The 67996-nt window shown below is 37.9% G+C and overlaps 2 protein-coding genes and 1 pseudogene across 2 annotated transcripts; 1 reads left to right on the top strand and 2 right to left on the bottom strand.

Annotated features, from left to right (window-relative positions):
* Positions 1–3834: 3834 nt before the first annotated feature.
* Positions 3835–5625, bottom strand: LOC119782893 (annotated as a pseudogene).
* A 549-nt stretch (positions 5626–6174) lies between these two features.
* On the bottom strand, positions 6175–10282 carry pcbd1 (pterin-4 alpha-carbinolamine dehydratase/dimerization cofactor of hepatocyte nuclear factor 1 alpha). The gene is made up of 4 exons (XM_038284034.1): positions 10154–10282; positions 9462–9593; positions 9299–9379; positions 6175–6726 (listed from the first exon to the last, which is right to left on the bottom strand). Exons 1-4 carry the CDS (start codon positions 10154–10156, stop codon positions 6634–6636), a joined length of 309 nt encoding a protein of 102 aa, XP_038139962.1. The 5' UTR covers positions 10157–10282; the 3' UTR covers positions 6175–6633.
* Positions 10283–15150: 4868 nt separating this feature from the next.
* Positions 15151–67059, top strand: si:dkey-192p21.6 (uncharacterized protein LOC565246 homolog). The gene is made up of 18 exons (XM_038284094.1): positions 15151–15446; positions 15924–16018; positions 20033–20154; positions 23877–23995; positions 27623–27692; positions 27771–27837; positions 30899–30981; positions 38630–38706; positions 41708–41738; positions 41825–41985; positions 46483–46595; positions 47035–47156; positions 48234–48357; positions 48454–48540; positions 54041–54118; positions 64227–64297; positions 65173–65285; positions 66731–67059. Exons 1-18 carry the CDS (start codon positions 15263–15265, stop codon positions 66910–66912), a joined length of 1899 nt encoding a protein of 632 aa, XP_038140022.1. The 5' UTR covers positions 15151–15262; the 3' UTR covers positions 66913–67059.
* Positions 67060–67996: the final 937 nt, after the last annotated feature.

The following is a 67996-nucleotide window of genomic DNA, read 5'->3' as shown; positions in this document are numbered from 1 at the left end:
AGCAGCATCAAACTAGTTCCGTTTTATTCAGTTCAGTACGGTTGAGTTCAACCGTTTCTTCTAGTTGTCTCCTAATTCAGTCTACCTCAGTTCATCCAGTGAAACAGCCAGCAGGGTGACTGGTTCCCACACCACCGCAGGGATCCCCCAGAGGGTTTGCTTTCCCTTTAACTGAGGTTTTAAATCCACAGACCGACTGCTTTGGAGGAACCCCCTGTGTCCATTCAGCCGGATATGCAGACGGTTCCTTAAAGATTGTAAACATTGCACTCTGTAACCGCGATGGGAGCGTGTTCTTTGATTCCTGTGTTCTCCTAATACAACGAAAACAGTTTTTTCTTATTTGTGCAATATATGTTCTCCTTGTATAAAGCGGGAAATAAGGGGGAAGCTCTGCTGTTGATGTTAAAGTCAGCCTGGTAATAATAATTTAAAACGTTTTGTGTGACCACTTTCTAATCGGTAAAATCACTTAAGTCTTTTTTTTTTCTGTGAGCATTTATTTTCATAGGTAGTATTTCTACTTAAAGAGATTATACATGAATGTACTTTGGTTTTTTTTTTGTAGTTTTACTCCACCTCTTTAACTCGTGCCTGATTTATTGAATAATCCTAGAACCCAATCATATTTACATCCTGTCTGTCTGTTTAACCTGATATTCTGACTCCAGGTGCTTATTTTGTTTTATCTGAGGAAATAACCTGAAAACTGATGAACTACTACAAAGACACTTTCAATAAAGACTTTTTGCTTTATCTTTTAATCTGGTTGTTTATTCCTTCACAGGAAATATCCAATCTACCCTCTATTGCTGTTTGATTATTTTATTTGGTCGGAACGTAAAGTTATAAACCTATCTACACAGTAGTAGCTATGGGAAATTTCCCCACTTTCCTTGATGGGTCCTTGGCTGGTCCCCTTCATTCCTTTTTAAACATCAATCTTTGTTCTAAACTATTCTTTCTGTTATGATTTGGGGACATTAAGATCTAAAGAAAAGCACCATCTACTGGTAAGACCCTGTAATTAAGTGAAAGCGTGGAGTCAGAAAAATAAAATGCACGCCAAGGAGGAATGCCAGTGGTTGTAAGTTGGAGGGGATTTTGCTGGGAGTTGTAGGGGAGAAAACCTGCATTTGACTGGGAATGGCCATTGTATTGCTATTGTATATGTATATATATATATATATATATATATATATATATATATATATATATATATATATATATAAAATAAAGTAATTTTAAATTATTTATTTACACTCCCTGGCCAAAAAAAAAGGTAATTCACTCTAATACTTTGTTGGACCGCCTTAGCTTTGATTACGGCACGCATTCGCTGTGGCATTGTTTCGATAAGCTTCTGAAATGTCAAAAGATTTATTTCCATCCAGTGTTGCATGAATTTTTCACCAAGATCTTGCATTGATGATGGTAGAGTCTGACCGCTGCGCAAAGCCCTCTCTAGCACATCCCAAAGATTCTCAATGGGGTTGAGGTCTGGACTCTGTGGTGGCCAATCCATGTGTGAAAATGATGAGTCATGCTCCCTGAACCAGTCTTTCACAATTTGAGCCCGATGAATCCTGGCATTGTCATCTTGGAATATGCCTGTGCCGTCAGGGAAGAAAAAGTCCATTGATGGAATAACCTGGTCATTCAGAATATTCAGGTAGTCAGTTGACCTCATTCTTTGAGCACATACTGTTGCTGAACCTAGACCTGAGCAACTGCAGCAACCCCAGATCGTAACACCGCCCCCACAGGCTTGTACAGTAGGCACTAGGCATGGTGGGTGCATCACTTCACCTGCCTCTCTTCTTACCCTGATTGGCCCATCACTCTGGAACAGGGTAAACCTGGACTCATCAGACCACATGACCTTCTTCCATTGCTCCACAGTCCAATCTTTATGCTCCCTAGCAAATTGAAGCCTTTTTTCCGGTTAGCCTCACTGATTAGTGGTTTTCTTACGGCTACACAGCTGTTGAGTCCCAATCCCTTGAGTTCCCTTCGCATTGTGCCTGTGGAAATGCTCTTACTTTCAGTATTAAACATAGCCCTGAGTTCTACTGTTGTGTTTCTTCGATTTGATCTCACCACACGTTTAAGTGATTGCCGATCACGATCATTCAGGATTTTTTTCCGGCCACATTTCTTCCTTGAAGATGATGGGTCCCCACTATCCTTCCAATTTTTAGTTCTTAACCCAATTTTAGTTTCTGCAATCTATTTAGATGTTTTCTCTGCTTGATGCATGCCAATGATTTGACCCTTCTCAAACAGACTAACATCTTTTCCACGACCACGGGATAGTTAAATAGTTTCGATAAGCTTAGTTGCTTAGTTAAATCCAGGTAGCGACTTTTTTTTTGGCCAGGCAGTGTAGATATATGTATATGTGTGCATATATTAAGTATCCACATCACCATTTGGATGTCTAGTAGTTCTGCCAGTAGATGGCGCCACATATATCGATGTCAGCTTATTGCTCCTGTTGCAGGAATTCTATTCTCAATCTAAAGAGCATCAGGTCATCAATAGGATTTATAGAACCCCATTAAAAATGGCACGGCTGGGGGTTAGAAAATCAGATGTGTTGGAGGTGCAATACTGAGTGTGACACTCTATTGCACATGTTATACTCTTGCCCTTATGGTCTGAGATAGGGTCTTTTATCAATAAGCTGCTGTCCAATGCACTGGTACGCCAACCTTTACTCTGTCTCCTGGGTGTGGTACCACAGGGGAGTGGGTTGAATGCGCACCAATCCTCATGGTGCTGAAAAGCTCTAATGGTTGGATGCAGGATAATATTACGCACTTGGAAAACATAAGTAGCTATGTCAATGGTGGAATGGTTTAATGAGATGTCCAATGATAGATAAAGAAGATGTCTTTATGAAAATTTGAGGGGCTTACATAGTAATTCTACAGTAAGATTATGGTTTTTCTTTTCTGTTTTCTTTCTTTACTTCTTTTTGTTTATAAGGATATTTAACATCCAGTGACGTACAAATATGTATAGTTATATATATACATATATAATATTTCATATATTTGTGTAAAAACCAGTAAAAGTGAATTACAAACTAAAGAGCATCAGGTCCGACACTTGATGTTTTTAAACTTGTTTAATCAAAGGGCTTTTTTTGTGTAGGCATACAACATTACTCTGCACCTTTAAATCTTTGCTCACATTGCTTGAAGTGGACCTAGATGTTTTAGAAGGTAGAGCAAACAAGATCAATGGAAAAAAATCGAAATCTAGATAAGTAATTTTTTCTTAAAAAAGGTGCATTTGTTCTTGGATTGACGAGGTAAAAGAGCGATTTTGCCAATGGAACAAGACAATTTACACCTAAAATAAGAAAACACAATTGCATTGTCTTATTTTAAGTGCATACTATCTAATTAACTTATTTTATGAGTATAAAATACTAATTCCATTGGCAAACTATCTAATTTACCTACTCAAATTAAGGGTAAATACACTTAATTTAACCCTCCTGTTGTCCTCATTTTCTGTATACACCCTGTGTCCTCCGGGTCAAAATGACCCGTCTTCACTAAACCCCCAATATAAGCAGCTTAATTGAATTTTAAACACCAAATTTCATCTTGTATATTGTAATTCACCACAAAATGTGTGAATACTTGAGTTTTCCCTCTCTACTTGAATTTATATAGCTTAAGAAAAGAAAAAAATGTGCAAAAAGATGTTTCGAATGCATTTTTATTCATCTCAAGACTAATTTTCTTTTATTTTTCTCCAGTGAACAATTTAAGAGAATGTACAATACAAAAAATATGACAAATAACATAACCCATTCAACTAATTAGCACATGTAGGGTAGTATGCAAGTGCACAGCCTTTGCAGATATATTTCTTACACCTGCAGCACACAGTATGTGTTTTACAGTCCTTCTTCTGAGGACAGAACTGACATCTCTTCCTCTTACTTGCCCTAGCTGGGGAAGTGGCTGTGGTAGATGGATCCTCAGGTTGATCAGGAGCTGCTGCACTCTGAATAGCTTTCACAACTGCTGCTGAGGCATCTGTGCGGGGCACATGCTTCCTTCTTTCAATGAGTGGAGTTACAAGTGCCTTTCCTAGCTGCTCCAGGAACACCCTCCTCTTGTTTTGCTTACAAGACATCCAGGTTGGGTTGATCTCTCTCCAAATCACAAAGGCATTGTAGGAGGACACATCAATGATGTTGTGGAAGATGACCAGGGGCCAGCGTGCAGTCATTCTTCTGCAGCTATATGTTCCAATCACCTTATCTAGGTTGTCCACACCTCCTTTGTTGCGGTTGTATTCCAGGATGATGATTGGCTTCCTGTCCTCACTAATTTCGTTGTCTTTGTGCAGTGTGCTCAGAAGAACTACATTCTTGTTTTTCTTTGGGAGGTAGGAAACTAGAGTGGTGGTGGGTGTGAAGGCAAACTTTGAGGAGAAGACCTCTCTCTCCTTTGACGCAAGCAGTGCAGGTGGGAGCTCAGGCTTGTTCTTTCGAACTGTACCAACCATGGTGATCTTCCTCTTCAGGAGCTGCTGTCCAAGTTCATAAGAGGTGAAGAAATTGTCACATGTCACATTGTGACCCCTGAGTCCCTCTGTCACATCAAGCACAACTCGCATCCCCTGGTTCTTCTCTGGGCATCCACTGTTTGACTTCCCAGTATAGACTTGCATTTTCCAAGCATAGCTTGATTTGGCATCGCAAGCCACCCATGATTTGATCCCATATTTTGCTGGCTTGCTGGGCATATACTGCCGGAAAGGACAACGACCTTTGGACAAAAGACATTAGCATCAGTGATTAGTATCAGTGTCACAGAAAACAGTCAAAGAAATCAATAGTGAAAATCACTTTTATTACAAATATAAAAAAAAGATTACCTCTAAATGGAACCAGTTGCTCATCCACTGTTACATCAGGGCCTGGATTGTAGAGGTAGGGCAACCGCTCCACCCACTTGTCCCATACCTCTCTTATGGCTGCAAGTTTGTCTGAATCTTTGATTCACGGTCATCAAATCTTATCAGTCTTGAGTAGGTATGAAAGAGTTTCAGTGGCATTGTGGCTCGGAAAATTGGCCTTCCACTCTCTGCATCCCATAGACTAGCTGCAGCCTCACCTCGGGACCTGTATACACCTGCTAGGATTAGCAGCCCTAAATAGGCCTGGAGGTCAATCTCATCCATCTTCTTCCAGCTGTCTCCATATTTGCGAAAACCCTCTAGATTTGTCATCTCCAGGATTATTTTTTCTATTGCTGGTGTGATGAACAGGTAGAATGTAGAAACAATATCATGGGCATGAGAAACTGCATACCTTGTGGGTCCTGGGGTCATCTTTACAATGTTTTGTTCTTCATGCCTGCCGTGTTGGTCATATGCTGCTGAGGACCATGTTATTTTGCCATTTTTTGAAAGGAAAGTTTCAGCTTCAGGGTTTTCTTCTTCTTCTGAAGATGATTCATCATGCTCTGGGTTGTATTCTTCTCCATCTTCTTCTTCGGATACATCCTCTACTTCCTCTTCTGAATCACAATTGTCTTGCTGAACTTGTGAGAAAATCAGCTCTAAAGCCTCTTCAGGGCTGTAACGCACACTCATGGCTTCAGCACAGACACAATTCAGGGTCCTGTTATGCAGCACCTTTATAACCTCTGGAAATAACAGGTGGTCTTCTGAAGTCTGCGAGAACACCACCTGATTTGCCTTGTTTACTTCTGCTACTGATTGATCTAAGACACTACTAAAACTTTGTAACATTCTCTGGTTTGTAAATAACTCTGTGACCTTGATTTCAACTCCATTTGCTTCAAAGGGTCATTTTGACCCGAAGACCATCTTTGTACCTTTTTTTGTACAGCTTACATGGAAATGTGAATAAAAGGAATATTTAACTTTTTCTATTGTCTTGGCCAATCTAGGAAAAGTCTTGAAATCTCAAGTAAAAAAAATAAAATTTAGTGGATTTTTTGTGGTGTTTTAACACAGTGGCGGGTCATTTTGACCCGAGGACAACAGGAGGGTTAAGAAATGTTTGCTTATTTCTGGAATGTTTTTCCAGCGTAGGGATTTTTAAATGATGAATACACCAAGTATATTTATCTTCTGCCAATACTCTAATGTGGTAAAGTAGAAAAAAAAAAAAAAAAAAAACAGAAACAACTTGTTTATTTAGTTGTTTCTGCTGTTTTCAGTCAAGTGGTGCCGGAGACGTCACTTTGTGCAACGTTTTAATGCACCGTGGCTCCAACATTCCTAAATGAAACACATCCCTGGTTAGCAGGTGTTGGAGAAGAGATGCACGATAAAGTTGAATCATAGTGGGTCTCCAGGCTTCCTGGTTCATGTTGAGGTACGTCACAAATGCAGTGTAACATTTTAATAACATCATATAAAAACATCACCCACACAAAGCACAATGTTCTCTGTAACACTAACTGGAATGCTTCCTGATTGTTGGAATTATTATGATTTTTCTCAGCTTCGTATAACACTGCACATCACAACAAACTAAGACTTTTCACAGAGAGCTGAAAGTAATCCCGCTCTTTTCTCTGGACATTTAAAGTCTGATCTTCAGGATTCTCAGTTAATGGACGTGGAGCAGTTTTACATCAGAGAGGCCTGGTCGATGAAGGTGGCCAGAGTGATGTCGCGCTGAGACAACCCCCCGCAGTCGTGTGTGCTGAGAGTAATCTGGACCTGAAGGTGAAGAGAAGAACAGCTGGGATGAACGTTTACACAATGAAGAGAGTTTAAGTGATCGGATCTAACACGTTTCCATGATTAATGCTACCTAAGATGAAAGCAGCTTCTCCTTCATGTTCTTACTGAATAGATTGTAGGTGAGCAAAAGGAATGTGTCAGAATAAGCATCTAATGTGTGTGATTTCATCAGAATAACCCAAAGTTTGTTTAACCAGCATGGCAGCAGCAAATATCTCTGTGTACAGTAGAAGCACACAGACAGGGATCTTTGATCACTGCTCTTTCACAATCTCTCTGGATTGTTCAAAGCCCTAAGTCCTCTCTTAAACTCATTCATCTTTAGCTCCACCCACAGGATGAGGTGTCCATGGAAGAAGGGGGACTCTGAGTCTGATGAACTATTTCTCTGATTTCCTCGCGTGATTGAATGAAAGATCCAAAGAAAAACTTCCGCCACCTTCCTGACCCACTGATCCCTCTAACTTTAATAAGTTTTAACAAATTGGGAAGAAAGCGGGCCCACAGCATCACAGATCCTTTACCCTACATACCAACTAGTATGAGTATGAGATGCTCTTCCTTTCCAAACTCGCCATAAAGTGTTTGTTACTGAAAAAGGAAATCCGCCTCTGGGTCGTAGACGATTTCAAATAAAAATCATTTAAAATCTGCTTGGAATAAGAAAAAAAAAACTATTTTGCGATGGACACCAAGTTAGCAGTGATTTATTGACTTTTATTGTTATTATTATTTTTTATCACCACCCTCCTTGAGCCGTATTAATCCTGGTCACTAACATCCACAGGTCTGTAAAAGTATGTGACCCCATACAGATTTATTCTTTTTATGACATTTTATCCAATTTATTAATAGCCTTAGAGTGGAAAAAAGTCCATAGTAATTTATTTAGATGAATTTTATGAAGCCAGCTGCACAATGGTGCAGTTAATCGCATTATATGTTGCAGTGTTTGAATTAAAACCCTTGCATGGGGTGTTTCTGCATGAAGACGATTGTCGTCTCCCTACAAGCACGCCGTAGCTATCATTCAGGACACCGTGGTTCAAACCTCAGGTTTTTTTAAATGTGCATATGATAGAAAAAAGAATGGAAAATGCTTTAATGTTGTAGATTTCTTAGTAACTCCTTTAGTTCACAGTAGGAGACGCTTCAACTGTGTGAGGCAACCAAAAGCAGTGTCTGCTCCTTACCTCTAAAAACAGAAGATAGAGGCATTTTTCTAAAAATATTCTGCTTTTACATGTGTTTGTAGTTTTTAAACGTAATAAAGCATGTTTTATCTATAGCTGTGATCTTTTAAAAGATATTCCAGTGAGTGGACCTCATGCATTAGTTAAAATGCCCTTCGGTTCTGTATGAGTCAGTATGTGCAGGGTTGTCTGTTCAACAGCCTTTCAAAACTATGGTTTACTATTGGTGTTGGTTTTGCAGTATGTAAATATTATTGGCAGCTATAATATTTTAGCAGCCATGCTATCAAACCAAATGGATTTCACCGTCCTTTATGTCTAAAGTTAGCCTCGTGAGACCATCCTGATCTCGCGAGCTTTCAAGGTTTCCCTCGCAGATCAGTCTGGAGACTCCGTTGAAGAAAATTTGGAGCCGTTCACCAAACGAACGTCCAATCAGCGTTGGCTTTGAGGCGGGTTGAGGTGTGACGCAACGAGAAGCGCAACAGTTCAGTCTAAAGAACATGGCGGCTTCAGCCGATGAAACTAGCGTTAGCATGGCTATCGAGCAAGTTTTATCGGAGTTACAGAGTATTTCTTCACTGAAAGAAGAGCAAAACACTGCTCTGGAGGCTTTTCTCAGAGGAAAAGATGTTTTTGCTCTTCTCCCGACTGGTTTCGGCAAGAGTTTGATCTATCAATTGGCTCCTCTTCGTCGTCGCTCTGTAAGTACGTCATATACTTCGTTGATCTGATTGGTTTATTTGGCCCGTCTATCACCAACATAGGCCAATCAGCTAACCAGTATTTTTGCCCCTTCCCAAAATTACTTCAACGGAAGGTTTCCAGATGGATATGCAGAGCAAATCCATCTGGCAAAGTCAGGTTAGTCTAAAGTAGCTTTAAATAGAAAAATAAACTCTTTTATTAATCAGCACTGTTTATTTACATAAGGCCAATTCACAGGTCACTTCAGCACAATCATTTCCAGCAGATTAGATAAAGGTTTTCTGTTTCAGGAAACCCGGCTGACTGCATCAAGTCATTGACTTTCTAGATTCACTCCTCCTTAAAGGTTTCCTGTTTCCACTAATCTTGAAATGCCTGATGTTTTGGTCGCAGAGGATGAGGCAAGCAGTTATTAGATTTACAGTAGGGGCAACACGTTTTCCACCTTAGGTGGAGCTAAATTAGTAGTTGCATTTTGAATTAACTTAGGTTATCATTGATATTACATTAATCTAAAAGTTGGACTTATTAGTGAAGATGTTGTGGGTGAGATTCTATTGCATCAATACAGGGTTTTGGATTAAATTAAGCCTATTTTTATACATATTGGAACAACAAATAAAGGTGTAAATATGAGAGATGGATACCTTGTTATAGACATTAAACCACTCGGGGTGATGGTCCATCTTTTCAGCCTGTAAAGCCACTCTGGACATGAAACCAAAAGCCTGAAGGAAGGAGAGGGAACGTCATGCAGTCACGTTCAAATGACGAACATTTATTGAATGGAATTATCTTTGATGCAAGAACCTGATTGAAGTCTTTGAAAATTAACTCTTTGTAGATGGCATCCCGGCCCACAACCTCCACCCACTGGGCGTTTCGTAGCAGGGGGAGTAGGTGGGCCCTCTCCTCTTCACTCAGAGTCTGGATCTTACCAGCCTGTGGGGACAGTGGAGAGCAGATTTACTGAGGGGCAGCTTCGCAAACACAAACACCGATTGGCTGCACGTGCATCCATCTGGAAACAATTAGACGCAGCATTCCTGCTTTAAAAAAAAAGAATGAAAGGGGGCTGGTTCAAATGTTTTCTGTTGGGTGGGGGGTGCATGTCATCCTCCTTCAAATTTAAACTGCTGATCCAAAGTCACATGAATTCTTTGTTCTCACATTTGCTTTGTGCTGAACCAAACATGAATAAATGTAAAGGCCTCATTCGGCACAACAAACAGACATCCCTGCCTCAGCCTGAAACAGAGCAGTGACATCAACAGGTATCATAGCAACAGTATAATCTGCACAGGCAGTGACATTATAAGCAGATCACAAACAATCCCTCCAATGTTGAAGGTCCACATGCAAGTCAGACACATAGGAAAACCTCACATTTTACCCACATAGAAATAAGCAGTCCAGTATAAAAGAATAAGCAACATAAAGGTGAGTTGATTCAAACAGGTGAGTGAGAGGCTCAACACAAGCAGCAGCTTCTGTTTACTCACCATGTTTCAGGAAGGCTCTCATGCACAGAGGGACGTTCACCTCCTGCTCCCACTTCCACAGAGGCAGATCTGCTGTGGGAGACACAGAGAGGTCCATCTGAAACACCCACTGGGAGGGTGGGGGGGGTGGGGGGGCTGATCCTGATTAGCCGCCTCTGCTGAAGCCTGAGCAGAATTCCTCCCAGCTGACAGTCTGCTCAACCACATGTCAACAGGAGGTTAATCATAAACAGTCATCTGCTGCACAAGGCAGGCTGAGGCCAGCTATTGGTGGAGATTTAAAACGCAGATAAAACATTAATGTTTGCTCTGTGATGACTGGAGGGGAAACACTGCACTTCCTGGACTTACTTTCAAATCAGTCAGTCTGCGTTAATAATCGATACATGAAAATACACTAAAAACACACAGTGTCCCAAGGTAATAATGATATGCTAAAAAGTTTTTTTTTTAAAGAAACTAAACAGGAAATATTTATTAAGAAAAAAGCAAGTGTAATTTTTTATTGTTTAAAATATGTTTTACTATATACGGAGCCCCCTAGGGGACATGCGAAATTTTTTTTTGCTTTTGTGTTCCCTCGCAAAAGTACGGAGCCCCTAAAGGGACATGGAGGGGAAAAAAATATCTTTTGCGAGATCCTGCAATAGTTTTGCGAGATCTCGCAATACTTTTGCGGGATCTCGCAAAAGTTTATTTTTTCCCTCCATGTCCCTTTAAGGGCTCCGTACAAAAGTATTGCGTTACCTCGCAAAATTTTGCGTTACCTCGCAAAACTACGGAGCCCCTAAAGGGACATGGAGGGGAAAAAAAAAACTTTTGCGAGATCTGGCAAAAAATAACCTTTTTGCCAGATCCCGCAAAAGTATTGCAGCCAGGCGAGTGGTTAGGGACCGTCTGAAAACGGTAAAACAACAGCAAAACGTTGCAAATAAAAAAATCAATAACTCCACTGCCATAAGGTGCAGAGACTCCAAAATCACCACATACACCAAGGGGCTCTTGGTGATCGCACTACAACAGCTGGTTTGGAAAAATACACCTTTACTTATTTTTGTAGAATTTTTTTGTTATTATTAAGCATTAATATCATCCTATTTTATCTGCCTATCTGCATCTCTGTGTACTTTATTCACAAAAAGTTATAAAAAGGTGTATTTTTCCAAACCAGCTGTTGTATTGCGATAAATATCTTTCTAACTTGCCCGGAGCAAGGTTTTGCGTGGGAACGCAAAACTTTCGCAAAAGGTTTTGCTAGGTAACGCAAAAGTTTCGCAAAAGGTTTTGCGAGGTAACACAAAATTTTGCGAGGTAACGCAATACCTTTGCAAGGGAATGCAAAAGAATAAAACATTCCCCATGTCCCCTAGGGGGCTCCGTACCTATAGTCTTAATCAGGTTATATGCTTTTTATATTTTGTTGTGATATTTTCTTAAATCATGCTTGGTTTTATTTTTATTTATTTGCTGCAGGATTAACTACAGCATGTTTTTATGTATTGGTTAATTGATATTCAACACAAGATGACATTTTCAAAAAATATCCACAAAAATAGAAAGTGTTCACAAAAACAACAGCAACAGTCCACAAGATGGCAGCACTAAGCTCCAGATACTGCTGCTGACAATAGTCTACATAGAACAATATCAGGGCTGCACCTAAAAAGTGTTTTAAAGTAATTGATTGATCAGTTGATTATTTTGAGGATTAATTGATTAATCAAAATCTTTATTGTGTGTTTGTTTTAATTTATTTGTCTGGTTTATTTTTTGTTAGTTGACTACTTTATTATATTTTAATGGGAAATTGGAAAATAATAACATTCTGCTGTACTTTACAGTGACATTTTGGGTAAAATACCTTTTAAATTAAATTATTACTCTATAAGATCCTTTCATTCAAACAAACGCTCTAAATAATCAAACATTTGCAGTATAGAAAACAAAACTAATCTTAATTTTGTATGTTAAATAAATTGCGAATAAAAAAACATTCCGTAAAAGTTCAAAAAAATCCACTGGACTTGGTTTCCAAGATTTGAAAGATTTGCTTCTGATTCAAATCTTGGAAACCACTGAGAATCTTCATCAGCAAATAACAAAACACAAAAACTATAAAAGCATATACATGTAATGAGTTAATGTGATATAAAAAAGAATCAATTTAATGTTGGAATTTATGTTAGGTTTACAAAACTTTAAAAAGATGATATTTCTAGAGTTTTACGTATTTCTGTAGGTATAGTGTCCCTAGTATATTCTGTGTAACATTAATCTTGGTAACGATTCAATTTCCAATAAAGATGATGATGATTTTGACAGTTAATCATTCAGACATTATTAACTTGTATAAAAATAAATTAAACGAAAGTACAAATATATCAACTCTAAATCCCATTGGAGTTTAAAGATCTGATTGACTAAAGTTACCAGTTCATAAAACAAAAAAATTTCCCTAAACTTCATGCAGGAAAAGCTTTTTTGTATCTTTGGAGAATGAAGAATAAACAACAATCTAAGACGCATCAGCAGGTTGCTCTGCTTTGCCTAATCAATAGTGAGAAGAGTCGCCACACTTTACTAGGTTTGTTTGAAGACTTTCCAAGAACCACCTTAAAAAAGTTAAGGAAGAACGTCTTAACAATACAAACCTTCAGTCATCTTGGACCGAAATACATTTTGGAATTGGTTCTCCAATATAAACCATTCAGACCACTCAGGTCTTTAGTACCTGCTTGCTCTGTGTTTCCAGGACCAGAACTAAACAGTCAGGATGTGTTTAGTTTCTATGCTTCTCAGTTTGGAAAAAAAGCACACAGCACCTGAGCAGCAAAAATGTTTAAAACATTTGATTATTTCAAGCCTTTAATATCTGTATTTAAAGCAACGCCTCTATGCTTCTACTTGGTGATTTTCTTGCCATCTTTCCTTCTTGTCCCTTAAAGCTCTTTGGATGATCTTGCAAATGAATGAAGGTCTATAAATAAACGTATGTTGGCTCCATGCTGTAGTGAGATGCAGGTGTTTCGATGGTTTTTTCTTTAGAAATGGAAGCAGGAGGGAATGTCGGGTCTAAACAGCCCAAAAGCTCATGATGTCAATAAGTCTCAAAAACGAGCATTTAGTTTGAAGATTGTAATCTTTACAAAAGGGGTAATGGGTCCTATATCTATTTATGTGCGGGTAAAAATGAGCTCTACATGCTTTACAGATCGGGTGATTTTATTGTTACAATTACATTATTTTAGAAGATAAATATCAGCTGAAACCTAATCTAATGCAAATGACTTTAATTTTATTGCTGCTGTCATTATTCTGCACTTTTTGGTTCTGTTTGATGTTTTCTTTCATTTGGAAACTTGTTTCGTTTCCATTTTGTGTTATTCTAGTTGTTTTGATTTATATATATATATATTAAAGTTCTTATGTATTTGTTGTTTACCGTCTGTTGTCTTCTTATATTGGTGTTGTTCTCCTAGATCCCTTCTATGGGTGTAAATCGGAGGTCTTCAACAGGGGGTCCGCGACCCCTAGGGGGTCCACCGAGGTACTGCATGGGGGTCTCGAAAGTTTTGGTTGATTAGACTTTTTTATATATTCCCCCCTGCAACTTTTTTCATTAATTGAAATGTCTTTAAATACACATTAACATGAATTAACACACAGATAAATGGAGGCAGAAGATGTCTTTCAGTCATCAATGCACACATTCAGTGACACACAGGAGCTCTTTCAAGCTGGACACCATTTCATTCACAACACCTGTCCCATCAACCAGGAAACAGAATCAGAAATACTTTAATAATACAATATATATATAATTAGGGGGTCCCCGCTCCATCTCGCCATCAGTTTGGGGGTCCTTGGCCAGGAAAATGTTGAAGACCCCTGGTGTAAATAATAATCGTTTTGTATAGATGCATCGATCCAACAGCCGACGATCCGATGCATCGGCACGTCCGCAAAAGCATTGATTTATGTTAATTTTAGGGACGTAATTCTGACTCCTGTGCTGTGGTGGCGATAAACCTGTTTTGCCTTCCTACCTCGCTTCCTTTAGCCACTACCCTCTTTCCGCTTGCACACACACACTGAGGCATTATTATTTCTTAGTGAATGAGGTTTTCATAGGTCTAGCTGAGGGAAAACTTTGCTACTTTTGTTATTTGTTATTGTTTCCCAAATAAAAGGCATAACGATATTGCAGCTTTCATTTAATTATTTAAAATGTAAAATATTGTCTAGCCTGTAAGGTAAAAAAAAAACAAACAAACAAACAAACAAAAAAAACAATTAATCGAATTGAATCGTGGTGTATTCATGAATATCAAAAATAATCGAATCGTTGGGTCAGGAAATTGATACTGAATCGAATCGCAATGATGAGTTTGATTTACACCCCTACTCCCTTCTAGATTCTTCTGTCCACACCTGCTCCCAATCTGCGGATTAGCCTGGTCTTTGTTCAGTCTCCCATATATACACCTCCTGGTCAGTCACTGTTTGGTTCCGCGTCGTTTCTTGGCTCCTCATGTGCGTTCACCCTGATGTTACTGGATTTTTTGGTTTTAGTATTTTAAATTTTTTGGATTTTTGTCTCTGTGGCCTTGGATGTTTAATTAAAACTATAAGATAACAATTCAGCTTTTTTTTGGAAAATCTGTCCTCTATATGATGTTTGACAGAAAATGCTTATAAAGCCTGACATTTATTCAAGATCATTTTACTTTTAAATTTGATCCTGGACAAAATATGAAATAGAAAAAAAAATCAGTGTGCAGAATTCCTGTGAACAGATCAGCCGATCTGAAAGGACCATCTGAAGGTGGTCAAAGGTTAACGAGTTCCTCCGGTGAGATCGGCCCCCGTGAACTCATCCGTCACAGAAAGCGATTGAGAAAATGAAGTGGTTAATGAAATGAGGATGTGAGGGGGGGGGGGCAAACCAACAACCAGACTTCAGCAAACACTTTAACACCTTTAAAACCATGTTTACCTTTACAGCTTCCATCGGTCCTGTTTTATTTTTATAATTTATAGCAGTAGGTTATATTTCTATACGCATCAAAACATGTGAAACACAAAAGGAACAGGCGGTCCATTTGCACCATGACCTTTGACCACTGTTTATACAGGTGGGAGAGTTGTAAAGATGAGCAGAAGGACAGAGCGTTTCCAAGAGGCAACATGCATTCCAGCAGGCTTCTTCTAGCAGCTCTACCTGTTTTAGCTCTTTTTACCTGCAGCAAGGGAGAAATAATGACAAACAGGGAGTCTGTATTTGCTGAGGATGGTGAGTCTTTGTTAAGTTTTGTCTGAAACCGACTCGCACAACATCAGAAAATGACTTTTTAATCCTTTATGTTCAAACATGAAGTTAAACCGTGGCTGTAATATGACTCTAGACAGACTTTATTGTCATTTTGTACACACAGAGTGTATACAGAAAGAAATTTCGTTCTTTACAGCTCTCAAGACATTTCCATTTTTAAAATGCAGAAGGGATAAAATGTAAAAACTAGACTGGTATATGATTTACATTTTTTTAACAACATTCAGCACTCTAATAGCAGTGGGAAAGAAGCTGTTCTGGCGTATGTTGGACCTGCATTGGATGCTTCGTATATGAAGCAATATAAAACATTTATGATCCGTGTTTTGACCCATATGTTGATAGTGATCTGAAACAGCCATTAAATGTTGCTTTTTTATGATGTCCTGGATGATCTATAGTCAGTCTATAAACCAGACCAGCCTTGAATCTCTGCAGGGACGACTCTGAAAATGGACCAAGCTCTGCTGGCATTTCACAACCAGCTCACAGAACAAGTGTGGGTTTTCTACACATCAGATTACTGCTACAAGGTAAAGTAAAAACATGAACTTCGATATGCCCTAACTTAAATCAGAGTTACTAATCTCCAGTAAAGTTTAGGCGGCATGGGCGGATTTAGGATATTTGGGGCCTTAGGCAAAGGCATGCATGGGGCCCTCTGAATTGAAAAGACAACACATAGAACAGACCCATAACACAGATACAGAATTTTATCTTAAATATTATTATTTATAAATAACACATTTTATAAATAAGTGTTAAAGGAGTCTGAAAAGTTGCTAAAGAAAGCGACAAAAGCGCTTAGTCAAAGCTGGCAACACTACTCTTCACACGGTTTGTTTTCAAATGGTTTGCTGCTGACTGGACCTTTCTGCACATGTGCAGCAAATGGACCGATCCAATGTGGTGGAAACTGAAGGGGGGTGGTTTTGGAGGGGACACTTTATATTATAAGCATTCTGATGGTATTTTAAGAAGAGAGAAGAAAGAATTTTCTCTAAAACCTCCATACATGTAAAATGAGGTGTATGGGCCCCCCGGGAATTGGAGGACAGCAAAAGCCCTTATTAATTTTATAACATAAAAAAATATATATGTATATTTTGATGGCAAAATATAAGGTAAATTAAGTAACCAGAAACAGCTACTTGCCATAATATGTTAAGAAAAATAACAAAGGTGTTTATTTAAGAAATTCATGAAAAACACTCACAGATGGAAAGAAACACTTTTTTTTTGTTACAACATAACCTTAAAATATTAATGCTGTTATATTTACATTTTTTTTAGTTAGCTTTTTAACGTTTTCGCTCAGCTTTTGACTTTTTTCCAAACTTGTTAACTTTTTCAACTTAATTTGCACTAGATAATATATCATTCAAGGGCTCATCTAATTGGTCAACAGCAAAAAAACATGTATAGCCACGTAGCTGTAAATTTGTTGAGTGGCTGCTATCCATTTATAAGGGCTTTGCAAGTGATTGAAAAAGGTAACTTGCCCTATAAAGCAAGGGTCTTCAACATTTTCCAGGCCAAGGACCCCCAAACTGATGGCGAGATGGAGCGGGGACCCCCTAATATGTGTATGTATGAAATTGTGCTACATCAAACTGGTCCTATAGTCACTCTATAACAGATGGAGTAATGTAACGAAAATAATTTCTCCCTGGGATTATTAAAGTATTTCTGATTCTGATTCCTGGTTGATGGGACAGGTGTTGTGAATGAAACGGTGCCCAGCTTAAAAGAGCTCCTGTGTGTCGCTGAATGACTGAAAGACATCTTCTGCTTCCATTTATCTGTTTACTACAGTGTGTTGAATTCATGTTAATGTGGATTTAAATACATTTCAATTAGTGGAAAAAATTGCAGGGGGGAATATAAAAAAAGTCTAATCAACCAAAACTTTAACGACCCCCATGCAGTACCTCTGTGGACCCCCTGTTGAAGACCTCCGCTATAAAGGGCAATTTGAAAGATTTAGGGCAATTTGAAAGATTTGTAATTTAAAAATGTATTTTCAAATCCTATAAATTTTCAGTTGCATTTTCTTTACTTTTACTTTTTACTCTCTCCATTTACCTTTTCTGTGGCTCTTCTGGTTCCCAAGCACACGGAGAACCAAGTTGCACCTCAGATGTAACCAGCTCTCTCATTGGTTAGAATTCCACACTTGGTTAACAAAATGACAAATAAGGAATATGAAAGAGGAAAAAACGTACCTTTTCCAATCTAACATGGAACATGCTTTATTAGCAGAGTCACAGATGCTGGTTAATTCAGTTTACAAATAAACACAGAATAAATAACCAAAATATAACACAATTCTAAAATACTAATCAATAATAATGAGGTATTAATGAGCTTTTAACTTACAAATAACCCAGAAATCTACAAGTAACAATAGCATAAATATGGAAACAACGCCTGCCCTCTGGTATCGGTACAATGATCGGATAAAGGGTTTGAGCACCGATACTTTACAGAATATCAATAGTTTTGACAACAATACGTAAAGAAGGGAGGTAAGAAAAGTGACTTCTGCTTTTTTAACCATGTTACACACCAGCCATGGGGGGCGGAGCTACAACATATCTGTCCTAAAGCAACACTCCAGAAAAATCCGCCATTTTTAATTGACCCTTTAAATTGCTCTTCTTTGTATAAATGGCAGTAAATCTAAATGTATTTGTGATAAAACAATATCAACAGCTTGTTTCAGAAGTTAAAGCCTGAACTTTCAAAGGATTTTAGAAAAAAATATGTGGACCATGTTTGATCTACTTCAATAACAGAAGGTAAAGGTCCACGTCACCCACCTAGGGGGGAAAAGGAAACTATTATGGTATATTCTATTTAAAAAAAATTCTGTTGGAGAGATTTTTATTTTGCTTTTTTAACCGGCTTTAAATAAAGCCTTAAATTTTATCTATCCCCACAATCTTATGTAAGACTTATTTATTTGACACATAGTTGATTAATTTGCTGATGCAACAGATCCATAATCATCTCACCTGGTTTCTTTCTTGTAACATTTCCATATAATTTCTTAGCAGAAAAAACAAAAACAACAGCAAAGCACTAAAATGTAAAAACTAAAGTTCCACAAGTACCAGCATCCAGTCCTCACATGCACTTTCTTCAAACCCCTTCTGCTAAAAAACACTTAAATGTTCTCACCACACTTCACAAAGTTGGAACAAGCAGTGCTATGGAATGATGCTGCAAGGAGGAACCACGCCGACTTTTCTCTAAATATTCCTTCCTCTCTGCTAACATCAGGTTTTCATATTATTTAGGTTTGGGGAGTGAGGAAAAAAATGGATGAAAACTGATTTTCTTGGAGTGGACTCATGTCTGTGTTGATCTGAATTTGGCGCTATATAAATAAACTGAATTGAATTGAATTGAATTGAACACAAAATTTAATCCTAAAAATGCTTAAGTTTATCTAATTCTTTGGACTTTATTATCACAATTGTCAAATAATTCCTCGTGGTATTGTTTTCTGAGTTATTGTACAGATTAAATTTTAGATTTTCAACAGTGCAATTACAGCTCTGCTATAATGTGTTTTTTAATTTTAAATTTTTGTTTTTTTTATACTTTAAAGATGCCAGTATCTTTGGATTTGGTCTCATAGTTGAAATATTTACTTTTTGGGGGTCTGAGGATTGAGGATAATGGTTAAAAGACAACAGAAAAGAAAGAAAAAAAGAAAGAAAACATTAAAAGAAAGCATGTTTAAATGTTAGTAAAAACACAGAATGTTGAAAACTGTAAATCATCTACCAGTCTTATGTTTACATTTCATCGCCATGTTTAAATTTTATCACTGCAGCACTTGGAAGAATTGGAAATGTATTGAGTTCTTTACTGAACAAAATTTTGCTTTCTATAAACTCTGTGTACAAACTGACAATAAAGTCTAAGTTAAAATATGAAATATGTTTCAAATTTTTCATTTTTAGAAACCCTAAAATTTTATTTTTGGCTCTTCTTACACCTCATCCCTGTATGGAGGACCAACTCTGCCATATTTAAAAATAAATACATAAATAAAAGAAATGTAAAAAAGGGCAGGCAGAAATGTAAAAAAAAAATATAAAGGACAAAAAAATAAATAAGGTAAATATTACAAAGGCAAATAAATAAAGAAGCTAATTAAAAGATTTATATACATTTATGTCTCACTGTATAATTAAATTTCTACTTACATTTATTTGTTTATTGTACTTTTGTTGGCAATTAATTTTATGCTTATATATTTATTGCGCATTTATTTATTTCTATTATTTATTTTTAAATATTGCAGAGTTGGTCCTCCATATCCCTGCTGCTGTGTCACTTAACTTAAATAAAACACTTACAGGCTACAAAATTCATCTTTATTTTGCATGCACCTTCTTTATAAAACAAAATATATTGGCCAAACTTTCTCACGTTCAATATTTTTTAAGTACTTCATGTTATATGGAAACCCTTTTAGTTGCTCATGTTTGGGTTTAAATCAACCTCTTTGCCCTTTTTTATGTATGTTTCAGTGTGTTCAGCAGCAGTTGGTGACCGTGAAGCCCAACAACAACAATGCATCTGCAGTAATCAGCACTAAATTCACCCTGACTCTGCAGGTTGAATCTCAGACCAGGAATGCAACTCTGTGCAGGTAACAAACCTGTCTCTGCAACCAGCCCTCCTCTGCCTCTCTGCGCTCACAGTTTTTGATGTTTTATGACATAATTGATAGACTGATTGTATTTGATGATAGCATCAGCAGAGTGTGAGATTATTTACCGGACTGGGAGAGCCACTGTGACCTGCTTTGGGAGCTGAGTGATGTCCTATCTTAAACCTCCTCTCTGGTTATTGATCAGGAAGCTTTTGGGAGTTAATAAGAGCTGACATTGTAATATTGATGAAAAGGGCTCATTAAAAGCAGAGAGCTGAATGTCCTGCAGAAGAATCAAAATGTTAACTATACGGGACATTTTCCATATTTCTAAATGGAGCTGTCTGTCTGGAGGAGGGGTCATTTGTAAACACAATGCCCAGGATTTATTTTTACCATCACTGTTATCTTTCTCCAGATGTCTCAGAGGTTTTGTTTTTGGTCTTCTAAGATCAATGCTGAGGTCTCTAACCAGACTGTGCTGTTATTGATTTCCTTTTCTCCCTCTGAGAATAAACCCTCAGAGTGATAGCTGGTATATCACCCCAGCTCTGGATCAATGCAACATGTAAAGCAGGTTTTTGGGCCTGAAATTAAAGACAAGGAGAGGTCGGCTGGGTGCTATTTACACTAAACCACCACAAAAGATTTCCTTACCTACTTGATTGTGTTTTTTATGGAAGTAAATCTGTGTCGCTGGGATTTAAATAAAAAACGCGACTGAAATTTCAATGTTGTATGTTTGTACTTACTGTTTCAGTGTTAAAATATATTCAGAACACATTTTTGACGTTAAAAAAAAATTCATTGCCATTATTTCTACAGTTTAAATTTAATTTGTTATTTTCTCTTCAAGCTAAAAATTCACATTACTATTTCAAAGTGATTACAGTACATTTGCAATACTTATTTTTGAGTGTTAAAAAAATCTGCATATAAAAAAATTCAAACTTTCAAAACTCAAACTCAATATTTTCAGCCTCCTGAGATTCAACTGGCTCAATTTCACTGTCTTAAATTCGGCGTCTAAATTCATGTAAAAAGGGAAGGGTTACTTCAGGTCACAGACATTAGCAATGGATTGTGGCGTCCAACACCCAGCCAATCCCGTTACGTTTTCTTAATAACGTGACATGACGCTTGTGGCGCTCATATGGAAGGAAAACCAGAATGACGGAGCCGGTCATGCAAGCTAACGCTAACTCAACTACAGAAAAATGAAAGTAATAAATTCACCGTAGAGTTAGCTTTAATCTCAGGAGGCTGAAAATATTGAGTTTGAATTTTGAAAGGTTGAATTTTTTTATATGCTGATTTTTTTTAACACTCAAAAATTAAACTGAAAAATAAGTATTGAAAATGTAATCACTTTGAAATAGTAATGTGAATTTTTAGCTTGAAGAGAAAATAACAAATGAAATTTCATCTGTGTAGAAATAATGACAAATAATTTTTTTTTTATTAAAAATGTGTTCTGAATATATTTTAACACTGAAACAGTAAGTACAAACATACAACATTTAAATTTCAGTGGCATTTTTAATTCAAATCCCAGCGACACAGATTTACTTCCATATTTTTACATTTACTAATATTACAACCACAAGCTTCAGTGTATTTTATTGTGATTTTATGTACATCATCCGAAAGTAGTGCAGAATTGCAAATGGGAGAAAACAAATTATGCATAGCTTTCAAATTTAATTTTCAAATACAGAAAAAGTTGCAGTGATCTTGTCCAGGACACCCCGCTAATTAAAAATGAATTTAAGTCTGTATTAGCCAATATTATTAATTTATTATTATAACTGCCATAAGCCCACCCCTTTACTTTACTACCCCAAATTAAATCCCAATCCATCGCCAAAGCCAATTTTAGCGATTCTATCTCAGTATAAACCAACTGTTCTGTAAAGATCAAATTGGTTACTCGACAAACATCAGTGAAAAAAATAGCATCAAAAAGGCCAAGGAATACAGCATCCCTGCAGTGCAACATTGCAGCATCATGCTTTGGGGTTAAACATCTCTAGTAGGAATAGAGAAGCTGCTAAGATGTTCTAGAGTGGAGCTATGGACGGGATAGTTCTGCAAAACAAAGAATTATCCAACAGCGTTTCAATGCAGATGCAAGTCGCCAGGGTGACAATACATTGATTTAGAGCATGGGGTCCTAAACATTTTTCAGTCTGACACCCCATACTTATGGAGAGACTTTCCCCAACACCAAACATGGAAAAAAGTGCCATGTTTAGCTAGAAGGGGCTTAGAATTCATTTCTGACTGCAAAATATACAAGTTAATTAAGAATATTTCTCTATCTGTAGGGTCCTAATGGACACTTCTATTACCTATGTTAAGGTAAAACAAGCATTTTTTAGTCCAGTTTTAACAATGCTGCAGATGTCTCATTTATTTAGGATAATACAAAGTAAATGTCAAATTCATAACCCTACTTGCAAAACTTCTGTGAGCCACTAGGGAGTCACAATCTCCCTGTTAAATAAGCCTGATTCATGTGTTAGATTAGATGAGCTTTATTGATCTCTCAGCGGAGAAATTTACTGGTCACATATTGGCATAGTGATTAAAGAAGGTGCAAACAAGGAGGAAAAGGTGCATTAAGAATAAACAAGCAAGCACTGTATATACAGTATATCAAGATAAGAATAAGGATTAAGGTGCAAGTGTACATGTATCACACACAATAAAAAAAAATAAAAATAAGAAATAAAAAATACTAAGGAGTAACACAGAGATTTGAGGTGTCATATGTACAATCCGGATGGTTTATACCGTATATGGATTGACTTTTGCATTAAAGTGTAGTAGGTAAGGAACAACGGTGAGGTAGTGGTATGACTATTATATTCACACATATTGCACAGAATATTGCACAGTCAATAAATAAAAAAAACTCTAATATAATTGCACAGTGGTTGTTACAGGAGTTATTGTGGTTATAGTGCAGTATTATAGAGTCTGGTGGCAGCAGGAATGAATGACCTGCGGTAGCGCTCCTTCTTACAGACAGGGTGTCAACACTGCAAAGATAATCTAGAAATAAGTAAAGATATCTTAAATTAAGTGTATTTACCCTTAATTTTAGTAGGTAAGTAAGAGGATTTGCCAATGGAATTAGTATTTTTACTCTTAAAATAAGATAATTAGATAAAATGCATTTGAAATAAGACAATGCAATTGTTTTTTCTTATTTTAAAGGTAAATTATCTTGTTCCATTGGCAAAGTTTCTCACTTACCTCCTCAATGCAAGAATAAATGCACTTATTTTAAGAAAAAATGACTTATTAAGATTCACATTTTTTGCAGTGTAAGTCTTTCACTAAAGGAGCTGCTCAGCTCCTCTACAGTTAGAGTGGCCTAGTCAAAGTCTGGAACTACTCTACAGCCAATAGGGAACTGGATGGATAATTAAAATGGAAGAAATGTCACTTATTTGCTGAGCTTAGATGATTTGTGTCGGTCTATAGCATAAAATCCTACTAAATGTAACTTCTGCACTGTAACTATGGAGGCACTGGGTGGCGCTCCTGAGCTTCAGATACAAAAATGAATCTATTAACAAAGCTTTGTTTTCTGTTTTTTCTCTGGACTGTCAGGTTAGGAGGAAAATAACATTCCTACTTTTACAGACAGCAGCATCTGATCAAATCTTTTGAGTGAAATTTGCCTCAACATCTCCCTGTTTTGGCTGCAGATGGAGTCAAACATATGAGGAAGGAGGTCATTACTCTATTTGGATCCAGATGCCCACAGCCTCCACTAACCCAATATGCTTTTTTTCTGTGGATAAAAGTCCAAACAATGCCTACCTGCGTAAGTATTTAAAAAAAAATGTGCAGGTATTGTCGTTTATTCCTCTCTGTTGACAGTGACAGAACAAACACTTTGACCCCACAGCCTTTGATCCAACCTTTTCTTAATTGAGTCAGCACAGAGCAGAAACACTTCTCCCCTTCACATCCACTGAGCTGCATCTCTCCTCCTCATGGGACATGATGTGCATCGATCAGATTAGACTGGCTTTCTTGAAAAGGGATAAAAGAAAAGCTTTTCTGCTTGTTTTGAAGTCCTGGCTCTGCAAGCCGAGGGATGAGGGCAATACATTAGGGAGTGTAGAAGGATTAGGGCGTAATGGGATTTTAAAAGCGTCTCTCTGCATAATGTACACTCTACTTAACAATAGCAGATTATGTTGGAGATCAGACTTTTAAGGCCAAGTAGCCATTATCTGTGATGGTCAGTGTGACTGCACCTTTCACAGTATGATGAGCTTCCATTAGCTCCACAGACCGGTGATTATACCAGCCCCCCTTAGGACTGGCTCATCTTAAGTGATGCTCTGGTCAGTAGCTGAAAATGAGGTGTGGAGGGGGGGATGGTTGCCCTGGTAGGAAAATTCAAGTTCATCATGCTGTTCCAGAATCACTGGGCTTTGTTTGAATATTCCTTGAGTACCTCCAGCTCATGATTCTCTGCAGCTGCACCCTTTGATTGTGTTAGTATTGTATTCTGTGCAGAACCATGAACCACAAGTCACCTGCAAACAACTTAATTATGATACAGAAACCCACAGGACCGGCCATTATTAAGTGTTTGTTTCGACTTTGCTTTAAACATGTCAGTGCGTCTATAAATGCACAATTTAAATTGAGTTTATCCTAACAGCAAGAAATAAAGGAAGCACTTTATGGTGATTTATGAAGGAGCGTGGGGGATGCTGGGACTTTTTCCGAGGCAATTAAATGACCGCTCTCTGTCCAGAAAGGATATGCAGGCGTGCATTCCTCTCGTATCAGAGGCGATTCTTTCTGTTTGTTTTTCCACTTCAGACAAACAATGTGCGTACTGTACCTTTGTATCCCCGTCTGCTTGACGTATGAGGAGTGTTCTGTAAACTCAGCTGACCTGTCTGTGAAAGGTCTTATGAGAATCGACGTTTTCCTGCTTTTGTAGAGAACACTTCTTGTGGCCAAAAAAAACTTTTTTTGAAATAAAAATCATTAAAGTGTCACCTGTACTTTCATTACCCCCTCTTTGGTCAGTGGATTTAGATCTAGACTTTAATTTTTTTAATCGAACATATTAAATATCCTTTAATCTAAATCCTCCCATCGTAGCTCTGAATGCATGTTTTGAATTGTTGTCCTGCTGGAAGATGAAACCCTGCATGTCTCCAGTAATTTGCAGCCTCTAATTGGTTGTCTTTTAACTCCACACTTCAAATTTGTAGAAACACTGTAAAAAAAAACTTTTAATCTGAGAAAATTTTCTTAAAATAAGTGCATTTGTTTTTGAATTAAGCAGGTAAGTGAGACACTTTGCAACAAGACAATTTACATTTCAAATAAGAAAGGAAACTACTGCATTCTCTTATTTCAAGTGCATAATATCTAATTATCTTAATTTAAAGGTAAAATACTCCTTTCATTGATAGATCATCTTATTTACCTACTCAAAGTAGGCAGAGATGGCAAAAGTACTCATTTCCGTACTTGAGTAAAAGTACAGATACTTGTGTAAAAAATACTCTAGTAAAAGTGGAAGTACTGATTAAACTTCTTTACTCAAGTAAAAGTAACAAAGTACAGGCTTGTAAATTTACTTAAAGTATAAAAGTAAAAGTAGAAACCACTTTTTTCATGCCGTTGCCTACATTTTAAATGGATGTCTGCCAATAGGACTAGATCTCCGTTGTGTTCATTTTCAATCATCTCGTCGTCCATGCTACTATGCTAACGCCACCGCCACCAAGCTGCAATGATTTGCTGCGAATGAATACCGCCGAATCTGTCGATTCATCTTGTAGTGGTGCGTCAAATGCAACGTAGTTCCCATCCAATTAGATTGAATTTGGTATTGATGACGTGAAAAATAATAACGGTAACTCCATTGAAATGATTCAAAACTAAAGTAACGAGCCAATTTTTTTAAATGTAAGGAGTAGAAAGTACAGATATTTGTGTAAAAATGTAAGGAGTAGGAGTAAAAAGTAGTAAAGTAAAGTGAAAATATCAGAAAAATCTACTTGAGTACAGTAACGAAGTATTTGTACTTCGTTACTTCCCATCTCTGAAAGTAGGTGAATACACTTAATTTAAGAAATTTTTACTTATTTATGGATCGTTTTTGCAGTGTATTATGCTGCACTTACAGGTTCAGAGATATTTTTCCTCCATAGATTTCTGAGTTCAGTTTTGGTCTCACCTATGGAAGAGGATTAGTGCCACTGAAAAAAAAAAAAAAAGTTAACTGATTTTTAAATTTTATTTCAGTTTAACATGGGAAAAAAGTCAGAATTCTGACTTTTTTCTCAGAATTCTGACTTTAATCTCAGAATTCTGACTTTTTTCTCAGAATTCTGACTTTTTTATTGTCAGAATTCAGTCAGTCAGTCAGAATTCAGTTGAAAAAAAAGTCAGAATTCTGACTAAAAAGTCAGAATTCTGACTTTTTTTCCCATGTTAAACTGAAATAAAATTTAAAAATCATTTAACTTTTTTTTTTTCAGTGGACCTAATCCTCTTCCGTACTCACCTGATTGGAACAGATTTAGTTTTTTTAACTTTCTTTTTTCAATGGTTTTTCTTCTTGCGACTTTTCCACCGTGCCAAACTTGCAGAGTGAACAACCAATAGTTGGACATAATTCCTCCATTTGAGCCAGTGTGTTATCAATGCTCTCCTTTCCTGGATTCCCACTATAGGTGGACAGGTTAGCAGTTGGTCCAAATATAATGGTACTTTAACTGCTTTTAGCTTCCTCTCTGCCTGTTCTGCAGTGTCCCTTGTTCTTCATGATGCTCTTTGTTCCACTATGTTCTATCCAAACCTCTGAAGAACTTCACAGAACAGCTTGATTTATACTGAAATTACATTTCTGAAAAGTTGATTCCTATTAATGCCAGTTAATTGGTTGCACTTGGCTTTATTTAGGGACATCAGGATAAAGGATGCTGAATGCAAATGCCTGCTTCAGGTATAATCCCAACAACTGATATGAAAGCTTGTGGGTGTAACATGACAAAGGTTCATTGGTCTAAGTACTTTTTCAAGGCACTGCATGTTAAATAGCTTATGAGAAATATTTTCATGTTTTTATTTCCTTCTTTTTTCACTTTTTCCATTATTACCTTTCGTTTCTCCTGGTCAAATGCCTGCAGTTTCGGATTTCCGTTATTTGATGAATCCAGCAAGTTTTTAGGTTCAAATTCCTCACTAGCAGGTTTCAGCTTGGCACAATCTGACTGACATAAAGCCACAGGGGAGTCCCTGAGGTGAATAAAAGCAGACAGTTTAGACTGTCTGTCGCCACGTTTAACTCCAGTCGAGTCTGGTTCTGAGAGAGATGTTCTGCAAAGCTCCTGACACGCTCCACACATACTGTAACGTGATATAAATACAAAACCCCTGTTTGCAAACACTTCTGTTGCTATTTTTCTAGCTCTTTTGGTGGCAGCTCTTCTACTGGCTGTTATTGCTCTTGTATTTGTGGTGGTACCATACATCTACAGGTAAACATACATTTTACACTTTATGTCTTTACTGATTATTCTTCTAATAGAAAGCAGGTAATCTTGTTGTTCTTGCAGAAGGCGTTGCACATCCAAGTGTGTAAGTTTCATCTACCACCAAGATTCACTACGCTCCATGCATAATGTAAGTAACATTCTTCTTTAAACAGTGTGTTAAACTGGTATGTTTATAAATAGAGTTTAGTGGGTAAAGAAAGCTGTAAAATAAGGTTTAAAAAAAAACAACAAATGCATAAAAATGATAATGGTTTAAAAGGTCCATCACATTGCCTTAATCCAATATTTGCTAATTATTTTAATCAGCATGGTGTCCAGACTAAGAAGCACATTAAAACTGCTCCAAGTCTCCAATCATCAAGCCTTTTTGGAAGACACTAATGATCGAATGATTGATTCAAACGTTAGGAGAGCAGAGCTTTTATGAAAGCTGCCGCATCACTCCAGTCGTCTCTCTCAGTGGCAAGAACTGAGCATGAATAGCTCCCCTCATTGGACTAAGCAAGACGTCTCTATCTTCCATATGCCGTTTGCATGCCATGCAGATCCATCATGACATATTAACCCTGCTGTCTTCCTGCTCTGGCTCTTTAAACTGGTGCATGGAGGCCAGTAAATCGGCCTAATCCAGCAGTCCAGTGATTGACTGGCTGCCTTCAAAGAGAGGGAGGGGATCATTTTAAAAAGTCATGACCCTGATGGCCTTTTAATTTGTAGCATTCATCAGAGTTGAAGTATTTTATGTAAGATGTATAAATTTAATATTCAGTGGGATTTATTGTGGATACATCTGGGCATAGGCAAGATAAAACATGTTCATCCTATAGGTATTCATACTTTACATTGAATTAGGGGTCTCAAACTCAAACTTTAAGGTAACATTAATTACTTGCTTAATGTGCAACCCTGCTGTGTCATGAACCAAGGACAGATGGACCCAGTATTCAAGGAGATACAGTCAGTAGGAAAGTTCAAAAGGTTCATTAAATGAAAAACAAAACTAAAAGGGGAACTGCTAGGATCTGTGGCACGCGGCAACCGCAGGCGGGGGGTGGGGCACCGCCCAATCTCAGATACTCTGGTTTAACAGTCCAGTCCAAGATGTCCCCAGCAGTCCCAGAGGTCTTGCAGGAGAGCCAATCCTGGAAGGGATCCAGAACAGACAGGAAAGACAGAACAGGATCCAGATCAGGCTGGAACAGACAGGTGGCAGGATCCAGGCTTCCAAACATCATAGAGCTCCCAGGTGGGTTCAGAGTCTGAGAGAGTTCCGAAGCATGACCAGATGGTCACGCACAGGAGCAGACAGGATCAGGTGCAGATGAGCAGGCTCAGTGGAAGAGGGTAGCCGAGACAGGACGTGGAACCAGAACTTGATGCAGGACTTTAAACTGGTCTCCTCCTTTGAGCCAGGCTTACTTGGATAAAAACTGAACCTGCCCCCATATTCAGCGAAAAACCCAGAGGACTCCATGGGGGAGGAGCGGTGGATGATCAGTAGATGAGACAAACACTAAAATACTCTTTCCACTGGCTGCTAGGTTCCAGGACATGAACCATGAAATCAAACTGAACAGACAGACTGACAGAAAGACTGTCTTGGTCTTGCCCATGTCAGAAAGACTGACATGGGCAAGACCAAAGAGCTTTCTACGCACATCAGGGACAAGATTGTTGATCTGCACAAGGCTGGGATGGGCTACAAGAGAATCAGAAAGCAACTTGGAGAGAAAAGATCAACTGTCGGTGCAGTTATCAGGAAATGGAAGAAGCACCACACCACCGCCAACCTCCCTCGGTCTGGGCCTCCACACAGGATCTCGCCTCGTGGGCTGTCCCTGATCATGCGAATGCTGAGGAATCATCCTAAAACCACAAGGGGGGAACTGATGAATCAACTGAAGGCAGCTGGGACCACAGTTACAAAAGAAACGGTTGGTAACACACTACGCCGTCATGGATTGAAATCCTGCAGCGCACGCAAGGTCCCCCTACTCAAGAAGAAACATGTACAGGGCCGCATGAAGTTTGCCATTCACCACCTGGACGACTCAGAAGAGGCCTGGAAGAAGGTGATGTGGTCAGATGAGACCAAAATAGAACTTTTTGGCCTAAACTCAACTCGTCGTGTTTGGAGGGCAAAGAACACGATCCACACCGTCAAGCATGGTGGTGGCAACATCATGCTTTGGGGGTGCTTTTCAGCCAAGGGGAGGGGACAACTCCATCGTATTGAGGGGAGGATGGACGGGGCCATGTATGGTGGAATTCTGAACCAACATCTCCTTCCCTCAGTGAGAGAGCTGAAGATGGGTTGAGGATGGGTGTTTCAGCACGACAAAAACCCTAAGCACACCACCAAAGCAACAAAAGAGTGGCTGAAGAAGAAGCGCATCAAGGTTCTGGAGTGCCCTAGCCAGTCTCCAGACCTGAATCCAATTAAAAATCTTTGGAGGGAGCTTAAAATTCGAGTTGCCAGGCGACAACCTCAGAACCTGAATGATTTGGAGTCTGTCTGCAGGGAGGAGTGGGACAACATCCTTGCCGAAATGTGCACAAACCTCGTCACAACTATAAAAACCGTTTGACATCTGTGCTGGCCAATAATGGCTTCTCTGCAAAAAATTAACATCAATTTTAATAAATTCATATGATGTGATTTTCTGGAATTTTATTTGGGATTCTGTCTCTCACTTTTAGAATGTACATATGATTAAAATTATAGATCATTGCATTCTTTGTAAGTGGGCAAACCTCCAAAATCAGCAAGGGGTCAAATACTTATTTCCCCCACTGTATACCACTAGTATATAAAGATATACTAGTGGTGTCCAGTGGTGTTCACAGACTTTTTGAAGGTCAGGGGTGGGGGAAAAAAAAGAAAAAGGGGACACATAGAGCGTCCTGTATAATGCCATTTAGCTCGGGTTTTAGCTTCAGAGAGGTCACTTATGCCTGTGTTTCTTAACAACTGGTCAACAAGGGAAGGCGACCATGTCCCTTCCCTGCATGCATTTCGTCACCTTAGACAGCTGGAGATAGGCCCCAGCTCATCCATCCATCCATCCATCCATCCATCCATCCATCCATCCATCCATCCCCAAATGAATGGATTTCTAAGACCCACTCTGGAGTGGGGGTTGAGTGCTTAAATCATTTAATCTCACGACTTTCTTATATTTCTGCAGAACGGTACACATGATTGTGCGACTGCAGATAACACTGGTGAAGCCAAACCCTCACGTCTGCTCTCCTTGGACGCTTTCCGAGGGTATGTATGCCATCAACAACCATTCTTTTTATCGGTCTATCACCACATGCAGTTCATCCGCATACTAATTCTGTTTAAAGCAGTCAAAGGCATGATGAAGATCTACAGGCCCTGTGTAATATAAATGACATGGGTCACAGTCTGGCCACATGCTCCCTCAAGCTATTGTTATGAGGCGGTGTAGCTTTGGGCAGGATTTCTGATATGAGTTTGCTGCTGATTTGGAACAGAATGTTTCTGTTGGACAGGAGTGATGCATGTGATTGAATCTGCGCTCCCTGTTCGCCTTAATTGAGGCCTGGGGGTAGACACAAAGCACGCCTCTGTGGAAACAGGATGCTGGTGTGGCTTTGACCTCCCCCTCGCCAAATAATTGATGTAATATTACCATCAACATATCAGCACACATCCACACGGTCATAGATCTCCTGCCAAACCAAAAAGCAAGAGGAAATTCAGCCGGACACGAATCACATCCAGCAGACCATTGCCTTCATTTCCAGCTGTGGCTCCTCTTTGCAGGAAAACCAATTTGAAACTGTTGTGCACATATTACAAATTTATAATGTAACATTTCAAAAATATTTTACGAGCCAAATCTGGGAAAAATAAATTTCAGCTTCTGAATTTTTCTATGACTTAAAGGAATAGTACACCCAAAACATGATTAGCCTTCATTTTCTACTCACCCCCATGCTGAACAACACTCTGGAGTACTTTTTTGATATCTCAAATGCATCTGGAGATCTGGGAGGCTTCTTGCTGTCTGCTGACATTCAAATAATGGAGGTCTATGGTGCCCAAGGCAGAAAGGTCCATAAAAGTCCACAAAAAACGTGTCAATATTCCTCCATACTGCTCGTCCAATGTATTCAAAGTGTCCTGAGTTGGTAGCGTCCATAATTTACTCGAAACGAAGTCATTTAGAATGTTTTTAGAGCATAAACAGTAGTGTATAGGATTTCCTAAAAGCGCGTTCACAAGTCTACGGAAACCGCGGCAGACCAAACCAGATGAAAGTGCGCAATCGCATAAACTACTGTTTATGCTCTAAAAACATTCTATATGACTTTGTTTCGAGTAAATTATGGTCGCTACCCACTCAGGACACTTGGAATACATTGGACGAGCAATATGGAGGAATATTGACATGTTTTTTGTGGACTTTTATGGACCTTTCTGCCTCGGGCGCCATAGACCTCCATTATTTGAATGTCAGCAGACAGCAAGAAGCCTCCCAGATCTCCAGATGCATTTGAGATATCAAAAAAGTACTCCAGAGTGTTGTTCAGCATGGGGGTGAGTAGAAAATGAAGGCTAATCATGTTTTGGGTGTACTATTCCTTTAACCTAAAAACTCTAGTTTAAGATCACAGGTAGTTTTTATGTACTGATGTCCTGACAGATGATACGGGAAATGACAGTTAATCAAACTGTGACTCAGCGGGGAAGATTAACACCGCAGGTGTCTCCTCAGCCCTGTGACTTATGATCCATAACTCTGATGAGTTACAACTTTCTGCAGAGAACAGACACATCCGTCACCTGCTATAAATGCTGAGACATTTCTGAAAGCAAAAAGGCTTTCCTTCTGAAAGCTTTTTCTGCTCATTGCTCAGGCTCTGTTGACATGATATACAGAGAAAACTGGGTATTGCTGCACGTTAATTTTATAAAAAGGATTTGTTTTTTTTAATCTTGTGCCACATTGCTAAAAGCCTTTCGTCAGGTTTTCTTCTCTGCTGAAAATCTCACCGTCAGTCGTTAGCTGCGACACAACAACAGAAGGAACAGCCATTACAATAACACCGGGGGCTTAGAGTGTCATTAACACCAGCTGGCTGACTCATTGTGTGCCTTATTTTAAATGAGATCCGGGTTTTCTGATCGAGTTTCATGCATCATTAGACAGACAGAACCTTGGCTCCTTTTTAACTCCTGTTATAATCTATTCAGAAAAACAAAAGGAGTGTCTGCCGGGAGGCGGGAACCTCTCTGGAGAGGTTGTCAGTCTGTCTCTGGGCTCCACAGACATACATGCACGTATTCATACCCAAAGACTAAGAGAAGCTATTTAACCTGGCAGCCATATTACAGTACAATAATATTTGAAAAATGCTTTTTTTTTTTCTTTCTTTTTAACAGTGTCCTGTCTGGCAAATAATTGTCATGATGCCAAAAAGAGTCCAACAGATTTTACTTTCCCTAGTGGAGCAGTACAGCAATTGCCATATTGCTCCACTTGTTTCATGCATATAAATTGCTTTATTATAATTATGCAGGGAGTTTTACAGTTTATAATGACACTGCAATGTAAATAGAACAGAAGAGGAAAAACAGAAGAAGAAAAAGAAAAGAAAAAATTGAGAAAAGATGAAGGAAAGAGGAGATAGAAAGGAGACAATAACAAAACATTTTCAGTCTGCTTCATCACCTGCAACGAGATGCAAAAAGAACAGCACAACCAAAAGACATGGTACGAGACATACAATAAAGCAACACCTTGAAACTATCGCTGAAGTAATATTATTTAGTCTGGCATGTACTCTATGTTACCTGAAGATTTCTTTCCTATCTTCAAGAAAATGTTTGTAGAGAACCCATCCATGCACAGAGAGAACATGCTAACTTTATACAGACAGACTGGGATTTGAACAATAGTAAAACTACAGTATGAAAACCTTCACTTTGGATTACAATGAGAAATCACATGCAGATCAAGATCACAACGATTTTAGGAGCCCTTAAATTGTTTGTTTGATTTGTTTTAATATATTGTAAAAGCTTCATTAAAGAAATAGTAAGTATTATTGATTCCAACTTTTAGATTTGATCCGACATTTGATTATAAACCACAGATGTTTTAATCGGACCGCGGTTCCTTAATACTCTTTTTCCATTTGGATATGGAATCAATTTTGTTTTAGTGTTGTTAAAAGCAAAAACACGTTTTGTAAATTTTGAAGAAATAAAAACACATTTTGTTAACTGAAATTTAAAAAAAAACTTTGAATTAGGTTTAAATAAACAAAATAATTCAAGAGTATTCATTTCTTTTTTTTTATTACTAAGATTTTATGATTTCAGTTTTTTTTATTTTATTTTATATTTTCCATAAATGATTCCTAAATGCTTCCAGGACTCCACCATGATCTACCTGTGGTGAGCATGTCAAGCATTATGGTGGGATCATGCTTTGGAGTGAAGAAAACTAACATTAGTCAATTTATTCATTATTGAATGCAGTAATGAGCTGCTTAGTGTTGCAGTGGGTAGCACTGCTGCCTTGCAGCAAGTTCCGGGTTCGATTCCCAGCCTGGGGTCTTTCTGTATGGAGTTTGCATGTTCTCCCTGTGCACGGATGGGTTCTCTCTGGTTACTCCCGTTTCCTTCCACAGTCCAAAAACATGACTGACATGAGGTTTGCTGCATCTATAGCAGGTGTTCTCAAACATTTCAAATATTTTTATTTATATTTCAAAATATATATTTACTTGAATCTATGTTTATCTATACATTTAAGGGGAGTAATTGATTTCTGAATGCTTTTTCATGACATTTGATTATTTAATTTATAATTTTAAATGATTTTAACGGTAGCTGCACAGAAGGTTCCGGGTTCAATCTTTCTGCATGGAGTTTGCATGTTCTCCCTGTGCATGCATGGGTTCTCTCAAGGTACTCTGGCTTCCTCCCACAGTCCAAAAACATGACTGTTAGGTTAATTGGTTTCTCTAAATTCTCCTTAGGTGTGAGTGTGCGTGTGAGTGGTTGTTTTTCCTGTTTGTCTCTGTGTTGTCCTGCGACGGACTGGAGACCTGTCCAGGGTGGATCCCGCCTCTCGCCTGTAGACAGCTGGCACCAGCACACCTCGCGACCCCAACTGGAATTAAGCATGACAGAAAATGGATAGATGGATGAATGCAGATTTTATTAAAATGTTTGCACCCAGTTTTTCTTCCTAAAAATGATCAGTTTTTAGTTTGTTTTCATTATATTTCTATCATAGAAAACACATCTCTTTAACAAAATGATTAAAAGCCCAAACTCACCATGATAATTATCCTCCTGATACTGTACGTGTGTATTGATGCTTATAAGTGCTTCATAACCGGTTTCACAGCTGCAAAAGAATCATTTATACTCAGTCCTACATATTAATTATGTCTTTTGGTGGATAAACAAATGCTCTTTGGAGAGCTTCACAGAGATATTAACAAGCTTAACTTGATTACAAGCAAAACAAAAAAAAGGCCTGCAGTCTTTGAATGCAACGCCAAACAAAGACTTCTCCTCATATATCATATTAGCCTTTAATTATTTCCCCTCATCCATAATTAGTTTCCTCACAGCAGTTACAGTGTAATAAAGCTCTCGTTTGGAATCAGACAGCTGGGTGTTTTTAATTAAAAAGATGGCCAGTAAGTGGTGAGATTGCAGCGATTTTTACAGGGTGTCATCTGGCTGCGGGGGTTTAACCTTTGTCTATGTTACTATGGCAACTAATGGATATGTTCGTCAAAATTTAACCGGTAGTCCCGGTGTATTTATGTGTGCGTATTTGTGTGAGACAGAGAAAGTGCCTGCTAGCACGTGTGGGACGGTTTTACTCTGCTTTTATAGCCCTTTGGAGATGATAGCGGACGATTAAAATCTTGTATCAGCAGGTTGGGGCTAAAAGAGCAGTAATGGCTTTGGTGCACCTCTTAATTGAATCCAGACAGAAAAACAAGAGGAGGCAGCGATAGATACAGTGCACCTTATCAGACGGCCCCGTTCTCAGAGCTTGTCCTAATCTCTTTATGGCCCCCAAAGTAACTCTTATTTCTTTTTTGTTTTGATTGAATTGAAAAGCACATAAACCTGTTAAAAAAAAATAAATCTCCCCTGCAGGTTTGTGTTGTGTAATGGCCTCTCCTCCTGTTTTCAAAAATGTTTCCTATCCTGTGCCCAACTCAGTGAAGCCTTCCATCACCGAGGCTGTGTTTCAGCAGCTTTGGCCCAATGCTAAAGCATAAAGTGTATCATATATTAGGCACAAAGTCTTTAGTCAGCAAAGCTGCCTGAGGAGATCCAGAGGACAAGCGCTCATTTCCTGAGTAATTCATAATGCTTAGATTGCATTACCCAGCAGTTGGACTTGTGACACAATAAAAAGCATATTGTCTGAGTTGTCCAGCTTCAACTCATGGGTTTATGTGATATTATGATCTCACTTTTATTCTCTTTGTTTTATTGTTTCTCTACTAGACATTTCTATAATATTTCATTGTTTGTTTCTATTAAGCCTCGCAGTGCCACGTCAAAGTATTGGCTTCGTACAGATCTTTTTTCTTTTTTTTTTTTGTTACAGTGAAATATTCAGAGGTGGAAAGGGTACCGTACTAAAAAATTGTAATTGAGTAAAAGTATCTTTACTTTACCTAAATTCTACTCAGAGTAAAAGTAAAATTACCCATCTCAAAATTTACTCAAGTAAAAGTACAAAATTACTTCATTTAAAATGTAATTTGAGCAGAGGCGTAGCCAGAAAATGTTTATAAGGGTGGCCAGGCAATAACCAGTGTATATAGGGGTGGCCCAAAGTGGATCTGCGCCAAAACCTCATGGTCAATCTACACTGTTCCAACAGGAAAATTAACGAGCAAAACATCCGTATTTTCTAAATAAAGAATGTATGAAATAAACTATACTTTCCCCAACCCTTTGCTAACAAATAGACGCATATATCCAAACATCTTTGCTTTCTAGACAAAAGGTATAGTGGATAAAATTATTTGAGGTTTGAGTTCTGGGGTGAACATCTTTTCCATTGTCATTACTTACTTACCTACTTTTATCAATAATCATTCTGCATAAAATTGATATTCACAACCACTAATATTGACATAAATTTATTATTAAGTTTTTATTAAAACAGTTATTTATCTATGATTTCACTGAAGACTCCTGGATGACTTGCGGTGATGCATCATTTCTACTTTACCCCATAAAACACAAAATCTAGTTCTGAAAAGAGCATTAATTCTGTATTTATCATATTTAATGTTAGTATATTGGTGTACATAATCAACCACAGTGTTTTTGTTGTCAAGTAATTGATAATATATGAAAAATTAAAGTGTACTGAATATTCCAGTTGAGAGTATTAGTGCTGCCTATGTCTGAATTAGAGGGGGAAAATGGTAGGGGTGGCCACAGGGGTGGCCAATGATTGGCTAAGGGTGGCCATGGCCACTCCTGGCCCCCCATCTAGCTCCACCCCTGAATTTGAGTAAAAGTTACTTAGTTACTTTGAGTTATTTAATGCAAAAAAAGGATGAGTCATGAATTGAATTGAGCACAAGGTGTTTTAATTGATTTCAAGGCGTATTTCAGTGGCCATCCACACTTGCAAAAGATCAGCTGGGCTAAAGATCATACTTCCTCACAGCACAAGGACAGTCACAACCTGAACCATAAAGTGCAAACAATTTTCAATCCTGCTGTCCAACAGACACCATGATAACTAACTTACCGCCACATTTTTTCGTAAATTGGATGTTGATGTTTTAAAAGCCGAAAGCTCCGTTTTGCTGGGCAGGCACATGTTGCACTGCATTATCACATTGTTCCCTTTTGTGCATTTGAAAACAAATAATCCTTCCAAATATGGCCAAGGGTTTTTCTGGCTTTCGTCTCCAGAATATGTTTCCTCTTCAGGCCTTTCCTCATCCATACTCCCTAAGTTGTGATTAGCAACTGCCATCTTCCGAAGCGCAGCACTGGATTATGAGACGATACAAAGGGTTAATGCAAGGCAGGGCCACATTTCATTTTTTCATCATCAGTATTTTTTTTTTTTTTTTTACTCAGTAACATGAGGGGGTTCTAAATGTAGCAAAGTAAAACTACTTAGGTTAAAATTTACTAGAGTACAAGTAAAAATTACATATTTCAAAAACTACTCAGAAAATTACAAATTACTCATAAAAAGTACTCAATTACAGTTATTTGAGTAAATGTAATTCATTACTTTCCACCCCTGGGAATATTTTAGATAATTAGATTCCAACAGACAAGTCTTTTCTGTGCAAATGCATGAAGCAGTTTTCCAGATTCTGATTTCAGCTCCAGCATGTGTGGAAATAATCCCCCTAAACCCTAATAAATGGTGAATGTTTCACCAGAAGTTCGACACTGACTGCCATCAAGTGTTTACCATCTCCGCTAATGAGTCTCTGTTACCTCTTTGGAGCAATTCTGATTCACTTTACGTAGATTAAATATTCGTCATTTTAACAACCTCACAGTGCTAAAGTGTAAAGTTTTAAAATTAGAGTACAACTAATTAAAGAATCGGAATGGGTTTTAATTAAGTTAGTTTAAAAATCTTTGAACGAAAATTTTCTTTAGACACTTTTTTATAGTCTTAGGTACCCTGATGTGTTCTGGGTGTGAACTTTATAGGAGCTCTTTGTCGACTCCCATATAAGTTAGCTTTGTCTAGTTTTGATAACATTGTTTACCTTTGGAAATATCTGGACACAGTGATTTACAATATTAGATACTATTCTTTAAGTCTGATTTACTCCATTTAATTCAGTCTATTCTCCTTTTGCATCATATATTACTAAAGTGAACACTTACCTTTGTTAAATCCTTGCAGGTTTGCTCTCACACTGATGGTGTTTGTGAACTATGGTGGAGGAGGCTACTGGTTCTTCCAGCATGCACCATGGAACGGTGAGGTGAAGGACAGAACATGCATGCATTTACTGAACCTGAACAGATTGTGCTCTACATGCTGAACACCCGATGCTGCAAAACACAAACAATCTTTTCTTTGCATGAACTATTGTCACCATTCTTCATCAATGGAGTCTGAGAGGACATATAGGGGTTTAGACGCACACAGTGATTTTTTTAATTATGATATGTGGACGTTTCTGTCAGAACTAGACAGAAAGAATGCACATACTTAAGAGCAACATAAAGCGACCAACATATCTGTCAATTTCTTTGAGTGTGGGAAGGAGCCAAACTATCCTATAATCAGAAGGAAATAAGAAGCAATTGAAATAAGACTAGCATGTTAGATAAGTTACTCATCTTTAAAAAATAAACATTGATCTTTTTGCTGCTATGCTTTTAGTTTAGATTTTTTTTTTGTTTCATAGCTGAAAATGTTTAGATTAAACACTTTTAATGACAGAACTCCAATTTTATGGCCTGATCTTCAAATTATAAATAAGAGGCGCTAATTTGCATGTGCAGTTTTTTAGTAAATGCAATACGAGGGGGGGTTGCATGTGAAGTACAAAGACGTGCAAACTTATTGGTTCCATTAAAATGAACAGACTGGGCGTTCTACAGGCAGTTTGAAAGAGAATGATTCAGGTTCAAAGCCATGAAGATGGAGGCAAAATTATTATATTCATAAAAAATCATATTCACCATGCCCCTAATATCTAATTCTTTGAACAAAAGTAAAAGAATCTAAAACGTAACTGGGCTCCATGTATAGTTATATTTTATTAAATCGAGGGAGAAAAGAATCTGTTTTGATACAGACACCCCCTTCTGACTTTCTTTCAACATGATTTTTTTTTTTTTTGTTATTCTTTAAGGTCCACAGTTATTCATAGAATAAATCCCAATAAAATAACCTTTGTTTGCAATGTAAATTTAGGAAAGTTCAAGAGCTGCTTCCTGCTTTTTTTAAGTGTAATTACCTGCCAAAGTCTAGCAAACCTTGTATTTTCTAGAAGCTTGTAGGTTTTGGTTGGTGAACGTCATGTTTTAATAGAAATGGTACAAATAACATAAAATGGCCAAAGATTGAAAATATCCTGTTGTCTATACGGTAAACTTACAAAAAGATTATTCAGATAATTGCCTGGTTTAAGATAAGAGACAAGAAAACTCTCCATCATGCCCAACAGCTTTTAGTTTTCATCCATTACTGTCCGTATTTTAGTATCCTTGTTGGGTTGCTGGTGAATATCTCCTCTTGACCAAGAGGCGGTTGACAACCTGAAAAAGTTGCCCCACAGAAAAGGAAAATATGCTTGTTAATAAACATTTGTATCTAGTATCGATGTAGAGTAACCATTATACACTGCAAAAATCTAAATCTAGATAAGTCAATTTTTTCTTAAAATAAGTGCATTTGTTCTTGAATTGAGGAGGTAAAAGAGATATTTTGCCAATGGAACAAGACAATTTACACTTAAAATAAGAAAACACAATTCCATTGTCTTATTTCAAGTGCATATTATATAATTATCTTAGTTTAAGACTAAAACTACTCATTCCATTAGCAAACTATCTCATTTACCTACTCAAATCAAGGGTGAATACACTTAATTTAAGAAATTTTTACTTATTTGTAGATCGTTTTTGCAGTGTAACTGTCATTCATGTTTGTCAGTGGGTGAGAGCTGGAGTACCTGGAGAGAACTAACGCAAGCACAAGGAGAACAAAAGAAACGGATATGGATTCAGTTCAGTTTATTTATAAAACATCAATATATCACACATGCTTTCCTTTAAGGAATCTTCTATAAGAACAACAGATTCTAGGTTAGGTATATACATTCCAGCTGATCCCAAAGAAGTCGAGAATAATCTGAACATTTCTCATTACAGGTTATATCAGGATTCTTGAGTACACTCAAAAATACGATGCATGTAATATTTAAAAGTGTTTTAGATCCGGCCTAAACAAAAACTAACAAAAAAAACATAAAGAAATACATAAAAACTGTAAATAATGGGAGAAAATTATAGCTAAATATAAAATTGAACTCTGTGTTTATAAAAAAATGACTAAAACATACTAAAATTATAGATTTCTACCCTTTGTTTTTTTTGTTTATAATTTGTTTATAATCTATTATAATTTTTTAACTTGTATCTTATTTTGAATTTTTATTACTTAAATGCTCATTTTCTAAAACACTTTACTTTGACCTTGTTGAATCCTGTGCCTTTAGTTTAACCATAGTATAAATAAACTAAACCTATTTCTAGAACCAATGAAAGCTAAACTAAAAGCATAGAACATTTTGATTAATAAAAACTAGCAAACTCATTCTACAAACAAATTAAAACTAACTGAATTCGAGTAAATCGTTAAATGGTTACAGCTAAATAAAACTAAACCAGGATGGAAACTGCAAAACAATGATAAACTTGTTCTGAACCTGTTTTTGTTTACAGTGCAGGAACTGAATAAGTGTGAATACAGAGCAAAAACACAATGGGAAAACAGTAGCAGTGAATTATTGTGCATAAGTTGCCTTAATTTTATTATTATTACCACTCGTTTTGCATATTTGCCTTGTTCTTCTTTGATTGCACATTTCCTAATAATCTGCACCCTAGTTGTGTGTTACTTAGAGCTGCTGTAACGAGTGGATTTCTCCATCCTGAGATCAATAAAGTCTGTCTTATCGTATCTAGGAGTACTTAAAGAAAAATAAATAATTAACAGCCCACAACTTTGTCATTCTTTCAGCTATCAAGTTGCTGAATGTTGTTGTAGCCTGTTGCCCAACTGGGTTTTAGATTATTTAGTCTTTCTATCCTGCCCCCAAAACCATGAGCTTAGCAAGTCATGTATTTAGGTATTTTTCTAAAAAATAAATCTAACATTTTTAAACAAAACAAAGGATCCCTGAATGAGAAGACTTTTAAAAGCCTAATTGAAGCCGTTTGTTAATAACCTCACTGATTGTTGCAGGTTTAACCGTGGCAGATCTGGTCATGCCCTGGTAAGTATACCCTGATATTTCCCGCTCCTATGACACCCTGCGTGAATATTACATGTTGAATAAATTCCTGGTGTTGTGTCTTGCAGGTTTGTTTTCATAATTGGGACTTCGGTGGTTCTGGCCTTCAGCTCCATGCAGAGGAGAGGAGTGAACCGCCTGCAGCTGCTGAGAAAAATCACCTGGAGGACAGTTGTGCTGATGATGCTCGGCTTCTGCTTCCTCAACTACTCTCCCAGAGACGGCCCATGTAGGTGTAGAACAAGCTGACAGATCACACAGAAGGCTCTTTAAACTGCGCGTTTATTTTTATTCCAGTGTCTTTACAAAATATGGGTCTGGGTCATTCAGTAAAATACCTGATGAGTTTATGATTAAAGCTAAATCTCCTGAGCTGAGATGGTGCTGAAAATCTCCATGGGATGCATAGTGGCACCCTTTTACGCATTATCTGTGGCGCTAATGGACTTTCCTGCACGGCTGTCAGAATAACTGGGTTAAGGAAAACGTTGTTGTGGAGATGCAGTCAAGGTCTAGCAACTGGGGACGTTTAACAGCAGCAAAAACAACCGCTATTTGGTAATGGGCGATTACAAACAGATAGAGTTACAGCTGGACTCTGCTGATCACAACAGCTCAGAGACTTTCACCATAAACGCTGGCTTTGCCCTCCGTCTCCAAGGGCGACTCTTGGCTTTTCAGTCCCACCGTTTCATCTAATAAGGGAATGGAGTTTCATTGGCTCTGTATGTTCAACCCTTTCAATGTCATCCTGAAGAGAAGGAGGTGTTAACCTTTATCAGAACCAATGACTCACTTAAAATAAACGTTCAAATAGCGGAGCCAATCAGGTTCATTTCAATGACAGAATATATATTTATATCCTGAATATTCATTACATAGTAGAAAATGATATATTTTAGATTTATAATAACTTGAATTATGTCTTAGACTGATATAAAAATATTTTTTTTTTATTTTCTTATTTCATTCCATTGCAGTTAACCCTTTAAAGCCCGATCCAAGAATAAAACAAAACAGAAAATTACTTTTTTTTTTTTGGTTTGAAGTCCTTATTTGGCTTTTTAACAAAATATGTAAAAAGAAAAAACAGAAAAACATTTTTGATATTAATAATTTATTACTATGCGATAAGTCAAGATTATTTTTTGTGTAGTCTTCTACTGGCTGTTATCAGGTATATCTGATTGTGTACAATAGGATTTTGAGCAAACTTTTTACCATTAAATTATGCAAAAGGTGTCAGACGCAAAACATTTCAGAAACCGTATGTATCAAATATGATACATTTGGCATTACAGGGTTAACAAAAAGTCACTGACACCCTCCACAGGTAGAGTCAGGAATAAAAGGTTATGGCGAAGAACCTATCTGGTCTAAGTGTAGTTATCAAGCTTTTCAGTAGCTGCACCCCCCACGCTTGAAAGGGCCGGACCCATGACTTTAAGAGTATAGCAGGATTTACTCAGACAAAGCAGTTGAGACTTTTTCCGTTCTTTTTATTTCCCCATTTTGTGGTTAGTCTTAACAGCAGTCAGGTAAAAACCTCCGGACAGGAAGACAGTTATGCTTGTTAGTGAACATATACTATTGAAGACAAACTATAAATTAAATCAAAATACTTGAATCAATCTAATCTTCATATCCACATGACAGTTTTACAAAATGTACCACAATATTGCACCTTGCCCAGACATTTAACCTTAAATACCATAAAGCACAGTGATGTTATGAGATGAGCCGAGGCTTCGAGGCGTGTGTCGAGTAATGGAGGGGGCGTTTCCCTGAAGCGCGTGTCGAGGCGTGATTCATTTAGGGGAGGGGCAAAAATTTATGACGTCCGAGGCCTCGCTACCGTGAAACCACGTGACAAGAAATTTGACAGGCATCTAAACAGCCTCAGTGTTCAGTCAAGATGTGGGAGTTTGGGTGAAAGTTGCTGTCAGCTGGATAAAGTTTGGATAGATTCTAAGGATAGATTGGTTGTTTTTTCAACCAATCTAGTTGGTTAAAACTAATTTGGTTAGAATAAACAATGTAATGATAAAAATTTGAGGAAACGACCGGAAAAAGTCAGTGTTAACACGTCATTTTTAATTAGTATTTTCCTTTCTAATATGGTTGCGTCATCTGTAAGAGACAGGCTTTCACTCTAGAGCTTGATGGTTCAAGACCTGTCTTTGAATTTTTGAAAGTTGGGATTAAACTTAATTCTTTTGGCTGATGAGACTAATTTGCATTGTTTTGCCCAAGTAAAAATATAGATTGGGTAAATGAGGTCGGTTTAGCCAAAAGATTGGTTGAACACAACTTCCAACCTGATTAAAATAAAAAAACGTGGAAAAACTAACATGTTTGAATAAAAATGACTAACACCTTTCATTTTGCTCATCATTACCCAATTTGCACAAACCCTTTCACTGTCTGCTTGAGTTTATATCACTAAAATGGCAGAAAAACTGTGCACCTTAAATGATTGTTTTAAGAAATTTTACACCAACCATTAATAATTTCAAAGAGCCTAAAAGGGGGGAAAAAAGAACAGTTGCAAAAAAAAAAATAATAATCACAGATTTTATTACAAACTGTAGTTCTGCTGTCCACCAGTAGGTGGTGACATGTTCCCATGAAGCCTCATGAGCTTTGGGGATCATTGAAGCAAATTGGCCAAACGGCTCAATGCCTCATGAGGCTTCATCTCACCATCACTAGCACAAGCACAACCTGATAAAGCGCAACATGGATACACATTTCCCAAATTATTTACACCACTGCAGACATTTTCAAATCAATGAGCATAAATCAAATGAGGAGGACTCCACTCAAATTACACATAATTAAGGAGCAGTAGCAGTAAGATCCTATAAAATTCAGATTTCTTACCGGCTGTCTCTTCAGTTTTTTGACATGGGCCCTCAATTCTCGGCAGCTACTTTTCAGCACGAGTGTCTCACACAACTTTCAAGAAATTAGCAGCTTCTTCTTCTTCTTCTTATGAGGTTTTAAGGCGGTTGGCAAACTTGTGAAATGTGCATTACCGCCACCAGCTGATATGGAGTAAAGCAAGGAAACAGGAAACGATTCACCCCAGAAACAAAAATAAAAAATAAAAAATCCTGTGTAACTTAACCCAACATAATAAATACAAAATCACATTTGCCCTTATAATTTTAATTTAACTTTAAGTCATCGTCACTCTGCCTGTTTCTGATGGTGATATTAGCAGCTGCTTTCCTAATTGTCATTTATGCTTTCACCAATGTGAGGCAAAGCATTTCAGGTGTGCACACTAATAGCCCCGCCCTGGGCTGCAGCCAATTAGCAGGTCAGTGCATATTCATGGAAAGTTAATTGGAAGGAAAAAATGCACTTAAAAAAGGTGCATCCTCTAGAGCAGGCATCCCCAAACTCGGTCCTCAAGGCCCCCTGTCCTGCAGGTTTTAGAGGTTTCCTTGCTCCAGCACAGCTGATTTTAATTGAAAGCTGATTAACAGGCTTTTGGTCTACTGCAATCATTATAACCAGCTGTGCTAAAGCAGAGAAACCTCTAAAAATTGCAGGACAGCGGGCCTTGAGGACCGAGTTTGGGGATGCCTGCTCTAGAGGCTTGTGAAGCAAATCTATTCAAGTTTTTAGGGAAGATTTTTTAGAGCAGCAGGAGTTGGTGCTTCAAGGGCCTCCACACAAAGCTGTATCCAACGTATGGATTGTTAACATTCCCCTGTGTAGAGCTACGGTTAAACCTAAACATCAGACACATTTTACCTGAGCTATGGAGAAAAATGACAGGACTAACTCAGAATAATCCAAATATGATATTTATTGTTGCATTTAACTCTGAAATCAAGGTACCAGGGAGTAAAAATAAAGGATTTACCTTTTGGAAATGTTGATAATAAATAAAAGCTTTTGGAGTGCACCTTCAGTTATATGGAAACAATAATGTTAGAATGAAGAAATCATTTTATAGTAAAGTGGTTGCAGTGCAGCTCAAAAAGCAAGGCTTTAAACTCTATAGCAGCATTGGTTTTTTTAAAACTTTATAAAAAACAAAAACTGAAAATTGAAACCTTTTTTTGCAGTGCCAATGATTTTTTTCTGTTTATGATATTGCTGAAAGTGCTCAGCCACTGAGAATAGACGGTTTTCTCCTAACTGATATTGAACATCAAAATAAGGGGATGGTAAACTTTCCAAAAGCATCAATTCCTCAAAAACGTAACAGTTTGCAGCTTTCGTTCGCCTTGCGGCTGCAGTTAAGTGTCAGCTCTTGGAGCAGAGAGCTGCAAATGATCTTTGTGGGGGGGTGTAACCTACAGATTCAGCTGAAGTGTCATCAGTAAGAGCTTCCTCTTTTCCTGCGAAAGGAGACACTTCCGCCTCTTATTTGATTTGTTGGGATCAATGATTGGGATCATATTGTTTTACAGCGCATTGTGTGACCAAGAGGACTTCAATTAACTAATGTGTAGATTACCATCAATCTGCCAAGCCAGCAGCCAATCAGAACCATGCAGATACATTCAAGACCAAGAGATAACCGGGAAACTTTAATCAGCTTGATTCATTCATTACCATATATTTCTGGACCTAATGTTGTCCATATTTGTACTATAGGGAGTAATTTCTGCACCTCTTTTGACATAATTTACAGTGTAAAAATCTAATATTGCATCCTTTGTGCAGTTTTGAGTGTTTACCTTGTGTGTTGCTGGATGTGTCGCAGTGTCCTGGTCCTGGCTTAGGATCCCTGGAGTGCTGCAACGTCTGGGCTTCACCTACTTTGCTCTGTCTCTCCTGCAGACTTTCTGGGGCCAGAGACAAATCCCAGAGAGCGCGGTGAGCAATTCATGTCAAGTTTACTTTTGTCAGTCGCTAAATGCACACAACAGAGAATGACAGTAAAAGGGTCCAGTCTTAGGCAGCACATTTAAAAAACGACTTAATCTAAAGCCATGGAAGCAGGTAAAGGAAAATACAAACACAAAAAAACTGGGAAAAAAGAAATTTTTAACTTATTTATTAAACAAGTTAGCACAAGGAGCTCTTAATGTTTTATTTTATTATCTTTGAATGATCACAACATTAAAGTTCAATTATTTAGCAGTTTGACTTGAAGAAAAGATAATTGAAACCAAATGCATGCTGGGTAATGACAAGGTTTAAGGAATGGATACTAGCATAAGAATAGAATTTGAAAATTTATGAAATAGGATATCTATCTTATTTTTATGCTGTAATGTAAATAAAACCCTCTATATGACATTTCTGGCTGCAGCATCACTGGAGAAACGCTATGCAGGATATTTTCCTTTACTGGCCTCAGTGGGTGATTGTCATCCTGCTGGAGACTTTATGGCTCTGCATCACTTTCCTCCTGCCGGTACCCAGCTGCCCCAGGTAAGTTAAAATGAGGCTCCCCTGCTTTCTTATATTTCTACAGTCGTTATGCATGTTAGAAGAACAGATTTCTACATCCCTCCATCAGCAGTTGACCTCCATTTGGATCTCTTTTGCAGAAGGTGTTAGAGTGCACCTAGCGTCGCAGGTGTTCTGACCCACAGTGATTTATAGGCCTGTGGTGGACGCTTCAGAGGGTGTAATTAGCCAATCTCAGTCTGTTGTGTGCAATAGAAGAAGAGGAGACAGGAGGATCCATCTTCCTCGCTCTGGGACTTCTGCTTCTTGTGCATTTATTTCTCCATCTTTGCGACCTTGCATGGAGAAAAGTTTAGAAATGATGAGAGGTCACATTGTAACCATTTGTTTTAAATATTTGATGCTTTTTTTCTTTTCTTTTTTTTAAACAGGAATAGGAAGCTGTGATGAGTAAAAATCAATGCTGTGCCGGAATACCTTGTTTAAAAGCCAGCTTGTTTACATTACTTTACCTAATTTTGTGTATTTTAATCAAACTTGTATATAGAGCTGCACCAATCAGACGTTTAGTGGCTAACACACATTTTTGATTTTGTCTCTTAAACAGTCATTCCATTTTTTCTTTATTTTGCATAGTTTTATTACAAACAGACTGATTGCAGGAAACTGTACTTTAATGCAAGACATACGTTTAACATCTATTGACCTTCAGATAAGATTAAAAAAATGTGTCAAGTTCCATACTTTGGGATTTTTTTATTTAGTTTAAAACGAGGAAACAACAAATTACTTCCATTATTGCCTTTTAAAACATTTTCTCTAAGACTTAACAGAATTGCTAAGCTAAACCAAAAAGTTCTTCCAAACCATATTAGATTTTTTTGCATGTATAGATAAAAAATTAGAAGCTTTTGTTTTTGATGCCTTTAAAGAAAATAAAAAATCATTTATTGCTCAGTCAGACCCAATCAGCCTTGTTTATCCCACTGATTGTTGGTTTTATCAATGTAATATTTTACTTAAAATTATATTATAGTTGTAGTTTTAGACTGTAATTATAATTATATTATCTTCATAGTTTCACTGTTTTCTCTTAAGAGGGTATTTGGGAGCTGGTGGAATCAGCGATGATGGTCTTTACCCAAACTGCACTGGGGGTGCAGCAGGATACATCGACAGGTGGATGTTTGGTGATAATATGTTCAGATACCCCACTTGCAAAGTAGGTATATTTCTCCTAATATTTAATATATAATTCACAAAAAAACAAAAAGACAAAATGTGCTTGTTGTTCTTGCTTTTTGCTCGTTTATTGCAGGAGATGTATCTCACTTTGCAGCCCTTTGACCCAGAAGGGATTCTGGGAACAATCAACTCCATTGGGATGGGATTTCTAGGAATGCAGGTATACTGGAACATCTCTTTCTCCATGGGGTTATAGTCTGTCATATTCAAATGAATAAATTATTTTAGGATTCCAAGAAATATTTTACTGTAGTTGCCTATTATGTATTAACCGATTGATTCCTATTATTGCAAATATGCAACAAACCATATTATTTAGCAGCACATCTGATATTTCCCTCCAGGATGGAGTCACAGCCAAACAGGAATAGACCAGATGAAGCTACTTTGAGAGAAAGCAGAGAGAGCAGAACGTTAGAGATTGAACCAACAGACTCTGAAGAATGGGAGAATAGAGAAAGAATGAAGTAGAATCATGAAAAAGAGGTCCCTATGTCCTCCAGCAGTCTAAGCCTATAGCAGCATAACCATAGAGATAGCTCAGGATAACCTGAGCCACTCTAACTATAAGCTTTATCAAAAAGGAAAGTTTTAAGCCTAGCCTTAAAAGTTGACAGGGTGTCTGCCTCACGGACTAAAACTGGTAGTTTCAACAAACCATAAACCATATGCGATACTCAAACAACTAAAATAGCTGGGGAATCCCAGTTACAACACAGTCAGTGCAATCAAAGTGATCATCCCAACTTTTAAAAACCACTTTAAGGTAAAAATAAACACAAAATAATTATTTTATATGCATGTATATAAATTCAGGCATCAAAACGTCACATTTTATTTTATAAAACATAAACTACAACAATAGCTTGAAAGTCTTTAAAAGGAAAATGTGTCCAGCTCACCTGTTTATTAGGGCCTGAGAACACTGGTGTCTGCATGCATGCAGCTAATTAAAAACCTACAGCAGAGGAAACAGAAGTGTTTGGCAACACTGCCAAGTATTTTCCCAGCAGCTGCTGATAGCACAAACTTGGTGCTATTTGGAAAGGAGCAATAGTAAAGGATGTAAAAATCTGTGTTATGGCAGGAAGTTTTGCATATTATATAAAAGACTCTAAAAGCAGATTTCAATTGATTAAATTCATCAAAGGGAAAAAAAAAGGTTTTCATTGAACCATTCTTTTCAGTGTTTTCAGAAATAATCCTCCACTATCCTTTTTTGTTGCTGTTGCAGTTACCTGCAAGCTAAATTCTCACAGCATGCATTCACTAAAAAGCAAGAATCTATCTAGTCCTGTTTCAACCTTTTAAGAAGAAACCAAGGAAAACTCTGCCAGTATTCAAGTTTTAAGGCAGGACAAACAACTGTAAAGAAAGCAAGAAATACCAAGCCTGCAGCCACAGACAGCTCACCCAGTTAGTCAGTAAAAGCTCAGTTTATAGTCTTTGAGATAAACAGGACTAAAAACAAATAAACAGGCCCAGTTTGAAGGTGTTGATGGCAGCAGCACAGCTGATATTTCTCTCCAGGATGGAGTCACAGCCAAACAGGAACAGACCAGATGAAACTACAATGAGAAAAAGCAGAGAGAGCAGAATGTTAGAGATTGAACTAATAGATTCTGTAGAGTGGGAGAATAGAGATAGAATGAAGCGGTCCCTATGTCTTCCAGCAGTCTAAGCCTATAGCAGCATAACTATAGATAGTTCAGGATAACCCGAGCCACTCTAACTATAAGCTTTATCAAAAAGGAAAGTTTAAACCCTAACCTTAATAGGTACATGCCTCATTAATTAAAATATCTGCCTCTCATTCTACTTTTAGACATTCTAGGAACCACTAGTAAACCGGCAGATTAGAACGAAGTGCTCTGTTAGGAACATAAAGAAGAATCAGATCTCTGATAAAGGATGGAGCTTGATTATTTAGTGCTTTATATGTGAGAAAGAGGATTTGAAATTCTATTCAGGATTAAACAGAAAGCCAATAAAGATAGGAGAGATATAATCTCCATCTTTTAATTTCTTATCAGAACTCTGGCTGCAGCATTTTGGATCAACTGTATTAGCTTTTAACTAGAGTTTGTGGACTTCCTGATAGTAAAGAATTACAATAGTGCAGCCTGGAAGTAACAAATGCATGGACTAGTTTCTCAGCATCACTGGATAGGATATTTCTAATTTCTGTAATTTTCAGAAGACGAAATAAGGAAATTCATTAATATTTTAATATGGAATTTAAATTACAAGTTCCGATAAAAAATAAAATTTAAAGCTTGGAAGTTGTTATCGGAGGCCAACTTAATCCTATCTAGATGATGTGACTGACTAATCAGCTTCTTTTTCAAACTCTCTAGACAGAGGACAATAACTTCTGTCTTGTCCGAGTTCATAAGGAAATTAATTTAAAGTCATACATTCAAGATATGCCTGTAGATTGTGTATTAAGTTGATTTCATTAGGATTTATGGACAAACAATTTCCACAGTGGAAATCAGCCTTAAACTTTCTTGGGGAAGATTAAAATAAACAAACAGAAATCTGTAAAACAAATAATATTTAAACCAGCATAGTCCTGTTCCTGACTGTATCAAAAGTTGATCAACAGACAACTCTCTTTTTTTCAGTGTCTTTTTTCCTCTCTTTACAACTTTGGAGGATATGATTAAAGAACATGTGGAAATATATGTTTTCACATAAGTAACTGTGTTAACTGTCAAAGGGAAAATTGTTTTTTTCAAAGTAAAGGCAGCACAATTGAATATACTGTTAATGCATAACCAGCACTTGAATAATGTTTTATCTTTAACGGCAGATTATTTAACGGTATCTGAATGTCTGGATGTGACAGTATAAAGCCTGGATCTGCACTAAATGCTACCTACAGGAAATAACTTTTGTGTCTTACTCTCACAAACTGTGAAAAGTAGAGGATCTGTGGTGTTGTGGACTGGTTTCTAAACATCCCTAGCAGAAGACATTTGGTCTTTTAGCAGGATATTGATCCATAATCAACTGGGAAATGCCTTATATTTGCATGAATATTTTTATTTTATTTATTTTTTTCCTACTTGCTTTGATTCAGTTTTATCTTCCTGTATTTTAATCGTGCAAAGCACTTTGCATTGTCTTTGTACTGAATTGTGCTATACAAATAAATGTGCCTTGCCTTGCCTTATAAAAAAAGAAGCAGAAGACTTGTCAATCTTCAGATGATGAGATATTACTAGAGAAGATAAAGTGCCAAACTATAAGGAAAAAAAAGATCTTACAATGCGCTGAAGTGCAGAGATGTTTTCGCAAAAAAAAAAAAAAAAAGGTATTTTATAATGTTTTTTTGTTTTTTTTCCAGGACTCATTTTTGTTTTTCTTTCTTAAATTTGGGGAATTTTGCTTTAATTTTGTGGGTTTCGGGGGAGTTATATGCAAAGGAGGCAGACAGGAAACAGTGAAAGATATGCAACACAGATCTCAATGGGTGTGGACTAGGGCTGCAACAACGAATCGATAAAATCGATAAAAATCGACTTTTAAAAGCGTTGGCAACGAATTTAATCATCGATTAGTTGTGTCGCGCGATTAATGCGTCATCCGCCGCCGCCGTCATCCCGGGGAAGAAAAAAAAATATGGCGGAGCGAGTCAGCGCCGCAGTTGTGTTGCCAACTCAGCGACTTTTCAGACCCCTCCAGCGACTATTTTTCAAAAAAGCGACTAGCGACAAATCTGGCGACTTTTTACGGTGTCACTGGCGGCTTTTGGAGACTCTTACGTGAAAGCATGTATCGTTCCTACTCTGCCGTGGGGCGCCTCCCCCATCCCAACTCCTTTCTCCCTCTCCCAGAGGAATCCCTCTCAGCGCTGCAGTCAGTGCCGCAGGATTTTAGTGAGGAGTTTACCCTCAGCGTCCAGACTGCAAATGAAACACAATATCACAATAATTAAAATAGCCTGCGCTTTGTAAAGTGAAAAAAGTCGTAACATGCAACTTTTGTAAAAACAAATGAACATGGCACGGAAGCACCACTGTTATGACGCAGCACCTGAAAAGAAAACACGTTGGAGCCTTCGATGGCAGTGAAGAGAACTGATCAGCAGGATGAGTAACCATGTTTGTTTCGTTTTAAAGTGGGGAAACGTAACATTAGTTTCTCAGGTAGCTCATCTGATGTTTTCCTTACCTTGTTAGTAGGTTACAGACAGGGATAAGGTTGGCTACTTATTTTACTTTTAATTTCATTTGAATTAGCTTAAGCAGCGTTTATATTTTCTTTATAAATAAATTAACTTGCAAATTATGAGGGCAAGGCTTTTAAAGTTTAAATCTTCAGGCAAAGATAAAGTAAAGAAGATCCTGCAATTTATGGAAGTAAAGCAGAATAAAATCCAGCAAGATCAGTAATATGTCAATTAATTATCTGCCACATTCCCATGTAAATATCTGTCTTTGGAGGATGTGTTTTTTAGCACCCCTAGTTCTCTCATTTTTATTCCAAATACAATTTATAATTTGCATCACAGGGCTATTTTTATCTCTATGGTTCAGTATTTTCTCAAGCAGCAACTTTAACTGCTATACTTTCCTGTCTTAAAAGGCAGAACTCTTCTAGTCTAAAAAAAATGAATTTGTAGGGGCTTTAAAAAACAAAAATGTCTCTTTTTGCGCTTTATGAAACAAAGTAGCCTATATTTTGTGGATGTACAGCTACATTTCTCATGTAAGTTTGCGTAGTTTTAACACAAACATTTGTTTTTCATATTGCACCAGTACAGTTAATGAGCAACCTGTACTTGTGTGCTTGTTTGTTCTGTCTAAAATGTTTATTTTGGAATAAAGAGGTTAATATAAAAAATATTTTTTGTCCGATTCATCGATTAATCGAAAAAATAATCGGCCGATTCATCGATTTTTAAAATAATCGTTAGTTGCAGCCCTAGTGTGGACTCAATTGCTTTGAGGACTGAGGGTGAAAATATTCGCAAAATATAAAGAACGCTGCATGCATTTCCAGTTAATTAATCCCTTTTTAAGTATTTATTTTTTTATTAAAAATGTCAAAGGACCCTTTCTTATCACGGTACGGACTATGAGCATCATTATGTTTAACATTTATTAATATGTCACTGAAAAACATGACAGCATCTTTGATGAAGGTGAAAATGTTCCCGCCTCGCTATGAGAGGGCAGCTGTTCCCCTTTATTGACACACATTCATGGGAAGGTCAGCAGAGAAAGCTTTTGGTCTTTAGACTCGGGTCCCTGATGCCGGCAGCGTCACTATAACCATTTGTGTGGGAAGCTGCCAGGCTAAAGCAGCCACATTGCTTAATTCCCAGTGGGCGGTTAAGCTTTGAGCCCCTCAGTCAGCGAGTCCTGGACGACACGCCAGGTGTCCGCTGCCCTCCTCTGTGTTTTTCCGCGCTAATGTTCCCAGCTGAGGCGCGTTCATCACCACCAAATTAATCAGAGGCTGCGGATGACTTACATGCCACATCTGGCTCCGAGGGGTGGGAGAAAAGTGACCGCCACATCAGAGACACTGCGTCCACAGCCATGTCCCAGGACTATTTGGTTACTCAAGGCCAAACTGACACGCTGAATGGTGGAGCTCATGTGTTGGTTTACAATTTGAATTTTCTGTGCCTGTTTTTCCCTCCACAGGCAGGGAAGATTCTTCTTTTCTACAAAAGAAAGAACGTCCACATTCTCTGCCGATACCTGGCGTGGGCCATCATTCTGGTATGTTACACCATAGCGACTTTCCTTCAGAATAAATGCCCACACAATTATTCTTTTTTATGAGGACCATCATAACACAATAATGATTTTAAAAAATATGGATACGCCAATATACAAAAATTTGTTAATATCTAGCATTAATGGTCGATAAATGTTAGATAGTGAAATCATACATTAGAGCTTCCGCTTCAGTTAATTGTCAGATGATCCCACAACACACACCCCCAAAAAGACTTACACAACTGACAACAAAAGGGAAATAAATCCTGGTTGTTCATATCTGCGTATCAGACCGATCAGAGCAGGATTTTGTTCAGTTTTCTTGCTCACTGTTATGTTCCCTAACCTCTTATTGTCAGGTCTAGGCACCCAAAACATCATACATACATACAGGGAAAGAAAGAAGGCACAGAGACAATTAATTTAGTTACTCGGGAGGACAGTAGGAAGAGACTGCGGAGTTTACAATCTCCATCATTCAAAGTCAGTTTTTCCAAAAGAGAAATTATTAAAGAAAAAGTCCAGCCAGCAAGGAATAATCAATGGATCATTATTTATAACTATTTATACCTAGAACTAATACGTATCAGTAAAAAAATCAGTAAAAATTATTTTCGTCGCAATCACTGATTCCGTGAGCGGCCATTTTTGTCTAAATATAGTAACACTTCACTCCTGACATCTTCCGGCAGTGATGTCACGGTGAGGTAAGCCTAGCGCCATTCTCCCGCTTTACAAGCAAAATCAATGGGAACTACTAGACACATCTGCAATCAACAACAATTATTGAAGATTTCCAGAGGACTTCACCATTGAAATTCACCAGAGCTATAGGGAAACTGACAATGCCCACGTGCATGGCAGCTGGATGCTGGAATACATCGGGCAAAAGTGAAAAAAAATTGTTATTTCACCTTTCCGATTCATGATCATCCATGGACGGGTTCGTCATTAGATTGCCAACTTGAAGAGGGAGGATTTGCCATCGAACACGTAATTTGTAGCCAATATTTCGAAGAAAATGTGCTCTTTGAAAAACACGGTTGTCTCCAGGAAAGTACAGTCAAATTAAAATTACTCTTTGTTTAAAAATTCTTATCATTTATTGAACAATATGTTATAATTTCATATTTAAAGTAATTTCAGAAGTTTGAATTCTGAATATGACCGGACTTTTCCTTTAAGGACATCCTAACTGAGCTGAAATGAACGCATACACCCAAAGCCTGGCATGTTAATAGCTTGGATGTTTTACTACGGCTCACAGGTAAACGGTGCAATGTGTTTCTAGTCACTTAGCCATTAGTCATAGTTGCCAAAGCCATTCATTAGACTCAGCAGAGGACATGTGTGTGATCTCATCACAATTAAACAACATCCATGTGTGGCTGTGTTTCCAGGAAGACATGGGTATCCGTCTCCTCGGGGGGATACACACATCGTCTCTCGCTGCCTGTCTGCATCTCACATGTGGTTCTGCATATCATTTACAGCCTCCTGCTTTCGTTAGGTACCTGCATGCAAAGTATCAGAAACAGACCCAACATGTGAAGGTTCTGGAAGAGAAGAAAAAATAGATTTATTAGTTTAATTTTGCTTGAAATAAATTATTTTTAAAAGCTTTTAGCTTTATGATGTTCCTGGGTGGTCTGGGAGCAAAAAGGACCAAGCTGCCCTCTATTTCATTCATAGGGGTTGTCCCTCAGGGAGAAGAGGAGTGTTACATGAGATGGTTTGTTTTGCATTTCTAAACCTGTAACAGGAGGCTGTTATTGTGCTCTAACGAGAGTAGGAGCCGCCCATGTTAAACGACCAGGCTGTGGAGAACTGTCCTTGGCTAGAACATTTATGTCGACCTTCTGAGCTGCTGCAGAGACGCGGTCTTTGAGTAAAAGGGGGTCAGTAGTACTTCAGTCAGTAGACTTCCTGAGCTGCCGGCGCTGTGGCCTGCAGCGATGATGGAGGAGGAGGTGCTGGTGGAGATGTCGTCATCTCCCAGCCTTTGAAATCAAGCTGCAGCATGGCGGAAAAGAGGGATAACCTCAGCTTAATGGCATGGGAAAAATATTTCCTTAAATTTCCATACAGTTATCAAAGGATTTCCACTGGACCATCTTGACTCATTCCTTTGTGTGGTCTTGTTGTTAAGGAACAGGGCTAAGAATCCTGAGCTTTTAAGTTCGAAACCCACTCCCACAGACTGCCATTCTGGGTCTCTGAGCAAGACCCTTAATCCCCGATTACTCCTTGGGCGCTGCACAGTGACAGCCCACTGCTCCCCAACAGGGATGGATTAAATGCAGAGAGTTAATTTCTCCACTGAGAGATCAATAAAGTTCAATTCATTTTTTTTTTTAAATCTTTTTATTATTTAGCTGCCACTGTTTTTGAGATCAATAGCTCAGTCTTCAGACTCTTAGTTTGACAGCAAAATGATTTGATATACTGTTCAGAGGACTCCATGTAAGCCTACCTATAAAGCCCAAATCATCACCCCTCCAACACCGTGCCTAACTGGTTGTATATTACCTCCCCTTGCTCTGTAATTCCAAAAGCACATTTCACTAAAGGTTATGGAACTGAATCACATTCAACTTTACGCAACTAAATGAAGCTGTTGTAGTATTTACCATGCATTAGTTCATTTAATTTAAATGAAATGATATGAGTCTGTTCCTTAGAATACATAGAACTGGTGCTGGAATCATGTGAGACTTGTTAATCTCTCGGGATCCTGTACATGCGGAAGGAATCACTCAGACTGTTAACAGAGATAAAAAGCCCTATTTTGTTGTAATAAAAGTTATGAGGCCGAAGGCAGAAGAACTTAACCAGGGTCGTCTTTAAGGACTTAACCTCTTAACATGACAAAGAGCCAAACAGCTCTTACAGTGCTTTGAGTTACAATCCCCCAAGATCTGATGAAGGGTAATGATGATGATGACTGAAAGATATTACGTTTATCTGGGCTTTATAAAAATGTGTTTGTGAGTAAATGCTTGTTTCAAAGACTCAACCTTTTGTAGGAAGCCACACTGAACCCTTATTTTTTCTTTTTTGGAGCGATATTTGTTATCTGGTTTCCATCTTTGTTAAAACCTGTATAAACCATCCTGTATTTATATTTAACAAGATAACTGAGACCTGGTTTAAGGGGGAATCCTGGTTTGTTTGCTGTTTAAGGATCAAGCGCCAATCTTGGGCTGAATCTGCCGGGAGGTCCAATCCTCGGACGATTGGCTGCTATCCTTAATGGTTCCCACTTGGGAAGAATTTTGATCACTTTACAATAGTTGTTCTCTACCTATTTTAATGACTTTATAACACTTACCTGGTTGATGAGCAATACCTGTCATGGTTCTCCCCTTTTTGGGAATTTTTAGTTTTCAGTTATTAGTTATTTTGTTTTGTTAACCTTTGGTTTATTTTTCCGTTCAAGCAGTCTTTAGTTACTCTCTGTCGCCCCCTTGTGCTTGTTTATTTTCCCTTTGGCTTCCTTCTAGTTAGCTTCACTCACACCTGCTCCATATTAGTCCTTCCTTTGTTCTTCTCCCTTAATATAAACCACCTCTGCAGTCACTCAGTGCTGGTTCCTTGTTGATTATTAGTGGTTTCCTCATCTCTGGCTCTCCACGTGAGTTTTCCCTGATGTCTGCTGCTGTTTTGGAACTCAGTATTTTTGTGTTTTGGATGTTCGCCTCAGTTTTTTTCATTAAATCTACACAAACTCCTTTCAGCCTCACTCATCTCTGCTTTTGGGTCCCCAAGCAACCTCACCCCCGTGTGACAATACCTGTTGATTCAGAAAGGTTTTTGCCTTTTTATTCCCTTTCTACTAAAAATAATTTAACTAATATCAAATGGAAACAGCAAGGCTGTACTTAGCTTTTTTCATAATTAAAAAAAGGCATATAAAAATAGAGGTTCATAGAAATTCTTTAAACTTTAAATATTTTGAAGAATTAAAAAGATGGCTTTCCTGTTTTGAACAAAGTTTTTTGGTGGTAAAAGAGTTGAAAATATACGTTTTAACTTCTTTCTGTTCCTTTTGTTCATAATTTCAGTTGTCTTCTACAAGGGTTTTGTTATGTTGTGTTGTCTTTTATTGAATGATTGAATGAATAAAGAAAATAAGCTTTTGCTAAGAGCTCCAATATATCTGGAGCTGTGTAGAGGAACAGAGACGTCTCAGACTAGAGTCAAACTTTGCATGCAAGATATTTCTACTACAGTCAAATATCTTACATGCAAAGATTGTTTGATTATACATGCTTTAATTGATTTCACAGTCATTCACATAGGCGGCTTAAGTCTTTCCATGGAAACAATACGCCTAAGATATGTAGAAATATGTATTTTTCATTTTTTTGCCGCATTTTACTGACTGTGTTAGTTCTAATTCAATACACTCATTGGCATCGTGTGATTTGTTTTATTTTATCCTTTAAAATAAATGCAAATTGCAAAATTATAGTGTGAACAAATGGACTTTTTGTTGTAAGGAAGTTATTGTAATTTACCTTCAGTTTTATGTGATAAATCTCCTCCTTTATGTCTCCTTGTCTTGAATCTTATCGACTCTTGTTGTGCAGTGAGTTGCTGGAGGGAGATGAAATAAATTAGATCCATTTGGCTTTTTCCCAGAGGCAGAGTGATAAAGTAACACATGATTGAAATAATAAACAGGAGACCCTCTTTGTTTGAGCTCTACATGTCACTTAATGAGAATTAAACTACAGAGAACATATAAATAATATGTATGATTAAAACAAGGTAGGTGACATAGTGAGAATAAATGAGCAGACTTACAATAATGGTTGAAAAATGAGTGAATTACTAAAAATTTGATTAAAAAACAAAGCAGACTATGGAGTAGTGATATAAATACAGGCAAAACAGTCTGTAAAAATACCTCAAGCCATCCTCAGCTTTACTGCTTTGATTTTTTTCTAATGAAGTTAAATTATTTGTATTTAGTTATTTCTTATTATCTATGTTAGATATTTTTTTCTTGGTTTAATTATTAATTGTCTCAGTTCAACTCTATTTGTGTTAATTAGTGTCTGTCTCAGCTTCCCCATCTTCATTCTGCCCCAGCTGTTCCACCCAGCTGTTCTTGGTTATCTTCAAACTCTACCTCTCTATTTTCCTCCTCCTATTGTCTGCCCATGTTGCCTTGTTTCTCTCGCTTTAAAATCTGCAATTTTTCTTATTTTATCATCCAAGAACTCTATTGCTTGTTATATTTGCTCTCTGCTCCTTCTTCAAGTGTTCGTTTGTCCTTTTTCACATCTTATCATCTTGAATTTACAAACTACTAGATAATTTATCAATATTCAGGCAACAGACCAACACAAAGTTCAAGAAATTTTATGGGCTTGGGTTGTTTGTTTACTGCTCCTATGACTTGTATACTCCTTAATAAGATCAAGCGCACGTACAGGAACTGCCTTTAATAACTATCTTACACAGTGAAAAGAATCCATCTGAATGCTGCTTTTCTATGAAGGCTTCAGATATTTGCTGAAAAACTTTAGAAATCTAAAAAAGCAGAAAGCCAAGGAACGTAGCAGAAAGGCGGGGGAGAAAGCTGCTGAGAGGATTAAAGCACGGTTTGGCTATAAAGTCGTTGCCCAAGCTATGAGCAGCCCTATAGCTCTGTTCAGTCGATCATCTGAACATTCAATTGTAAAACACAAAAAAACATGGAAAGAGGAAAGACCACCCGCACACCTACCAAGACATGGATGACCAATCAATCAAGGAAAGCAGCTAAAAGCCCCATAGTACCTCTATGGGAACTGCAATGATCCACAGCTCAGACGGAATAATTCAATCACAAAGCAATAAATATTTCTACTTATAGGTCTGACTGTCGATGTGGTCTGAGGAAAACAGAATCCTTTATGCATTTCACTCCAAACCGGGCAGGAGGTGCAGCAAACATCTGGAAGGAAGGAACCAAAGTTAAACTTTTTGGTCTACAACAGAACAATAATGTGGCTAGATATGGTGGTGGAAGTATGATGCTGTGGGATACTTTTCTTTAGCAGGGACAAGGAAGATTGTCAGCCGAAAAGAAGATGGATGGATCCAAATGTAGAACAAAAACATGCTGAACTGAAAAAACCCTCAACTTCACACTTGTATTCTGCTTGACTGATATCTTAAAATCCCCCAAAATCTAAACATTTGTGGCAAACTGCATAAAATTGGAAAGTGAAATCTTTTCAAAAGCACCAGGAAGCTGCTTTGGTCTTCTGTTCACATGGGTGAATCTTTTTTTTTTAACCGTTGTTCTAACCTAAACCAATTAGTTTGAGCGACCGGCCTGCTCTTCATATCGACTTTCACGTTTCTGGTTCACATTGGAGGCCGGAAGCAGAGCCAAGCGGCCTCCTTTCCTTCAGACATGTGTTCTCAACATTAACAGACCTACGCCACAGTGCATGAGCTCAACCACAGAGTCTTTCCAGAGCACACTGCTGATACATTAAATAACCAGCTGGGCTTCAATCCGCAGTTCTCTGATTTTTGTGTTGTTTTTTTTTATTCTGTGGCTGAAAGATATTGGAGCAGCTGCGCATCTTCCTCATAATAAACAACAGCCCCAGTTAATTAAAGTTCAACGATCAGGCCTCAGAAGTGATTGAAATTGAGCGATTGCCCCACATACCAGCCCCATCCCACATCCTGTAGCCTGGATAGCCTGGAGACTCAATCCAGCTCCAGCTAAGCTATTTCCACGCCATCGATCCTGTCATCTATACGCATGATGGATATCCATCTAACGAGCTTCTCTGAGATTTTTTCTCCACAAAACGTTTCTTTATGTATCTGAGTCACATAGAAAGATAAAAAGATAAGACAACAAAATATGATAATTATGCAGTCTGTCATTTTTGTTCCCTCCTAATTTTGAGCCATAGGGTTATATTTACAGAACCATCATTTAATGTTATTAAAGTCAAGTCTTTTGTACTAAAGCGTTACAATTTCTTGTAATTTTTCTTTAATTGTAGAACAGTTTGAACAATTTTTAGCACAAATTTCATGAATTAAATCAATATCCTTAACTAGTCAGGTGCAAAGAGTCTCATAGATCAGCTGGACAAAGGCTCATTAGATTGTAATCCAGCAAAAAGCTTTAGATCCTGTAAAGTTGGCTACCTTTCACCAATTGGCGCTTTTCTTTTTAGGTGCGGCTATTAACATTAGCTAACAGTCTACAATGGAGTTTTGGAGACACAGTGAGGGAAACACCAAGTCAGAAGAGTCAAAATGTTGCCAATGAAATTAAAATGTCGACAACTTCAAACTGTCAATAAAAAAAAAGTTAAAAAAACATTTTAAGATTAAAGTCGATAACAGTGAAATCACGTGGAAAAACAGCTTTTTTGGCGATGTTTGTAAGCCAATATCCCCTAAAAATGAGCTTTTTTTTGACAGTTTGACTTAATTAATTTCGACTTTGGTGACTTGGCGAGGAAAAGGGGAAAAACTACTACTACTGCCATGTTTTTTTCCCTAACTGTGGCCCTAACACCCTGCCGTACTTTTTCCTTTTAAGAGTTAATAGCTAGTTAACCGAAGTCTTTTTTAAATAAGTTGAAAAAGTAATGAATGTGCTGTGACAGTAATACTGTATGCTCTCAAAGGATTAATGTTAATATTGGAACTTTGTATGGTAAATGGCCTGTACTTATATAGCCTACTTGGTCAAGTCAGGAAACCAAAGCCCTTTACACTACATTCAGTCATTCACCCATTCACTGATGGTGGCAAATTACACAGCAGCCACAGCTGCCCTGGGGCTCACTGATAGAAGGGAGACTGTCATACAATGGTGCCCCAATGCCCTCTGACCACCATCAGTAGGAAATGCAGGTAAAATGTCTTGCGCAAGGACACAAAAATGCTGAAAGCTGTAGCCGGGGCTTGAACCGTCAACCCCTCGATTTTAGGGCAAACTCCTACATCATCCTACATCCGACGCCACTAAGTTGACATTAGCATCATTGTTTATAATGAGGAATGTGAGGTTTGAATTAACTACTTTATAGTTGAAAAAAAAATTAAGAAGCTAATCAGTTTTGCAGCTACAGTTTAACAGTTTTCCTTTTGCTCCTGTCAGTGGATGTCAAAGATTAGCCTCATGAGACCATCCTGATCTCGCAAGTTTTCAAGGTTTCACTCGCAGATCAGTCTGGAGACTCTCTGGAGAAAATTTGGAACCGTTCACCAAATGAACGTCCAATCAGTGTTGGCGTTGAGGCGGGTTGAGGTGTGACGCAACGAGAAGCGCGACAGTTCAGTCTAAAGAACATGGCGGCTTCAGCCGATGAGACTAGCGTTAGCATGGCTATCGAGCAAGTTTTATCAGAATTACAGAGTATTTCTTCACTGAAAGAAGAGTAAAACACTGCTCTGGAGGCTTTTCTCAGAGGAAAATATGTTTTTGCTCTTCTCCCGACTGGTTTCGGCAAGAGTTTGATCTATCAATTGTGTTTTCGTCGTCGCTCTGTTAGTACGTCATATGCTTCGTTGATCTGATTGGTTTATTTGGCCCGTCTATCAGCAACATAGGCCAATCAGCTAACCAGTATTTTCGCCCCTTCCCAAAATTACTTCAACGGAAGGTTCTCCAGATGGATATGTGGAGCAAATCCATCTGGCGGAGTCAGGTTAGTCAAAGATGGCTTCTCCATAGGAAGTCAGAATTCAACTCTTAGAGAAATTAGATATTAGCATGTGAAAAAAGTGACACGATCGCACAGAAACAGGTCCACCGGAGGGATCTACACATGCATGAAAATGAGAGAGATCAGAGAATGAGCATGCATTCATGCTTAATATTTATTGTATGCTTCATGGTATTGAATCTGCACATATATGGGCCTGGAGAGTAGTTTACATGAGTGTGTTTTGAATAACACTGCTCGTTTGTGTAATATGCATGTTCACTTTTGGAAGAATTCTGAGTTCATCCTAAACATTGATACTCCGGGACGTCATTCTACGGAAAACCATTACACATATGTCACGTCTTGGTTGAAGTTTGGAGGACCCAAATGCAGAGGTAGAGAGGCTGAGATGAATACTTGTAGTTTTAATGATAAAAATGGTTAACAAAGGCAGTCCAAAAATCCAACTAAAATCTAACAAACCAGAATCATGGAGGCATCAAAGGAAAACACGTACAAGGAGCCAGGGAGAGACGAGGTGAGACGACGACAGCGATGACAGGACCAGCAACAACAAGGAACCAACGAAGAGTAAGAGCAGAGGGAGAGCATATATAGCTGACAGAGACAAAGGCAGGGCTAACGAGCTGACAAGGAGCAGGTGTGAGAGGAGACAACGAGGGAGCCAAGGGGAAAGGAACACACACACACACACACGAGGGCAACAGAGGACAACAGAAAAACATGTGAACTAACAAATCTAGAAATTACAACAAAAAAGGAATTAAACCAATAAAACTAGGAAACATAGAGCAAAGTAAAACACAATATAACCAAAACCATGACAACATAATATCTACTAGAAAATAGAAGCATTGGAAATCTACAGTATTAGAGGGCACATATTAGGTCAAAGTTCCCTAAATGATAATTATCAGAAAAGGAAATACTCTCCAATTCCACAAGTTAAGGTTTGGGATTTACTTAATCTAAAGAAAACAATTTTCTCTCTATTAGTATAATATCATATATTTGGTTTACTGCTGATAATGAATTCACAAAACTGTTTTTGCTGTAACTTTGGTAAAAATGAAGTACCCTGTGAGTATTTAAGGAAGTACCAGCCATAATTGCAAAATCATTGGACACCATTGCTCAACAGAAGCTGTCCCACATTTTCTACTGGTTGTTATGTTGAAACAACACATAATGTTGTTAAAGTTTATATTTTAAGTTTTGGTCCAACAGACCAAAGTTATCCTTAGTTTCCCGTCCCTGACTTGGTGCTCCTGGCCTCACTCTTCTCCCAGATAATCGCTTAATTCGCCAGGCTCGCTATTCGCCGCTTCGTGTTTTTAGCAGCCCCTCACGTATTGCTTTATCGCCTCGCATCGATTTGAAATCTGTTTCATTTCCACCCTCAGGGAATCTCTGCAGCCATCCTTACTAAGTGCAAGCGAGACGGAGGATTTATACCTGTCAATAAAAACCTTTGGTAAGTGCTTCCTGACCCTCTAAATCCAGCCACTTTTCCTCACACAGAAGAGGAACGGATGGGTTTCCAGCCGGCACAAATCACAGCTGCTAAAACATGAGTTTACTTACTTCCAACAGCAGCTTTGACTGTAAATAAACACCCCTGCATGTTGGGAGTGTTGGATGGGAGGGATATGAAACTGTTCCAGTAAACTACAGGGCTGGTTCCTCTTCCTAGCATTTTCCCACAGAAAAAGACACATTTCTGGGGATTTCCTAAACTATTTACACTCCTAAACTTGATAAATGTCTGTAACGATTTATTAGAGAGAAGGTGGTGTTAATTCTGCAGATGTAGCTGACTGCACCACCCTGTGCGTCGCTCCCACCCCTGAAACGATGTGAATCATTTTAATGTTGCTGCAGGAAGAGCACCATTACATCCATGATGTGTAAGCAAATTTCTGATGATCTTCCTCAGGGGGGCTTCGCTCATCCCATGCTACTACTGCACCTGCCTGGCTTTTATAGGCAGTTCATCATGAACAGGTTATTGAGCTGTTGAGTACAGTCCCTGCCTGCATGTCTAGAGGTAATTAACTCCTGGCTGAGAGTCCTTTTTGGCCCAACTTCAGCTGGGGTAAAAGATAAATAAATAAGAAGGCTCACTGCAGTGAGGTTCAGTTAGGCGGCCATTTTACAGTAGGTGGTATTTCATCAAACATTCTTGCACTTAGAGACGGACGGGAACATGGCAGGCTGACAGCGATCTACAGGGTTGATGCCAGGGATCTACAGCTGATGCTTTAGGCCAAATCAGGACCGGTTTTGTAGGATTTCTTTGTTTACCCCCCAGTCTGAGTCAAATGTAGCTGTAACTGTCTGTTCCTCCAGGTCGTTGTCATATGTAATGACCATGGGCTGTTTCTCTTTCCTGCTGCTCGGAGGAATGTTCTATGTCATTGATGTGAAAGGCTGGTGGCAAGGACAGCCCTTCATATATCCAGGTACTGTGCACCCATGAGGGAAGCCAATAGATCCCTTATATTTTTGATTCATTTGCTCCAGTTAAAATGTAATAAAAATCAAGTTGAGTCGTCATAGGTGTCCTGTTTTAGTTGAAAATGTGCTTATTATTATTATTATAGAAATAAAAAAATGTTTAAAAAAGTTATTGTAGATAACTGCATATATTTCTTGTCCTTTCAAATCTTCAGATCATTTTTAAATATATTTGCCTTATATTTGCAGGTTCATCCAAATAAATTGCAATATTATCAAAAAAGCAATATAAGTGGAACACAACAGTGACAAACTTCAGGATTTTATCATATTGAATATGGCTTGCTATAAATAAAAAAATGGAAGTTCGTTTCTTGGCAAATAAGATTTCATTCCACTGCTGACTTGGCAGTTTTCCAGCAAATCCAGACGACAGCAGCTGCCACTGGGTCGCTGCTAAAGATTTTGGCTCTTCATTGAGAGCTGTATTCAAGGATAGTCAGAAAGTTGAGTGGAAGGAAAAGGTGCAAAAGCAACAGGGAAAATGGCGTCTTTGAGAGGATGGTGCAGATAACCTGAAGGCTGCTACCAAAGCAAAGCAGGCTTCCTCAGTAGAACCACGGGATAATCTCCTCCTCCATGCTAGCTGTATTGATGCAGTAGTTTATGCTTAACCCCAAATTCAAATTATTTTAAATTAATTGATGTTCTAACTTTCCAAGATCATAAAAAAACAGCCTTGATTTCCGCCTGTGGCTCCTGGTCAGCTACACTGCAAAAAAGATCTAGAAATAAGTAAAAAAACTCTTAAATTAAGTGTATTCACCCTTAATTTGAGTAGGTAAATGAGATAGTTTGTCAATGGAATGAGTATTTTTAATCTTAATATAAGTTAATTAGATAACATGCACTTGAAATAAGACAATGCAATTGTGTTTCCTTATTTTAAGCATAAATTGTCTTGTTCCATTGGCAAAATGTCTCTTTTACCTCCTCAATTCAAGAACAAATGCACTTATTTTAAGAAAAAATTGACTTATCTAGATTTAGATTTTTTGCAGTGTAGATGGTCAGGCTGCTGACTCCCTGCCTGAGTCTGTCCTAGTGACTTTTGGTATTCACTGGGTTGCTATACTGTGTCCCATTCTCAACAAGCTCCTCTCTGTTCTCAGTTTTCATTTGGTCTGTTTAGTGTTACTTTTTTTTCAGTTGTCCTGTTTCAAAAATGCACAAAATATTCTGAATTACCTCTAGTCCATTTTTTTCTTCCTTATCTCATCCTTAACACTCCAAGATCAGGCCTTCTGACAAAGAATTTGGGATTCATTTAATGTGGCAAACATTTAGGCAAACATTTAGAAGTTCAAAGTAACAACCCTCTGAGCCATGTTGTACCTTCAACATAATGCAAATATCAACGTTTGAACAAAGTTCTCTTCTCCTCATCCAGGGATGAACTCCATGTTTGTTTACGTTGGCCACTCGCTCCTCGGATTCTACTTTCCCTTCAGCTGGGAGATGCGCTTCCAGGAAAGCCACTGGGAGCTGCTGCTGCAGAACATGTGGGGAACTGCCCTGTGGTTGCTCGTCTCCTACCTTCTCCACAGGAAGAAGTTTTTCCTCAAAATATAGGCAGGAACATATCCTATGAAGACACTGACCTACATGCCTTACACAATAAAATACATAAATCAGTGTTTGGACTTAGACTTAGACTCAACTTTATTAATCCCATTAGATTACTCCTATTCTGGTTCCAGTAGCTTATATAGAGGACAAAGGATTAAAGCAAAATGCCATTAAAGATAAAAATACCACAGACAATATAAAAAGAGTGTATATCGTACCAAAAAAGCATTCGAAAAAGTTGTAATGTTGTAAATATGTTTCTCTTAGATATAAAAATATCTGCACAGTAGAGTTGGGTTATGTTATGTTGGGTTATGGTGTGAATTGGCATCAGTTACACTTAAAAAAACGCTAGTTTAACAATTTATTATTCGATTAGAGTGCCTAGAAACTGTCAGTTTAAATGTGACAGACAGCAGAACATGACGCAAGTAGTTGCTCTCCTAAACTGTACAGAATCAGTGTATTCTCATTATGAGTTCGTATGAAATCATACGAAAAACTATGCACTGTAATTTCGTACGTTTTGGACGTTTTTTTTCGTCGTATGCGCATGCGCATCTTACACACCATTCAATATCATAGAATTTAACATACAATTAACCCTAACCCTAATCCTAAGATATAAAACAGCAAGAAACGTAGTTAGAGACATGAAGAAGTAATTATTGCACTGTTTTTCCAATTTTTACATCCGTCCGCGGATCTGCTTTTTTTGTCTGTCTGCCTGCGCATGCGCACTGATCTGTTTTTTTGAGGAAAAATGTACAAAACGTACGAAATAGTGTGCATAACTTTTCATACGATTTCATACGAACTCATAATGAGAATATGTTGACAGAATGGCCTCCTGATGTATCCTGGTTTCCATGACAACAGCGGACACCACCTACAGTACCAGAACTATCCTAACATCACAAATGTAAACATTTAATCCTCACTAAACAGCTAAGATTAGACAACACACCAGGTTTTTTGTTTTTTGGCAGTGGAAAAATAGCAGATGCCTACTGTTAAGTACGGTGGAGGTCCTTTGATCCTGTGGGCCCCTTTCTCCTCCTAAGGACCCCTTGTTAGTGTGTATGGT

Source organism: Cyprinodon tularosa, unplaced genomic scaffold, assembly GCF_016077235.1.
Source record: "Cyprinodon tularosa strain WSP-4 unplaced genomic scaffold, ASM1607723v1 ctg199, whole genome shotgun sequence".
Lineage (NCBI taxonomy): Eukaryota > Metazoa > Chordata > Actinopteri > Cyprinodontiformes > Cyprinodontidae > Cyprinodon > Cyprinodon tularosa.
This window is presented reverse-complemented; position numbering and strand designations above follow the sequence as displayed.

Excerpts from the sequence above, each read along its gene's own strand:
- pcbd1 (XM_038284034.1), bottom strand. Across the intron at positions 9,380-9,461 it reads TTTTCAAAGACTTCAATCAG|GCTTTTGGTTTCATGTCCAG; the intron begins GTTCTTGCATCA and ends TCCTTCCTTCAG. Across the intron at positions 6,727-9,298 it reads GGTTTAATGTCTATAACAAG|GTCCAGATTACTCTCAGCAC; the intron begins GTATCCATCTCT and ends CTTCACCTTCAG.
- si:dkey-192p21.6 (XM_038284094.1), top strand. The coding sequence starts at position 15,263 with ATGACCTTTGACCACTGTTTATACAGGTGGGAGAGTTGTAAAGATGAG. Across the intron at positions 30,982-38,629 it reads TCCTTGGACGCTTTCCGAGG|GTTTGCTCTCACACTGATGG; the intron begins GTATGTATGCCA and ends AAATCCTTGCAG. Across the intron at positions 48,358-48,453 it reads TCAGATACCCCACTTGCAAA|GAGATGTATCTCACTTTGCA; the intron begins GTAGGTATATTT and ends CGTTTATTGCAG.